We start from the raw sequence: 72,089 nt of genomic DNA, 5'->3' as shown, positions 1-72,089 counted from the left end.
CGAAAGCTTGGGATCGCCACATTTTGTTTGTGTTAGAATTAAACAGTAACTACCAAAAGCAGAAATATCACATGAGTAACATATCATATATCTTATACCTTTTTCATAAATGATTCCTATCTTGTAGTTAGTGCAATCCTTTCATTCATTTATGAATGTGATTTCTTTGGTTCGAGAGGTCGATGATTGCAATCTATGGCCGATTTCGATTACTGGAAGTATATTAGAAACAATATTTAACAAGTTTAATTCGAAAGATGTTGAATGAGAAAACTAGGAAGGACTACACACAAATCCTTATCGAATCCAATCAATCTTGACAACAATAGATAGACGAAAGACACAAGGTCAAGTCCAATCCTTCGGATTTCACAGGGCAAATATCAGGGTAGAGTAGGGCTGAGAATTTACCTGGCTTGGAATCGAAACCAGAATTTCGGATCCTATCTGGATTCAGGTATGAATTCAATATTTGGATCTAATGGGTCAAATTCAGATTGTATCCGACCTGATCTAGATTCGGATCCCATATAAACTTTTTATATCCAGATTTGAATCCGAATATTTTGGATCCGTTCGGATCTAGATCCGGATTCTTTCAGGATCTGAGTTCGAATCCAGGTAGATCCGATCGAATCTAGATCCAAATTCTTTTTGGATCCGAGTCCGGATCCAGGTATATCTAAATCTGATCCGACCTATTCTCAGCCTTAGGGTAGAGGAAGATCAACGTCGCAGGGAAAGAATGCTACTTATTGGTATTGTAAGAAAATAGTCATATGAGCAATGATTGTTTTGTTTTGAAGAATAAGCAAAAGTTTAAGAGCAAGGTTAATCAAGCCAAATCAAATGTTGTCTCTGATTGTGAAAAAAGGATCACTTTGAATTGAATGTACAATATTATCTATTGGAGACCTTTGCATTTTGGATTTATGTTTGCCCCAAAAGAATGTAATTTTCATCATACACAAGTGTGAATAGTGGATATTCTATCTTATATATTATAGTACTCACAAAGTTTTGGGCAAATTTAACAATTACATGGAAATAAGCACACATAGAGAAATGAGACATTTTAATTAACAAATAATCTCATTTCAGTAGGGCAATTCGAAGACTCTAGTTTTATACTGATCTTTGGAAGGGGATCATTAAAGTTTTCAAGAGGCTGTGTGGTAATATTAAGAGGGAAAAAGAATGGAAGTCTCTACATTCTTAATGACACTACTCAAAAGAATAATATTGCAAAGAGGATTGTTGCCATGGCTAATAGGCATCACGATATGCATGTTTGGCATCGTTGCTTGGGGTCATCTTAGTGAATGTGATATGAAAAAAATATCAAAATCAAAACCTTATTCATATTCTTAAACGTAACTTTTTTATTTTATCCACCTAAGAGGTTGACTTTTAACATCTCACCCATGTTTAAATTTGAATTGAAAATTTCTATCAAAAGACATTGATCATTAATTAAAATTTGTCCGAGGGATATTTATTAGAAACTCAAAATACTGTAGAGAACTATCTCTTTACCAATTGATTAATCAAGAACATACAATACCCGTATAAATATACAGCCAGTAACAATTAAAGATTAATACCGACGGTTATGGATAATTACTAACTAATCTTATCATAATCAAGAAACATCTAATTAAGAGGTATATACCTATACAGACACATATCTGTATTGCTATGTATTCACAATGATGTATATCAATACTAACAAGATAACCATACGTTAACACTTCCCCTCAAACTCAAGATGCATTTACATAAAGCAGCAAAGTTTGCACAATAAGTTGCATAAACGTACTAGTTGGATATTTAAGTCTTCACATGCATAGATTGCTTGAACAACAAGCACAGAATGGCACTTGGAAGACCCAACTGAACTCAATGTGGATCCGAGATAGATTCAGCGACTCGCAGTCCGAGATAGATTCAGCAACTCGAAATCCGAGACAGATTCAGTAACTCACAGTCCAAAACACATGTCAAAAAAGAGACAAAGGCCGTTTTGCAAAGAGTCGAAACAGACTTGGTAGAGAGTCTAAACAGACTCGGCAGAGAGTCGAAACACGACTCGAAGGCCTTTGGAAGTGCTTCCTTGGTCTATGGGTTGCTCACTAAACTGAGAGTCTTGATTGATTCAACCATGGGCGAAGATAAGAGCAGAGTTTTTTGATGAAGAGGAGAGCTGAAGTTGTATGCTTTAGAATCGAAGGGATCGATAGAAGAAGCTTGGTTGTCTCGCAAGTTTTAAGTATGTTGTTGAGGTAAATAAAGAGGCTTGACTGTGAAAGGATATATGAGTCGAGGAATTCATTAGAGAGAGAGTCGACAATTGTACACCGTGCAGAGTCACAGATCTCTTCGATTTGTGTGCGAGATAGGGCCCGAAAGCCAAGACCTTTGGGGTCAGCAAAGACCTAGGGCTCCAAGAATATGATCTTAAGCAGCTTTTCAAACCCCTCAAAGCCAATGCGGGAGTCAAAAGCCTTTCTTATGCAAAGCGCACTCAAAGTGCACGGGAATAGATTGCATATTGAATGGAAGCAAAGGTTTTGTATATAGATGATGTAAGCTCTCTTGTGTTGCTTTGGGAAGGAGGGGATTAGATTGCTAGTGTAGCGTTGGGCACAAGGGCGAGAGCAGGCTATATAATTCGATGCAAAACGGTAACAAGAGTAGGTGGCCTTTTGGAAACATAGTCTCATAAAATTTCCCAACCTCAAATCTGAGGTCGGCAACCTTAGATCTGAGGTCGGCGAGCCCAGATCTGAGGTTGAAGAGTCTAGAGCTCTGATACCATATTAGAAACTCAAAATACTGTAGAGAACTATCTCTTTATTAATTGATTAATCAAGAATATACAAGACCCGTATAAATATAAGGCCAGTAACAATTAAAGATAAATACCAACGGTTATGGATAATTACTAACTAATCTTATCATAATCAAGAGGCACCTAATTAATAGATATTTACCCATACAGATACATATTTGTATTGATATGTATTCATAATGATGTATATCAATACTAACAAGATATCCATACACTAACAATATTTTCTAAATTTTCCCCTCTAACCAAATTTAAGTGGTTATCAATTAAAAAGGATAGCTTTGATGTTTTATGTTTGGAAAATATCAATTAAAAGGTCCAATTGCCTTTTGTCATTGTAAGGCAAACTAAAGGGCAAGTGTTCATGCCTACTTCAAGCTGAGCTCGATAAAGCTAAATACATAAACAATTCAAATGAAAAAGAAATTATTCAATGTGTCGAAGACAACTAAAGCTTTGGACGAACTTCGTAGTGCCCTTGAGGAAATGGATTTTTTATTGAAAATTTGCCTTTTGTATGAATATGAATATGGAATTTATGAATCATGAATTCACTTTTAGGACTCCTCTGATGACGTTGATAATAAATATGATTACACCTATTATTATGATTCGGACTGCAGTGAAGTGAAGTAGACATGAGATTGCAGTAGAGTGAACAATATTTTGTATTTATCATCGATAAAAGAATCATAGCCGCCATCTAGGTGGTTTGTTTTTTTTCTTCTAGCTTGTGTCTTACTGTTGCCTCCTTTATAATGGTGATATTCTATCTGCTCATTGATTCGTCTTGTTAGACTTCCTTGATGCATATTGCCATAAAATAATTCATAATATTGTAAAAAATGATACAAGAATTCATTTATTGAAAATTTTGTGCATCGAGTCTAGGCTTACTATTGTAAGATAAGATGTCAAACAATCTCTTTCACACTCTATACATATTTGTATCGAAGATAAGATGTCAAATATGTTTATCTGTACATCCCTCCCTCTAAAAAAATAAATGATACATAGTTATTCCAGTTTAGTTTGAGAAAATCAACCATGATTTGAAATTCATACCCTAATGTGCATCAATTACCTATACATCATGGGTCACCTTGACAAATCAAATGGTATTTAAGTGACCCCTAATTTGCTAAAGGGATCTAGAATGGTGTTTTTAGATGAGTCCCTAAAATTTTTGAACACGGGATGGGTTTATATGGGGGTAAAGTATATATAATGAGACCATCTACATTTCGTACAAGGTTGTCACAACTAATCTTGAATATTGGATGTGGAATTGGGTGGTTATATTTATTTTAGTGACCAAGCATAAATTTCAAAAGAATTTTTTTGAGACTTTGTGATACACCCAAGATATCTGATTTCTCATCGAATGATTATAAATAATTGTAACCTCCTTGTACCAAAGATAAATGGTCTTATTGTATACGATCCCTTATATGGGTTGCATTGAGTCACTTTAAGCCATGTGAGCTATCTACAAGCTTTCGTGGTGCACCTACATTTCATGACTAATCATGATCCAAATAGTGTATAAATTGCCGAACTATTGGATTGAGTAAATTACAATGTTACAATGGTATTGGACGGTGTAAATTACATTGTTACTATGGTACTGGATGGTGTAAATTACATTGTTACTATGGTGGAAAAGTTTTCTATACTTCCCCTATTATATGAAAATTCTATACTTCCCCCATCCAGCCGTCCAATTTAGATCAAATAAGTCACTGACCATTTTATTTAGGTCTGATACCTCGAAGTATTTTATTTCAGTTTTTATTCTACCAATTATATGAATATGAAATTTGCTATGTGTCATCGTCTCAATGGGGAGTAGCTAAAAAATATATGAAAGTAATATTTCCAATTCAAGGGTATTTTGGTTAATTTTATTTTGTCAAAAATATTTATTTTATATATTTTGTAAGTGTGAGCTTCACATAGGAGTAGGTACCCAAAATTTCGGGTCAAATTGTTTTGAAGAATAAATAAATAAATAAATCAGTGTAAAGGTGTGGCATTGTAAGTGGATCCATCTTTGTCGTTCATTCATTTATGAATGGGAAGTATATAACTATTATACATTGGGGGAAGTATAGAAAGGTTGTCCTAATATAGTACTCAAGTGTTGAAGTTCTTGAGGGATTTTCAGAATGACTTTCGACTAATTTTATCCCAAAGTTATTTGACAGGGAGAAGTTCGGTATTCTTTTCTACTCATTGAATGCCGAGGTCTCATAGCAGGGATTAGTTTAATATGTACTATAAAAAAAAGTATTATTATAATTATTACTATTTTTACAATTTTTACAATTTTTACAATTCAAAAATTATAAAAAATAATTGAATTACAAAATTGTATAGTTTCAGATCTTGAAAATTTGAACTATGGACAATATGATCTTTTTAAAATTCTATGTAAAAAAAAACAAAATTATTAACTACACTTTAGGAAAATTTATAACCCCTTTACTCAACTCTCTAGCTATTGCCCCTTATTTTTAAACTGCATTGTAAATCCTGTTTTCCTTTTTCTTCCCCCCAATTCAAAAAGTTATTCTTTTTTTGATGAAAAACACCCCTTTCAAAACACACATTTCTCTTTATTCTTTTCTTTTTTTTTGAAGTCAGTCCGACACACTATTGCCGGACTGGCATTCGTAGGGACTGGTAGCAGCTGTATGCCGGACCGGCATCTTTGTTATAATAACCACGCTGGATTGGCTTCAATAAGGAAAAATAAATTAAAAAGAGAGAAACATGAATTTGAAAAGGTGTATTTTCATCCAAATAATTTACTTTTTTTACTTGATGCAACTCAAACTAGTGTTAGGATTAGTGATGTGGTTAAGAAGTCTTTGGGGTGGCATGCCTAGAAACATACACCACCACCCCCGAGGGGCACCTGGACATACACATAGACAAATATATGAGAGAGAGATGGAAATTTATCAAAATTGTCACAAAGAGATGAACAATTTTATAGTTTACCTATATTTTTAATTGAATTTTAAAATACCCAAAAAACAAACATGCTCTTGAGTTGAAATATTGTACTATATTACTCGCAACTTAACCCCAATATACACTATCTATGCAACTTAACTCTATCCAACCGTTTTGTCTCACTTTTTTTTTCCCCATAACAACCTTTCTTCTGAAAAAACCCCCCCAACCCCAAAAGAATAAAAAAAAAGGCTAAACTACCTTTCTTCACGTGCCCTTCTCTCTCCTATTTCACATTTTTTTATTTGCCCAAAGCACTCTGGCGGTACAATTTTTGGAGACGACGCGCTTCGACAATCCCAAAGAATGCTTCGGCAAGAATGCTCCAGCAATACATGTTCTAGAGCCACAGCACTCCGACAAGAATGCTCTAGCAATACACGTTCTAGAGCCACATCGCTCCGGCAATTTAATAAGGCGCTCCGACAATGTGTTAAGCACTTCGACAGTATATGAACGCGCGGCAATACGCCTTCTGGAGACATTTCGCTCTGGCAATCTATAAAGGCACTCCGACAATAGAGGCCCTAGAGCCACAGTGCTCCGGCAATGTAATAGCGCGCTCCGGCAATATATTCAACGCACCGACAGTGCGTACTCGATACATATGTGCTCCGGCAGTATATTCTAGAAAATTCGCTCCGGCAGTTGCATACTGTGCTCCAACAATACGTTACTTGGGACCGATAGTCAGCCCCATTTCATTTTTTTTGGTATGGGAAGGGCATTTCCATCCAAATAATAACAATTTTTTACCTTGAGGGGTTTTTGTAAAGAAAGATTGTTATGGGGAAAAAAGGAAGAGAAAAAGTTTGGATGGGGTTAAGTTGCATAGATAGAGTATATTGGGGGGTTTTTTATAATCTTCCCTATATTATATTATGTCATATTATATATTATATATTATATATTATATATTATATATTATATATTATATATTATATATTATATATTATATATTTTATATTTTATATTTATATCTATTTTGTAATGTAATTTATATATATTGATTACATATTGTATTTAATATGTATTCAAGTGCCTAATCATTTTCTCCGAAACTCAATTATACTTATAATATTTATTTTTTTGATTTTACTATGTGACAATATAAAAAAAATAATGCATCTAAAATTTAAACATTTTTTTACAAGTTTTGGGCATTTTTTGGGAATTTTTGAGGTTTTTAGGATTTTTTACCAAAATTATATTTTTCAAAAAACATTAGGGCACTAATCGGCCGTTCTAATCGAAATCAGTGGGACCAATCAGCTCTGTCCAAGACCGACTAGTAGGCCCGTTCCGTTAGTTTTGAACACTGCCTTGGGCAAAGTTTAAAGCACATGTTCTTTCTCTATATGTATATGCGACTTGACCTTCCCATTCTTAAACATCGCTAACTTTTTCTCTCTAAACAAACGTAAGTCTGGTGGCTGACTTTTTGTTATTCTCCTGCAGTTTAGAAGGCTGGAAAACTGTTGGATCTTCTATTTTCGGTAGTTTGAGGACAACTGTGGCTAGATAACCTTCATTCACCCTGAACATTTAAAAAGAAGAAGAGAACAGTAAAACCTTTAATCACCGTGACTTTTATCACTAGGGGCAAAAGGTGTCTTACATAGAGCGATTACTCGTGCTCGGAAGTGACAAGATTCTATGTCCTCTAATAGTTTGATGAACTGCTTCATCAATCTGCTTGGGCCAAAAAAAATCCTACCCAATGGACAGATGGTCGGAAAAAGATGGATTGTTTTGTGAAAGAATCTTTGAGCCTATAAAATATAGAATTTGTGCTTGTGGAAATTATCGAGTCATCGGGGTTGAAAAAGAAGACCCGAAACTCTTTTTTCTTTTTTTTTGGGTAAGTATTTAAGCCCCGTTTCACCCACCTCATTCCAACAATGTTAACACCCGAGCTCCATGCTTGAGAACTTGGGGGCTGGAAAGGGGTCAGGGGCAGCGGCGGGGGTGGGGGTGGGAGTGGGGGTGGAGAGAGAGAGAGAGAGAGATTTTCATGTGTATGCATATTAAGTAACATTTGTAAAAAATAAGAAAGAATATTTTCATGTGTATGTGTGAGTTGAAGTCAATGTTCAACCTAACCGGTAAACCGGTAAACCGGCTAGTTCAACTATTTTAACTGCCCAAGTTTTGGATGGCAAAAAAAGTGATAGAATTTTTTTAAAAAAAAATACAAAAAATCTACTAAAATATGAAAAATAAATTTAAAGAATGATTCAACAAAACACATCCAAATGAAGTTGAAAATTTTTAAAAAATGAAATTTACATAATTGATTTGTGCTCAGGGGTATTTTAAAAATTTTCTAAAAAAAAGTATTAAAAAATATAAAAATAAATATTACTTGCCAAAAACGATTTCCAATATTTCCTATAATGGTGAAAAACATTAAAAATGCATTATAAATAAAATCTTTTATTTTTTGAATTTTTATATAAATTTTTTATTTTATTTTTAAAAAATACTAGGTCGGTCACCAAAACCTACTGAAATCGAAACTAGTCTAGTGGCCGGTTCCAATCTAAGCAGGCATTTTCCAACAATGGTTGAAGTCACAATTAGTTGGATAATTCAATGTCACCAATCACATGTTACGCAAAGGACATATATTATAGACCTTTCGTGGCATAAAAAAATGGTAATAAAAAATAGTAGGGCTATTTGCGGCATCACCGTCGCAACATTAGATTGAACACTAAATATCAAAGAATGGATCCCCCTAAACAGATCACTGTCTAAGAACCTACGGTTCATCACACACCAGCACCCTCTAACCAATCCATGAAGTGCCAATAATCCTATGTAAGTACGAACAACAGAGTTTCCATTGTCTGTGAGTTATACAGCACGAGGTCCCATTGCAAATTCTAGACCAAGAAAACCCACATGGAAAGGATTCCGAAGATGGCCCATTTGAATGAGCCGTGGCGACTCGGGCCGGCTCTGTTGTGCTGCGAATCGGGGGCAGCCGCACCATTTGAAAGCCGCGATCTGCGTCTTATAACTCGTTTTAGAATGCGGCGATCGCCTCCAAATTTGCTGTCAAATTCGGTTGTCACTTCGAGTGCCAAAACTTTGCCTCCGAAATGAGCTCCAAGTTCTAACCCTTCTTCCACCTTCATTGTGGTTCCTGAAAACAAAAATGTGCAAATTTTCAAATTTCGCATGTTCAGGACAGAGGGAAGGGCTGTCAAAATTGAGGTTCAAATCTTCAACGAAAACAAAAAGAAGGGTTTGCTCAAAATTGAGGCAGCTAAGAGCTTTACTTACCATGTTGGGTCTGCATAGGAATGTTGGGGATAGCTTTCGTCAGATCAAAACAGAAAGAGAAGACAAGAAAAAGAACTATCACTGCTTTAATCCCCATCTTTTCTCTCCTCTTTTTTGTTCTCTCTCTTCCTCTATCGGTTTCTTTCTCGCTCTTTTTCTCTTTCTTTTTTTTTTCTGGGAAATTTTGTTTCTTTCTCTTTCTTTCCTAATCTAAAGAGAGTGGGTGCTTCTGGTTGTAAGGTGGAGAGAGCGGGTTGAGAAATGAGAGCATTTGTTGATGTATACAAGTTGGTGGAACTTCTACAAGAAGTGCCGTCTGATTTGACGATGTCGCAACTGCAAAGCGTTGGATCGCTTCAAAAGAGAATTGAGGCCATAGTCAAACACCGGTCCATTCAGCAACTTCCGGGTTGGACAGATAATATTAAATCCTAACTTTTTTTGTATTGTTTTTGTGAGAAGATAGAGCTTCTGGAAAAAAATCAAATTTATGAAGTCAAAGGCACCTGAGGCGTGCGTGGTTGATTTTTTTATGCTCCAGCGGAAATCATCTTAGTCGGATTGGGATAACGATGCCGGATTCCAAGAACCCAATAATTTTCTTAAAAAATTAAATATAACAAAGTTCACTCTATATCAAAAGTAAATGGTCTCATTGTATATATTTGTATATATTTTCTTATTACTCCTAGTTGATGTAGAAACATGTCCAAAGTAAATTAAACAAACTAAAATGTACATAAAAACAGACAAATTGTAAATTGAAAGCAGTTTTTATACGGTGTTAGGATTTAACAACCCTCTTCGATAGGGAAAAAGGAATTCCGAAATTGGATTCCACCAAGATTGTGTACTTATCTAGCAAGAAACAAAATATGCGAGATAATACAAAAAATAAAGCATGAAACACATACACCACAAGGGCATAAAGATTTATGTGGTTCACCCCAAGAGAACTACATCAACGGGCACGGGCATGGTAAACTGAAATCCATTATACCAATGAAAGTTACATTACAGATTTTGAGACAAAGAATTACCTCTCTAACACTTGACAAAACCCAATCGCGTGTTAGAGAGGTAACTCTCTGTCTCAAAATATGTAATGTAACTTTCATGGGCATAGTGGATTTCAGTTCGCTGTGCCCGTAGATGTAGCCATCTTGGGGTAAACTTCGTAAATCTTTGTACTCCTGTGGTGTGTGTTTCATGTTTTATTTCTCGTATTATCGCTCGTTCTTTTGCATAATTTGTTTCTAGCTAGATAAGTATACGATCTTGGTGGAATTAAACTTTGGGATTCTTGTTTCTGCATTTAAGATGGTTCTTAAATCTTAACAAGCGGTATCAGAGTCTTACTACTCTCTAGAGGAAACTACCTTTCATATATGGAGACCCAAATATAACACACAAATTCTCTACACTTTCATATCATATATATAAGGAAAGTTTTCTATTTGATGTGAACTCCTAACCTTATATATATATGATATGAAAGTGCAAAAAATTTGTGTGCCTTATTTGGATCACCATAAGGGAAAAGTGGTTTCCTCTAGAGAGAGAGGCAGACGCCTCCTATGCAAGAGAGGAAAAGCATCCCTTTCAAAGAGAAAAGAGCTTCCTATAGAGAAAAACTCCGCGTTGTGCCTAATGTAAATGGAGAGGCTGGATTCTTGTATAGAAGAGGTATCCATGAAGATTTTGTGTGGTTTCCCCTTTTAGAGAGGGAAAGTCTTAGTTGCTCTCAAGGTTTTCCTCCTGGACAGTGGTTTATATGGGGAATGGAGATGGTCTTTTCCTGGATAGTGATTTAGCTGTAGAATAGAGATGAGAGATTGTCGATGGAGAGACTGAGTCTATAAGGGTTTACTTGACTGAGATTTGTTGAGGGTTATCGAGGTAACTCTATGTCCCAAAATCTGCAATGTAACTTTCATTAGTATAATGTATTTCAGTTTGTCATGCCCATGGATGTAGCCCTTTTGAGGTGAACCACGTAAATTTGTATATTCTTATAGTGTGTGTGTGTATGTGTTTTTTTATACTTTGTTTCTCGTATTATGGCTCGTACTCTCATCTATTTTGTTTCTAGCTAGATAAGTACACAATCTTGGTGGGTTCCAATATTTGGGATTCAAGTTTCCGCACTTGAGGGTTCTTAAATCCTAACATAAGGCCTAGGTTTATGAAAACAAAGTAAAGCCTCGCCTCAAATGCTTGTCTGGAAACAACTTTGGGCATTGAAAATCTGCATGATGGCTCTAAAATCAATTTCCAACACCGACTATGAAATCTAAAACTCAAAAAACGGTATAGATCTTGCGAATCCAAAAACCCTTATTTTTAGGACGCAATGGACAATTTAGATAAAATGTTACAGTACACAATATTTTTAGTAATTGATTTTTTTTTTCTTAATAACTATAATGGTCGAAGCCTGAGCTGATTGATTGGACGGTTTTTCAATTCCCTAACATCAAATTTTGGTGAGTTTTGAGATGAGGCATTACTGAATTTGATAGGACTACAAGCCTATCAAAATATTTTCTTTATAAATTGCCATGCTAAACTACATGGTAGAAAAAGGGTTTTTGTACATAGCAAAACCCATCCATCAACTGGTGAATCTTACCCATGATTTTGCAATGCTTTAGTGTCAATATTAGTGCATGCTGGGTTAGCCTAGTCTATAAATTATTTCAACATTTGCATGGGGTAGAAATTAAAAGTTACAATTTGCCTGAAAAATTACACTAACAACTATTTGTCAGATGAAAGAATAATCATACAATAGGAATTTGCGAAAGCTTGGGATCGCCACATTTTGTTTGTGTTAGAATTAAACAGTGACTATCAAAAGCAGAAAAAATCACATGAGTAACATATCAGATATCTTATATCTTTTTCATAAATGATTCCTATCTTGTAGTTAGTGCAATCTTTTCATTCATTTCTGAATGTGATTTCTTTGGTTCGAGAGGTCGATGATTGCAATCTATGGCCGATTTCGATTACTGGAAGTATATTAGAAACAATATTTAACAAGTTTAATTCGAAAGATGTTGAATGAGAAAACTAGGAAGGACTACACACAAATCCTTATCGAATCCAATCGATCTTGACAACAAGAGATAGAGGAAAGACCCAACGTAAATTCCAATCCTTCAGATTTCACAGGGGCAAATATCAGGGTAGAGTAGGGCTGAGAATTTACCTGGCTTGGATTCGAAACCAGAATTTCAGATCCTATCTGGATTCTGGTAAGAATTCAATATTTGGATCTAATGGGTCAAATTCAGATTGTATCCGACCGGATCTAGATTCGGATCCCATATAAACTTTTTATATCCAGATTTGAATCCGAATATTTTGGATCCGTTCGGATCTAGATCCGGATTCTTTCAGGATCTGAGTCCGAATCCAAGTAGATCCGATCGAATCTAGATCCAAATTTTTTCTGGATCCGAGTCCGGATCCAGGTATATCTAAATCTGATCCGACCTATTATCAGCCCTAGGGTAGAGGAAGATCAACGTCGCAGGGAAAGAATGCTACTTATTGGTATTGTAAGAAAATAGTCATATGAGTAATGATTGTCTTGTTTTGAAGAATAAGCAAAAGTTTAAGAGCAAGGTTAATCAAGCCGAATCAAATGTTGTCTCTGATTGTGACAAAAGGATCACTTTGAATTGAATGTACAATATTATCTATTGGAGACCTTTGCATTTTGGATTTATGTTTGCCCCAAAAGAATGTAATTTTTATCATACACAAGTGTGCATAGTGGATATTCTATCTTATATATTATAGTACGCACAAAGTTTTGGGCAAATTTAACAATTACATGGAAATAAGCACACATAGAGAAATGAGACATTTTAATTAACAAATAATCTCATTTCAGTAGGGCAATTCGAAAACTCTAGTTTTATACTGATCTTTGGAAGGGGATCATAAAAGTTTTCAAGAGGCTGTGTGGTAATATTAAGAGGGAAAAAGAATGGAAGTCTCTACATTCTTAATGACACTACTCAAAAGAATAATATTGTAAAGAGGATTGTTGCCATGGCTAATAGGCATCACGATATGCATGTTTGGCATCGTTGCTTGGGGTCATCTTAGTGAATGTGATATAAAAATATTTCGAAATCAAAACCTTATTCATATTCTTAAACATGACTTTTCTATTTTATCCACCTAAGAGGTTGACTTTTAACATCTCACCCATGTTTAAATTTGAATTGAAAATTTCTATCAAAAGACATTGATCATTAATTAAAATTTGTCCGAGGGATATTTATTAGAAACTCAAAATACTGTAGAGAACTATCTCTTTACCAATTGATTAATCAAGAACATACAATACCCGTATAAATATACAGCCAGTAACAATTAAAGATTAATACCGACGGTTATGGATAATTACTAACTAATCTTATCATAATCAAGAAACATCTAATTAAGAGGTATATACCTATACAGACACATATCTGTATTGCTATGTATTCACAATGATGTATATCAATACTAACAAGATAACCATACGTTAACACTTCCCCTCAAACTCAAGATGCATTTACATAAAGCAGCAAAGTTTGCACAATAAGTTGCATAAACGTACTAGTTGGATATTTAAGTCTTCACATGCATAGATTGCTTGAACTACAAGCACAGAATGGCACTTGGAAGATCCAACTGAACTCAATGTGGATCCGAGATAGATTCAGCGACTCGCAGTCCGAGATAGATTCAGCAACTCGCAATCCGAGACAGATTCAGTAACTCACAGTCCAAAACACATGTCAGGAAAGAGACAAAGGCCTTTTTGCAAAGAGTCGAAACAGACTTGGCTGAGAGTCGAAACAGACTCGGCAGAGAGTCGAAACACGACTCGAAGGCCTTTGGAAGTGCTTCCTTGGTCTATGGGTTGCTCACTAAACTGAGAGTCTTGATTGATTCAACCATGGGCAAAGATAAGAGCAGAGTTTTTTGATGAAGAGGAGAGCTGAAGTTGTATGCTTTAGAATCGAAGGGATCGATAGAAGAAGCTTGGTTGTCCCGCATATTTTAAGTATCTTGTTGAGGTAAATAAAGAGGCTTGACTCTGAAAGGACATATGAGTCGAGGAATTCATTAGAGAGAGAGTGGACAACTATGCACCGTGCAGAGTCACAGATCTTTTCGATTTGTGTGCGAGATAGGGCCCGAAAGCCAAGACCTTTGGGGTCAGCAAAGACCGAGGGCTCCAAGAATATGATCTTAAGCAGCTTTTCAAACCCCTCAAAGCCAATGCGGGAGTCAAAGGCCTTTCTTATGCAAAGCGCACTCAAAGTGCACGGGAATAGATTGCATATTGAATGGAAGCAAAGGTTTTGTATATAGATGATGTAAGCTCTCTTGTGCTGCTTTGGGAAGGAGGGGATTAGATTGCTAGTGTAGCGTTGGGCCAAACAAGGGCGAGAGCAGGCTATACAATTCGATGCAAAACGGTAACAAGAGTAGGTGGCCTTTTGGAAACATAGTCTCATAAAATTTTCCAACCTCAAATCTGAGGTTGGCAACCTTTGATCTGAGGTCGGCGAGCCCAGATCTTAGGTTGAAGAGTAAGAATTCAATATTTGGATCTAATGGGTCAAATTCAGATTGTATCCCACCGGATCTAGATTCGGATCCCATATAAACTTTTTATATCCAGATTTTAATCCGAATATTCTGGATCCGTTCGGATCTAGATCCGGATTCTTTCAGGATCTGAGTCCGAATCCAAGTAGATGTGATCGAATCTAGATCCAAATTTTTTCTGGATCCAAGTCCGGATCCAGGTATATCTAAATCTGATCCGACCTATTATCAGCCCTAGGGTAGAGGAAGATCAACGTCGCAGGGAAAGAATGCTACTTATTGGTATTGTAAGAAAATAGTCATATGAGTAATGATTGTTTTGTTTTGAAGAATAAGCAAAAGTTTAAGAGCAAGGTTAATCAAGCCGAATCAAATGTTGTCTCTGATTGTGAAAAAAGGATTACTTTGAATTGAATGTACAATATTATCTATTGGAGACCTTTGCATTTTGGATTTATGTTTGCCCCAAAAGAATGTAATTTTCATCATACACAAGTGTGAATAGTGGATATTCTATCTTATATATTATAGTACTCACAAAGTTTTGGACAAATTTAACAATTACATGGAAAGAAGCACACATAGAGAAATGAGACACTTTAATTAAAATATAATCTCATTTCAGCAGGGCAATTCGAAGTCTCTAGTTTTATACTGATCTTTGGAAGGGGATCATTAATGTTTTCAAGAGGCTGTGTAGTAATATTAAGAGGGAAAAAGAATGGAAGTCTCTACATTCTTAATGACACTACTCAAAAGAATAATATTGCAAAGAGGATTGTTGCCATGGCTAATAGGCATCACAATATGCATGTTTGGCATCGTTGCTTGGGGTCATCTTAGTGAATGTGATATGAAAATATTTCAAAATCAAAACCTTATTCATATTCTTAAACATTACTTTTCTATTTTATCCACCTAAGAGGTTGACTTTTAACTTCTCACCCATGTTTAAATTTGAATTGAAAATTTTTATCAAAAGACATTGATCATTAATTAAAATTTCTCCGAGGGATATTTATTAGAAACTCAAAATACCTTAGAGAACTATCTCTTTACCAATTGATTAATCAAGAACATACAATACCCGTATAAATATACGGCCAGTAACAATTAAAGATAAATACCGACGGTTATGGATAATTACTAACTAATCTTATCATAATCAAGAAACATCTAATTAAGAGGTATATATCTATACAGACACATATCTGTATTGCTATGTATTCACAATGATGTATATCAATACTAACAAGATAACCATACGCTAACACTTCCCCTCAAACTCAAGATGCTTTTACATAAAGCAGCAAAGTTTGCATAATAAGTTGTATAAACGTACTAGTTGGATATTTAAGTCTTCACATGCATAGATTGCTTGAACAACAAGCACATAATGGCACTTGGAAGACCCAACTGAACTCAGTGTGGATCCGAGATAGATTCAACGACTCGCAGTCCGAGATAGATTCAGCAAGTCGCAGTCCGAGACAGATTCAATAACTCAAAGTCTAAAACACATGTCAGAAAAGAGACAAAAGCCGTTTTGCAGAGAGTCGAAACAAACTTGGCAAAGAGTCGAAACAGACTTGGCAAAGAGTCGAAACAGACTCGGCAGAGAGTCGAAACACGACTCGAACGCCTGTGGCAGTGCTTCCTTGGTCTATGGGTTGCTCACTAAACTGAGAGTCTCTATTGATTCAACCATGGGCGAAGATAAGAGCAGAGTTTTTTGATGAAGAGGAGTGCTGAAGTTGTATGCTTTAGAATCGAAGGGATCGATAGAAGAAGCTTGGTTGTCCAGCAAGTTTTAAGTATGTTGTTGAGGTAAATAAAGAGGCTTGACTCTGAAAGGACATATGAGTCGAGGAATTCATTAGAGAGATAGTCGACAATTGTGCACCGTGCAGAGTCACAGATCTCTTCGATTTGTGTGCGAGATAGGGCTCGAAAGCCAAGACCTTTGGGGTCAGCAAAGACCGAGGGCTCCAAGAATATGATCTTAAGCAGCTTTTCAAACCCCTCAAAGCCAATGCGGGAGTCAAAGGCCTTTCTTATGCAAAGCGCACTCAAAGTGCACGGGAATAGATTGCATATTGAATGGATGCAAAGGTTTTGTATATAAATGGTGTAAGCTCTCTTGTGCTACTTTAGGAAGGAGGGGATTAGATTGCTAGTGTAGCGTTGCGCCAAACAAGGGCGAGAGCAGGCAATACAATTCGAGCAAAAACGGTAACAAGAGTAGGTGGCCTTTTGGAAACATAGTCTCGTAAAATTTTCCAACCTCAAATATAAGGTTGGCAACCTTAGATCTGAGGTCAGCGAGCCCAGATCTTAGGTTGAAGAGTCTAGAGCTCTGATACCATATTAGAAACTCAAAATACTGTAGAGAACTATCTCTTTATTAATTGATTAATCAAGAATATACAAGACCCGTATAAATATAAGGCCAGTAACAATTAAAGATAAATACCAACGGTTATGGATAATTACTAACTAATCTTATCATAATCAAGAGGCACCTAATTAATAGATATATACCCATACAGATACATATTTGTATTGATATGTATTCATAATGATATATATCAATACTAACAAGATATCCATACACTAACAATATTTTCTAAATTTTTCCCTCTAGCCAAATTTAAGTGGTTATCAATTAGAAAGGATAGCTTTGATGTTTTATGTTTAGAAAATATCAATTAAAAGGTCCAATTGCCTTTTATCATTGTAAGGCAAACTAAAGGGCAAGTGTTCATGCCAACTTCAGGCAGAGCTCGATAAAGCTAAAGACATAAACAATTCAAATGAAAAAGAAATTATTCAATGTGTTGAAGACAACCAAAGCTTTGGACGAACTTCGTAGCACCCTTGAGGAAATGGATTTTTTATTGAAAATTTGCCTTTTGTATGAATATGAATATGGAATTTATGAATCATGAATTCACTTTTAGGACTCCTCTGATGACGTTGATAATAAATATGATTACACCTATTATTATGATTCGGACTGCAGTGAAGTGAAGTAGACATGATATTGCAGTAGAGTGAACAATATTTTGTATTTATCATCGATAAAAGAATCATAGCCGCCATCTAGGTGGTTTGTTTTTTTTCTTCTAGCTTGTGTCTTACTGTTGCCTCCTTTATAATGGTGATATTTAATCTGCTCATTGATTCGTCTTGTTAGACTTCCTTGATGCATATTGCCATAAAATAATTCATAATATTGTAAAAAATGATACAATAATTCATTTATTGAAAATTTTGTGCATCGAGTCTAGGCTTACTAATGTAAGATAAGATGTCAAACAATCTCTTTCACACTCTATACATATTTGTATCGAAGATGAGATGTCAAATATGTTTATCTCTACATCCTTCCCTCTCAAAAAATAAATGATACATAGTTATTCCAGTTTAGTTTGAGAAAATCAACCATGATTTGAAATTCATACCATAATGTGCATTCATTAGCTATACATCATGGGTCACCTTGACAAATCAAATGGTATTTAAGTGACCCCTAATTTGCTGGAGGGATCTAGAATGGTGTTTTTAGATGAGTCCCTAAAATTCTTGAACACGGGATGGGTTTATATGGAGGTAAAGTATATATAATGAGACCATCTACATTTCGTATAAGGTTGTTACAATTAATCTTGAATATTGGATGTGGAATTGGGTGGTTATATTTATTTTATTGACCAAGCATAAATTTCAAAAGAATTTTTTTGAGACTTTGTGATACACCCAAGATATCTGATTTCACATCGAATGATTATAAATAATTGTAACCTCCTTGTACCAAAGATAAATGGTCTTATTGTATACGATCCCTTATGTGGGTTGCATTGAGTCACTTTAAGCCATGTGAGCTATCTACTAGCTTTCGTGGTGCACCTACGTTTCATGACTAATCATGATCCAAATAGTGTATAAATTGCCGAACTATTGGATTGAGTAAATTACAATGTTACAATGGTATTGGACGGTGTAAATTACATTGTTACTATGGTACTGGATGGTGTAAATTACATTGTTACTATGGTGGGAAAATTTTCTATACTTCCCCTATTATATGAAAATTCTATACTTCCCCCACCCAGCCGTCCAATTTAGATCAAATAAGTCACTGACCATTTTATTTAGGTTTGATACCTCGGAGTATTTTATTTTCAGTTTTTATTCTACCAATTATATGAATATGAAATTTGCTATGTGTCATCGTCTCAATGGGGAGTAGCTGAAAAATATATGAAAATAATATTTCCAATTCAAGGGTATTTTGGTTAATTTTATTTTGTCAAAAATATTGATTTTATATATTTTGTAAGTGTGAGCTTCACAGAGGAGTAGGCACCCAAAATTTCGTGTCAATTGTTTTGAAGAACAAAATTTCGTGTCAAATGTTTTGAAGAAAAAATAAATAAATAAATCAGTGTAGAGGTATGGCATTATAAGTGGATCGATCTTTGTCGTTCATTCATATATGAATGGGAAGTATATAACTATTATACATTGGGGGAAGTATAGAAAGGTTGTCCTAATATAGTACTCAAGTGTTGAAGTTCTTGAGGGATTTTCAGGATGACTTTCGACTGATTTTATCCCAAAGTTATTTGACAGTGAGAAGTTCGGTATTCTTTTCTACTCATTGAATGCCGAGGTCTCATAGCAGGGATTAATTTAATATGTACTATAAAAAAAATAGTATTATTATTATTATTATTATTATTATTATTTTTACAATTCAAAAGTTATAAAAAATAATTGAATTACAAAATTGTATAGTTTCAGATCTTGAAAATTTGAACTATGGACAATATGATCTTTTTAAAATTCTATGTAAAAAAAAACAAAATTATTAACTACACTTTAGGAAAATTTATAACCCCTTTACTCAACTCTCTAGCTATTGCCCCTTATTTTTAAACTGCATTGTAAATTCTGTTTTCCTTTTTCTTCCCCCCAATTCAAAAAGTTATTCTTTTTTTGATGAAAAACACCCCTTTCAAAACACTCATTTCTCTTTATTCTTTTCTTTTTTTTTGAAGTCAGTCCGACACACTATTGCCGGACTGGCATTCATAGGGACTGGTAGCAGCTGTATGCCGAACCGGCATCTTTGTTATAATAACCACGCTGGATTGGCTTCAATAACGAAAAATAAATTAAAAAGAGAGAAACATGAATTTGAAAAAGTGTCTTTTCATCCAAATAATTTACTTTTTTTACTTGATGCAACTCAAACTAGTGTTAGGATTAGTGATGTGGTTAAGAAGTCTTTGGGGTGGCATGCCTAAAAACATACACCACCACCCTCGAGGGGCACCTAGACATACACATAGACAAATATATGAGAGAGAGATGGAAATTTATCAAAATTGTCACAAAGAGATGAACAATTTTATAGTTTCATATTTTTTAGATCATGAAAGTTTGAAATATGGACAATATGATCTTTTTAAAAATTTACTAAAAATGGGTATGAACGTAAAAATAAAAAATTAGGTAAATTTTAGGGAAAATTTTAGCCCTTTTATTTAACTTTCTAGCCATTGGTTACTCTCTTTCTTTTTCACCCCCTCTAAATAAATAAATAAATAAATAATTTAAAGACAAACATCCCTTTCAAAACACACATTTCTCTACTTTTTTTCATTTGAAATTTTGTTTGTTTGAAATCGGTATGAAACATTGGTATCAGACCGGCTTTCAAAGGGACTGTAAGCTTTATGCCGAACCAGCATCTTTGTTATAATGATTGTGCCTGATTGGCTTAAATAAGACAAATAACTAAAAAGGAAAGAAACGTGAATTTGAAAAGTTGCATTTTTATCTAAAAAAAAATGTTTCCAAAATAGTGTTGGAATTAGTGATGTGGTTTAAGAAGTTTTAGAGGTGATATGCTTAGAAAGTTTTAAGTGTTTTATCGAAAGTGTAATAAACAAGGCAAAGTTGACAGGACATGTTCTTTCTCTATATGTAGATGGTACATGACCTTCCCATTCTTAAACATCGCTGACTTTATCTCTTTAAACAAAGGCAAGTCTGGCGCTTGAGTTTTTATTATTCTCCTGCATTTGAGAAGGCTGGAAAATTGTTGGATCTTCTAGTTTCGGTACTCTGTGGCTAGATAACCTTCACTCACCCTGAACATTTAAAAAGAAGAATAAAGAGAGAACAATAAAACATTAATCACCGTGACTTTTATCACTAGGGGCAAAAGGTATCTTATATAGAGCGATTACTCGTGATTGGAAGTGACAAGATTTAATGTCCTCTAATAGTTTGATGATTTGCTTCATTAAACTGCTTGGGCGAAACAAATCTTGCCCAATGGAGAATTGGTCGGAGAAGTGACAACTTATACTTTTAAACAGGAAAAAGATGGATTGTTTTGTGAAATAATCTTTTAGCCTATAAGAAGTGGAATTTGTGCTTGTGGAAATTACCGAGTCGTCGGCAGAGTGTGCAGAAAAACACTTATGGACGGTGATATTTTATCTCTAGGGGCAAAAGATATTTTAGAGATAGAGGGAGAGAGAGCAGAAAAACGTTTATGCACTGTGACATTTTATCTCTAAAGGCAAAAGGTATCTTGCACATAAGAAAATCGGGTGTCTTCTAATAGTTTGATGAATTGCGTCAGGCATTTAAGCCCCATTTCACTCACCTCATTCCAACAATCTTAACACCCAAGCTCCATGTTCAAAAACTTGGGGGCGGCACCAGGGTCAGGGTGAGGGTGGGGGGGGGGCGGGTTGGGAAGAGAGAGAGAGATTTTGTTTATGTATATTAAGTAACGTTTGTCCCAAAAAAGGATTTTGATGTGTATGTGTAAGTTGAAGTCTCTCATTGTTGGATAATCCAATCTCACCAATCACATTTTACACAAAGGACATGATTATCGACATTTCGTGGCATAAAAACTATTACAAGGGATGCCATACTATGATCCATACGCCTTAGGAAATAGTAGGGCTATATGCAGCATCACCGTCCCATTGCCTAATTCTAGACCAAGAAAACCCACATGGAAAGAACTCCGAAAATGGCCCATTTGAATGAGCCGTGGTGACTCGGCCCGGCATTGTGGTGGTGCGCACCATTTGAAGGCCGCCATCGGCTTCTGCTGCCTCCTCCAAATCGGCGGAGAATTCGGTGATCGCCTCCAAATTTGCGGCCAAATTCAGTAGCCACTTTGAGCGCCAAAACTTTGCGGCCGAATTGAGCTCCAAGTATTGACCCTTCTTCCACCTTCATCGTGGTTCCTGAAAACAAAAATGTGCAGATCTTCAAAATTTTGCATGCTCATAAAAGAGGGAAGGGTTGTCAAAATTGAGGTTAAAATTTTCATTTCGTCCCGCCGGAACAGAAACAAAAAGAAGGGTTTATTCAAAAGTGAGGCAGCTAAGAGAGCTTTACTTACCATGTTGGGTCTGCAGAGGAGTGTTGGGGATAGCTTTCGTCAGATAAAAAAAGAGAGAGAAGACGAGAAAAACAACTGTAACTGCTTTAATCCCCATCTTTTCTCTCGTTCTCTTTTTTGTTGTTCTCTCCCTTCCTATCTATAGGTTTTTTTTTTTCTTTTTTTTTTTCTTTTTTTTTGGGATATTTTGTTTCTTTCCCCCTTTTCACTCTTCTAAAGAGAGTGGGTGCTTCTGACTGTTAGGTGGAGAGAGTGGGTTGAGAAATGAGAGCATTTTGTGATGTAAGGCGGAGAGAGTGCGTTGAGAAATGAGAGCATTTTGTGATATATATATATATATATAAAAAAGTGGCAATCATTGATGGCTTTTACGACGAGGAGCTGTCCGATTTGACGTTGTCGCCACTGTAAAGCGTTGGACGCGCTTGAAATTGATTGGATTAATTGAGGCCGTAGTCAAAATTGTTTCCATTCAGCAGCTTCTTTGTTGGACAGATAATATTAAATACTAACTTTTTATGTATTATTTTTGTGAGAATATAGAGTTTATGGAAAATTTAAATTTATGAAATCAAAGGCACCGGATTATCATGCTCTAACCGATATCCCCCGAGTCAGATCGGAATAAGATGCATATTTCTAGGAATCCAATAATTTTGTAAATCGTTTTTCTTTTTTTTCTTTTTTTTAAAATATAACAAATTTGGCTCAAAACTCGTCCAAGACAGACTGTGCGAATCGGAGTTGGCCCCTCATGAGCTGGACCTGATTCCCATTCTGAAATATTTCTCTTTGAATTAAGATGACCCCTAGTGTCTTGCATACTAGTTGCGAGGATTTTTAATCCGGATTGTATATTAGGAGACAATTCATTTTTCGTATAAGAAGGTTACATTCACTTTTAATTGTGTAACCCAATAGATGAAAATACGTCGTAACATTTGAAAATTTTTATTTTGGACTTTTGTTCCCAAACAATGGTATATCTTCAATCACCAGATTTTCAATCTTACGGTTATTGATGTGGAAATGATGTGGTATATCCTTATATCAAAAGTAATTTCTCTCATTGTATAAATTTTATTCTTACTCGAAATTGATGTGGAAATGAGTCCAAATTAAACTGAACATACTAAGATGTACAGAAAGAGGATGTGGGAGTAGTTTGTATAGAGCCGAGGCTCAAAACAATCAAAGTAAAGCGCACCTTCACTGAGTGTTGAGAAATGTAGTTTTCATATTGGAAATCTTTATGATAGTCTTAAAATATATTTTTTTATATTTAATTATACAATTTAAAGCTTCAAAAATCTTGCGGATCAAGCAGATCAATGAAAACTTGAAAATCTTTAAAATTGATGGTCCAAAAAATGCATTACAAGATGAACTATTTTTAAAACTTGAAATCTATTTCTTTCGCATGTCCATGCATCTTGATGTCAAGATGATTAATTTGAATAATATTTGGGCACCATAACAACCTCTTCTAATGAAATTTTTGAGGTGGCCTCTAATTTGATTGTTTAGAGCTAGGCTCTATATAAACTTTTTCCATAGAAAAAAGACAAAATTTGGATGAAGTTTCTATAAAGCCTAGGCTTTATGAAAAAAAAAATAAAACCTTGCCTCGAATGCTTGTCCAGAAAGCACTTTGGGCATTGAAAATATGCATGACGACTCTAAAGTCAATTTCCAATACTGACTATATAATCTGAAGCTCAGAAAATGGTACAGATCTTGCAGATCCAAGTACACTTATTTTAAAGATGCAATTGATGATCTAGATAGTGTGTTACAATACGATATTTTTAGAACTTATAAATTTTAGTTTGATAGGACTATCGCCCTATCAAAACAGTTTCCTTGTAAATTTGCATGCTAAACTACATGTAGTAAAAAGGTCTTTCTGCATAGCAAAAACCCTAGTGAATTTTACCCATGATTTTGCAATGCTTTAGTGTCAATATTATTGCAAATTAGGTTAGCCTAGTCGATAAGTGATTGGGTGCAGGTCGATAAATGATTGGGTGTGGTTTATGTAGAGCGGACGCTTAAAACAATCAAAGTTGAATGAACCTTCAAATAATACTGAGAAATATGGTTTCAAGACTATAAATCTTTATGATAGTTTTAAAATATATTTTATCTTTAATTATAAAATTTAAAGCTTCAAAATTTGAGCATTGTTATGGAAAACTTGAAATCTTGAAAATTGACAATTCAAAAACGTGTTACAAGATTTACCATTTCCATAACTTGAAATCCATTTTTTTCTCATGTCCATGCATCATGATGTAGAGTTGATCAATTTAAAGATATTTGGGCATCAAAACTATCTTGTGAAAATTTTGATGTGGGCTCTAATAATTTAATGTTTTAGAGCCAAACTCTATATAAACTTTTTTTCTAAATAAACTTTTTTTCTAAATAATTTCAATATTTATATAGGGAAGATATAAAAAGTTACAATAATCATACAATAGCAATTTGTGACAGCTTACAGCAAAAACAAAACGGAAAGGTTTCTATAATCCCCCTATAGCATAGAAGATCTATGCTTCCTCTACCATCCAGCCATCTAATTTTGATCAAGAGAGCCAATCACTGTTTGATCTTAGATCCGGCGTCTCAAAGTATTTTATTTTTAGTTTCCTTTTATGAGAATTGTATGTTATGAAATTATTTTTAGTTTTTTTATAAAATTTGTATATATATAAAATTTGGTACGTGCCATCTTCTTATTAGAGAGCACCTATAAAAAATATTAAAACTAATTTTTCGATAAAATATAATAACCAAAATACCCCTTGAATCTTTCAAGGGTATTTTGGTTATTTTATTTATTGGAAATATTTTTTTATATTTTATAAAAAAAATTAAAAATAAAATAGTGTAGAGACAAAACAATTTATAAAAAAAATTAAAAATAAAATAGTGTAGAGACATGATTGGGACAATCTTAGCCCTCCATTCATAATGGAGGTTTGGATAAGAGGAAAGGATATAAATGTAATGAGGTAGGGAAAGCGTAACAGATCGGATAGATATCACCTACCTTTCTAATTTTATACGTTTCATCGAGATGTGTACGTACCAAAAAAAAAGCTTAGTGATAATCACCCCAATAGGAGGTGCTTTTTTTTCTAATTTTATACTTTTCCTTATCTAAATGTAGATGTGCGCGTACCGAAAACAGCTTGCTCATAATCACTCCAATAGGTGGTGCTTTTTTTTTTTTTTTTCATAAAATTCCAAAATACGTGATAGAATGTTTTCTTTGCAAGGTTTTGCTTAGGGGTGGCAACAGGACGGCTCCGGTCAGACCGGTATAATGTGGGACCCCCAAACAAGACCAAAAAATTTAAATATCTAGATATATAACTATATTTAAATATATTTTATGTAATGAGATCCAAAAAATATTTCGAAACCCATATCCAATTTGGATCCAAAATTTGGGCTTAGACCAAAATAGTTTAGTTTTGTTTTGCTCCGGTGAAAGAAAATATTCCTAACCTTTTCAAATCAATTCATAAAAAGATAAAGAGATGAAGTCACATAGCCATCCATTAGTCCGTGCTAAAAGTGGTTGTCTTAATAAAGATACAGGAGGATTTAAGATACGGATTCTCAAAATCAAACCCTCAAAAAGCAAATCCTCACCTCAATAAGAGAGAGAAGGACCATTTATGATCAAACTTCCCAAACAGGATTTATCACCTAAATCCAACAAATCACCCCAAAAAAAACCATATCCAAGTAAAACACCCCAATCTTTATTCGAAAGAAGATTATGGCCCCGTCTCTCTTTCCTGGGCCACCACCATGACCACCACCAAATCCTCCATGGCCGCCTCCTCTCAGAAAAGGCCTTAGAATAGTCTGGCCACCTTCTTCTTCGACTAATTCTTCCCCAACTTCGCCGCCAACTTTGGTGGTGCTCTCAACCACTGGAAATCCCTCGCCAATTATGGAGGCAGTTTCAGAATCTGGAGATTTCGAGTCGATGAAGTCTCGAACACTAGATATTTCATATCAAAGTTGGGTTTGGTTTTGAATCCTTGGTCCTCCTCTGTTGCCGCTTCTGCAATACAGTAAATGGAGGAGTCAGTTAATGTTTTCTTTAGAGAGAAAAAGGTGAAAGAAATTGGTACTGGGAACTGTTACCTTCGAAGAGATGGGCGATGGAAAATCTTATATTTTAATTTTGGAAAAAATAAGAGAGAAATAAAAGTTGGGAGAATCAAAAAGGGATCTGAGAGCATTACTTACCATTCTTTGACAGAGTGAAAAAAGAAGGATAGCACTTGCAAGTGCAACTCCATTGCTCCCCATCCTCTTTCTCTCTCTCTCTCCTATCCCTCACACACCCTCTTCTATTTACTCTCTGGCTTTGAGTTTCTCTCTCTGGCTCTGAGTTTCTCTCTTCCTATATATATATAATTGCAGTAAAATCTTGATTTCATGAAGACGGGATAACTGATAAACCATTGAATGGTCTCCAAGCGAATCAACCTTCGATTCCGCGGTTGATATATATTCGATTACGCGGGATGATTTTGGTTTCAAGGCTCCAAATATTGATTGAGAACTTTCTGTGTAGTTTCCTAAAACTTGGGGCTGCAACATAGCTAATCACAAGGCAAATGCTTTTGTGCCTCATTGTTGGGCAGTACGAAAAATAGGGACTAACTGCCCGGTTAGATCGGACTTGGTCAGTTCTGCTTTCGGCAGATTTGGGTGAAGTGGTTGGGTATTTTAAAGAAAATTCAAACAAAATATATAAAATCTCAAAAAGAAAAAAATTATAATCTTTTTTAAAAAAAATTAGAAATTGGTTTGGTACCTATTTTTATATTTTCCCATTTTTTTTTTAAATTTTCAAAAATACTATTGAGCACAAATTGTTCGTTTTTTTCATTTCTTTTCAACTTGATTTGGATGTTTTGTTTATTCATGCTATAAATAATTTTTCATATTTTATTATATCTTTTTAACTATTTTTATTTCTTAACACTTTTTTACTACGGGGCGGGTTGAACCAACGATTTATCGGTTAGGCTAAGTTAAACAGATTTGTTTAACCGTTCTGATTCGATTTTTTCTATACGATTAAGTATTTTATTTTAAAAATTTTGAGTTTCATAGAAATAATATGCTTTTGGCCGTTATTTGTGCTTGTGTGCGCTTCTCCGAATTTAGTTTATTTTTATCTCGAATAATTTCACTTTTGGATGAACTTGTTTTTGGAAATCTGTGTGGTAAGTGATGAGAAAGTTGTGAACGAATACGTGTAACACGGACTAGCAAACACATGGATTGAGAGAGATAGCCCGCATTAGGTTTTGGTGTTGCAGCCTAACAGGTGGTGTGGAGCATAGCCATACACAGGGCTTGTATTATTGTTGTGGAATGGGGACTAGTTTTAGCCCACGGGTGGTAATCGGGTTGGTTCAACCCAGACCAAACTGGGTCTAAATAACTTGGACCTAGACCCGGGGGAAATGTGCGCAAATAACTTGGGTGGGGTCTAGGTCTAGCATGGATTTTGTCAAGATGACCCATCTCTACCTAGCATAAATATTTAAAAATATGATATGGTAAAAATATATAAAATATTTTTGATTTTTAAATTTCTAGAATTGGATCTCGATTGGGTAAATCGAAATAACTTGGACCCAACCTGGTCCTTAAGTTTGGGTCCAAGTTTCTTGCACTCGAACTAGGTCCAGTGGGTCCAAGTGAAACCTAGTCGGGTCAAGGTCAACTCGTGGCTCAGCCGACCCGTTGGGATGCGTAACCGGTTTTACTTTTACATATATGGTTTGCAAATAGTGTAATGGCACCAAAAATAGGGGGAAATAATTCTATTTTGGTTTAAGTAGCATAAAAATTAAGAAAATTGTTTCATGCGGGTTGGACCGTATTTCTACATATGGTCCAAAGGTATAAAGCATCTATCTTAAAAATAGATGCAAATCGGTTGTCCATCTAAAAACGATGGTCCAATTATTTTCTTAAAATTTTTCATATTCATGATCTCCATATTAGAGATTACATGTCCTTAAAAACTAAGTCAAAAAATCCATCCCAAACCAGATTTTTAAGAGGCGTCTCATTTCTATATGGACTTGTAGAAACCGGGTCCTAAAAAGTATTGAGGGTCAAGAGAAAGAAAGAGATATAACTTGGTATTTACTTCAAAAACTTTGGACTTAAAAGGAGAGTGCAGTTTATATTGGACACGTTTGGGCACATAGATTTTGGGGCGTAAAATCTACTGTTCGGTTTGGTCAATTGCAAGGATATTAAAATTAGAATTCAAATATTGAAATATCATCTAACTTTTCCACGATTTTATTTTCACACCAAAACTTTTTTATTTTTTATTTTTTATTTTTTTGTTAAATTTCCAGGTTTTGTGGATTCTATTACTGGCCTCTTGACCCCAAACATAGGGCACATTTGGTAGGTATGAACCATTTAAAGAGAGAAATACCTAAAATATTTTAAAGAGAGATTATCTCAAAATTTGTAGAGAGAAACTATCTCAAATTGTAAGTTTTAGAGAGAAAAAATATATTAAAATTTTAGAGAGAAAAATTATATCAAATTTTAGAGAGAGAAAGTACCTGAGAATTTTAGGGAGATAAACTATATAAATTTATTGAAAAAATACCTGAAAATTTGTAAAAATGGAAACTATCTAAACATTTTTAGAGAGATAAATGATATCCAATATTTAGTTTTTAGATGGAGAAAGTATTCTTAGAATTTTAGAGAGAGAAACTACATTAAATTTTAGAAATAAAAAATCTTTACGGAGAGAAACTATCTCAAAGTTTAAGTTTTAAAGAGAGAAAGTGTATTAAAATTTAGAGACAGAAATTCTATCAAATCTTAGAGAGAGAAACTACCTAAAATAATTAGAGGGTGAAACTACCTCTAAATTTTTAGAGAGAAAGCATCTTAAAATTTTAGAGAGATAAATAATATCAAATTTTAGATAGAGAAAGTACATGAAATTTTTAGAGAGAAAAAGTATCTCAAAATTTTTAGAGAGAGAAACTATATCAAATTTTTAGTTTTAGAGAGAGAAAGTATAATAAAAGTTTAGTGGTTGAAATTATATCTAATTTTAGAGAGAGAAACTACCTAAAATATTTTAGAGAGAGAAACTTCCTCAAACAATTTAGAGAAATATCTCAAATTTTATGTTTTAGAGAGAAAATATCTCAAAATTTTAGATAGATAAACTATATCAAATTTTAGATAAAGAAAGTATCTAAAATTTTTAGAGAGAGAAACTGTCTCAAATATTTTTGGAAGAAATTATCTCAAATTTTAAGTTTTAATGAGAGAAAGTATACTAAAATTCTATAGAGAGAAACTATTTTAAATTTTAAAGAGAAACTATAAAAATTTAAGTTTTAGAGAGAGCGGAAAGCATCTTAAAATATTAGAGAGAGTAACTATATCAAATTTTAGAGAGAAAGTGCCTAAAATGTTTTCGAAAGAGAAACTATTTCAAAAACTTTAGAGAAAATTCTCTCAAATTTTAAGTTTTAGAGAGAGAAAATATTTAAAAAAATTAGAGAAAGAAACTTCCTAAAAGAAATTTAGCTAGAGAAAATATCTCAAAAATTTTAGAGAGAGAAACTATCGTAAATTTTAAGCTTGAGAAAGAGGGTATATTAAAATTTTAAAGAGAAAAACTATATTAAATTTTAGAGAGAAAAACTATATTAAATTTTAGAGAGAGAAAGCACTTGAAATTTTTAGAAAGGAAAACTATCTCAAAATTTTTTGAGAGAGAAACTATTTCAAATTTTAAGTTTTAGAGAGAAAGTATATTAAAATTTTACAGAGGGAAACCATATCGAATTTAGAGAGAGAAACAATCTCAAAATTTTTTGAGAGAGAACATCCCAAATTTTAGGTTTTAGAGCGAGAAAGTATATTAAAATTTTCTGCATCAAATTTTGTTACCAAACAATGGACATGAAAATGATTATAAGGAATCAATAAATTTTATATTATATACCAAACAATGGACATGAAAATGATTATAAAGAATCAATAAATTTTATATTGTATATCCAAACAAGGGATTTGAAGAATCCATAACAAGAATATTCGATATTGCAAATCCATAGATTTTTTTTGGTTTCAAATATCCAAAATTTCTAATTTTTTCGTATTCAAACGGGCCAATGGTAAGATATTAAATATGAATACTAACAGCATGGCTTTGGAAAAATAAAAAGTGTGTGTGTGTGGAGATGATGCGTTGTGAGTAGTCCCATGAACTAATATATATATATATATATATATATATGAGGTTGTATACTACGAGACCATCTATCTTTAGTACAAAGATATCACAATTAAACCTAACCATCATATGTTAAATTGGATGGCATGGGGTGCATGAAGTTCAAGAAACTTTTTATTGGGCTTTAAGGGCAGTCATAAACACAATTACAACCATCTAATTTGAAATCTGATGAACAAAAATGGTTGTGACCTCTTTGTACTAAAAGTACATAGTCTTTTTATATATGGAGCATTGTTTTAATAATAATATTTTTTGTCATAGGAGAGATATGATTTCATCCACATAGAGCATTACATCACCTCTATGAAACACACTAGTGTTATCTAATGTTGTTGGCGATGTCACACTCTTCCTGATGACCAAAAATATTCTTACTAGGAAACTCCATGCACAAAACATAGGTATATAATGTCTAAATTTTGTTGACTACAAATAGTAAATTACTCTATACCTCTTTCTACATTACATCACATGAAACACACTAGTGTTATCTAACGTTGTTGGTAATGTTACACCCTTCCTGATGACCAAAAATATTTTTACTAAGAAACTCCATGCACAAAACAAATGTATATAATGTTCAAATTTTGTTGATTACAATAGTAAATTATTCTATAGTGTGCGCACCTTAACATAACCATATATATACTACAATATTAAGTTACACATGTCACAAGAATAAAAAAAAAGAGCCCTATAGTGAGAGAGATGATAAAGTAAACAGTAATAAATTAAGATATAGTACCAAGAATAACAGAATAAATAGAAAGAATAACATAACCCAGAACATAGAATTTGGAAAGTATGTGGAGATATATCCATTACTTTAAATAATTTCCTAATATGTATCTACTTAAATAAGGGATAGGTACATGCAAGTCCCACCCATTCCTAAATTTATACTTGCAATTCACACTTATTCCTAAAATTTGCTGTGCGAGTTCTCCCGAAAATATTTTTCTAAATTTTAAACCTCCAAAAATATGTCCGTCCTTTCTTAAACTTTGGGCATGCAAATATTCCCCAAATTATTTTATTATTATTATTTTTTTTTTTTTGCTAAACCTTCTAAAATTTGAAACTCACCCTTTCCGAAAGTTTGGAAGTGCAGGTCCTCCGAAAATTATTTCCTATTTTCCAATTCAAACCTCCAACTAAAATTTGGAAGTGCATGGCCTCCCAAAATTATTTTCTATTTTTTAGTCCAAACCTCCTAAAATTGATACCTACTGAGACTTTGCCAATTCTTTTTATTCTAAAAATCAGTCTATCATCTAGGTGAGGGTAGTCTCTCTCACACACAATCCCTACCTAAGAACTCTCTCTCTCTCTCTCTCTCTAAGTTTGTGGTTGGGAAATATCGCCCCTATTTACTGTCACTATATAAAATCTGTAGATAAATAATACCAATATTACAATTATATAGTAATATGGTTCGTTAATAATAACTAATATGATTAAATTTAATTATTACATTATGTTAGTTTTTTATATTTCTTAAATAATATAGTTTATTAATTATTACAATAGAAATAAAAAGTATTAGATATGTTAACTATTATTTCTACAGAGCTATGAGTATTATATTAATTATATAAATAATCAAATCGTAATTGATATTATAACTGTGTCCTAATCACTTATGTATACTTATATGACTATATTTTAATAAGTATAACAATATAATTATCGGTGTCATGCATATTTCTTTATTTTCTAAGGAATTGTTTAGTATTACATGGGGTTTTTTTTATTTTAGTTATGATAGGATTTTAAGATTATAAAAAATTAAGTGAAATATCGATATTCTACATTACAATATTATGTTACCAATTATATAAATTTGTCTATAATTATCTATTTTTATACTATAACTCGTCAATAATAATTAACTTATACAAAGTATTCATTTTTATGAGTTATACTAATAACTAATTTAAGAACTAAATATACTTATAATTGAATCAATTATAATCACAAAAATATCCTCCATATATGTCCTCATTTAGTGCAACATTCATCCTACTCAAATGTAGCATTCATCATTAAAGGTCTATTGCCTATTTTTTATGTACTATCAAAAGTCTAAGTTAGTTCATGAAATTTATAAATCTCATCTCTATCTCTCGTGTGAGAAATCGTTATTTTTTATTTTATGTAAAATTTAGTTTAATCTTTCTATTACATTCTATATTTTCGTGACTTAGATTTTGTTAATTTATCTTGCTACCAAAATATCATTAACATAAATATTATGTTATGCATGATATTTAATAATACCTGCAATGCAAGTGCATGTTACTATTGTGTGCATGTGAAAGAGACAACACAATGCTTATGGGTGAATATGAACCGTAGTTTCAACCATAAGCCTGACACCGTCTGATTTTTCAGACAGTGTAGATTAAAAGACCGCCACATACCATACACATAACATGTTCGTTGCGCGTTTTTTCATGTAAAAAAAAATGCGATTCTACAATGGCAATCGTAGAGACATTGCGGTTTTTCAATAAAAAACACAACGAGAAAACCGCGAAGGGCAAAATACTATTTAAATTCGCCCATAAGTGTTTTTAAGACTTTATATATATATATATATATATATATATATATATATATATATATATATATATATATATATATATGGGTTATGTTAAGGGTGCTCACACTATGGAGTAATTTATCATTGTACTCAACAAAATTTGGACACTTATATACCCTTATTTTGTACATAGAGTTTTTTTTAGTAAGAGTATCTTTTGTTATTAAGAGGGGTGTGACATCACTTACATGAGGTGTAACACCACCAACATAGAACATTAAATGCCACTAGTGTGTTTTATGTGGGTGATGTCACACCCCATGTAGATGATGTCACAGCCCTCATAAAGACCAAAAATACTTTTATTTAAAAATGCTTCATGTATAAAATAAATGTATAGATGTATCCAAAATTTGTTGAGTACAATGATAAATTACTCTATAGTGTGAGCCAACATAACGCTATATGTATATGAACAAGTGAAAATCGCATCACGAAAGTTTGAAAAATCAAACATGATACGCAGCTTTTAAGCTACCAATTTTAATTTTTTTCCTAGATTTCAAGAACGAATCGCAAGGAAACTGTAAAGAAAGTTATGTATTTTTATTAAATTTGGTATCTTTATGTGGAATAGAAGAGAAGTTTGAGCCTCGTATTTCACCAAAATTACATATTTAAGGAAAGAGTTTGCATAGTACCTTTGGATGCTCAAGAGTGTTACTTGTTTAATTAAGTCAATGGACCGTATCACTTGATATACGCCTGAGGCTGCTGCAACTTTTGTTGAGGCTCTCCTTGGGCTTTCATTGTGGTATTCCACGAGAGGTGTCTTGGGTTTTCAGAGGTGCCAGACTAGTGAGAGCCTTGGGGTGGGTAACTGTGGTTGTGATTGCCTACTAACCGCATCTTTTTACTGGTTACCGCGTGTATGGGGTTATTGCTAAAATTTCAACTTGTTCCCCCGTTGGAGGCCTGTCGCTGAGTGCCACTCAGCTCTCGATTCGCACCACCTTAGAGATCATGTCTGATAAGGTGATAGGATTGGATGCCTTGACATGAAGCGAGATCTCTTTCCTCATGTTTCCGACTGTTGATGTTTGTTATGGCTTAAGTCGAAACCGACGGATGATGCCTTCATGGCTTAAGTTAAAAGTTCGACTTTAGATTCATATTTCCCATATATAGCCTAAGGCTCAAACTGATGGCTGATGTCTTCATGGTTTAAGTCGACAATTTGACCTTAGACTCATATTTCTTAAGGCTCTGACTGACAGCCTTTGTGGCTTAAATCGAAGGTCTGACCCTAGACCCATATCTCTCATATGTAGCCTAAGGCTCCAACCGACGGTTGATACCTTTGTGGTTTAAGTCAAAGATTCGATCGACTCATATTTCTTAAGGCTCCCACAGACGGCCGATGCCTGTGGCTTAAGTCGAAGGTTCGACCTTAGACCCATATCTCTCATTTATAGCCTAAGACTCCAACCGACGGCCGATGCTTTTATGGTTTAAGTCGAAGATTCAACCTTAGACTCATATTTCTCATATATATATATATATATATATATATATATATATATATATATATATATATATATATATATATATATATATATATATATATATATATATATGGCTTAAGTCGAAGGTTCGACCTTAGACCCATATCTGTCATTTATAACCGACGGCTGATGCCTTCATGGTTTAAATCGAAGATTCGACCTTAGACTCATATTTCTCATATATATATATATATATATATATATATATATATATATATATATATATATATATATATATATATATATATACAATTCAAACACTATCGAGCATCCGTGATCATTAGATCGGTCCAGATTGAATCTGGGCCATTAAGCTCATTTTTTCTTGTGAGCCCATTGGCTAACAGAAGCCTTTTCCATATATATATATATATATATATATATATATATATATATATATATATATATATATATATATATATATATATATATATATATAACCTTAGACTCATATCTCTCATATATTGGTCCAAGGCTCCGACCGATGGCTGATACCTGTTATGGCTTAAACTGAGGGACCTTAGACTTATTTCCCATATATTAGTCAATCTCTGACTGATGGCTGATGCTTATTATAGCTTAAGTTGAGGGTCCAACCTTAGAATTATTTCTTATACATTGGTCTAAGACTAAAACAGACGGTTGATTCATGTTATGGCTTAAGCTGAGGGTCTGACCTTAGACTTTCTTCCCATATATTAGTCTAAGACTTCAATTAACGGCTGATGCCTGTTATGGCTAAAGCTAAGGATCCGACCTTAGACTCATCTCCTATATATTAGTCTTAAGGTTCTAACTGGCAACTAATATCCCAATATAACTCAAGTCATAGGTTTGACCTTTAGACTCATTCCATATATATATATATATATATATATATATATATATATATATTAGTCTTAAGGTTCTAACCCACAGCTGATAACTTTTATGGCTCAAGTCGTAGATTGGTTCTAACCAATGGTTTAAAAAACGGATCGGTGACCCGGATCGGGCCCCCAAGAAACTGATCCGGATCGGCGAATCGACGATCCGGATCGGGAATCGGGTGAATCGGTCAGAATAAAGTTTCAAAAAAATCCGAAAAAATTATTAAAATTCATTATAAATATTGTTTTTTAGGAATTCAATAAGAAATGAGGCTACTCCATTAAGAATTTTCATGTTTTTGAATGAATATGCGAATATTGATATGTTCTTTCCCTGCATGAACCGCCATTCAGCATTTAATTTACATCACACAAAAGAAATTAAAAAAAAAAGTACAGCAAATTTTCAAAAAATTCGATCATGGATTAAAAAAAATTAAAAAAATCACAAATTTTCAAAAAATTCAATCATGGATTACAAAAAATTCGATCATGGATTACAAAAAATTCGATCATGGATTACAAAAAATTCGATCGTGGATTACAAAAAATTCGATCATGGATTACAAAAAATTCGCTCATGGATTACATAAAATTCGATCATGGATTACATAAAATTCGATCATGGATTACAAAAAAAAAAAAAAACATAAAAAAACAAAAAATTCGATCGTGGATTACAAAAACAGAAAAAAACAATTCGATCATGGATTACAAAAAATTCAATCATGGGCTACAGAAAACACAAAAAAACAAAAAAACAAAAAATTTGATCATGGATTACAAGAAAAAAAAACAAACATTTCGATCATGGATTACAAAAAAGTCGATCATGGATTACAGAAAATTCTATCATGGATTACAAAAAATTCGATCATGGATTACATAAAACTCGATCATGGATTACAAAAACAAAAAAACAAAAAAAAACCAAAAATTCGATCGTCGATTACAAAAAAAGAAAAAAACAATTAGATCATGGATTACAAAAAATTCAATCATGGATTACAAAAAACTCTATCATGGGTTACATAAAAAACAAAAAAACAAAAAATTCGATCATGGATTACAAAAAAAAAAACAAACATTTCGATCATGGATTACAAAAACAAAAAACAAACATTTCGATCATGGATTACAAAACATTCGATCATGGATTACAAAAAATTCTATCATGGGTTACAAAAATAAAAATTAAAAATTAAAATTCGATCACGGATTACAAGAAAAAAAAACAAACATTTCGATCATGGATTACAAAAAATTCGATCATGGATTACAAAAAATTCTATCATGGGTTACAAAAAAAAAAAAAGAACAAAAAATTCGATCATGGATTACAAATAATAAAAAAAAACAATTCGATCATGGATTACAAAAAAATCGATCAAGTATTACAAAACATTCGATCATGGATTACAAAACATTCGATCATGGATTACAAAAAATTCTATCATGGGTTACAAAAATAAAAAATAAAAAATAAAATTCGATCATGGATTACAAGAAAAAAAAACAAACATTTCGATCATGGATTACAAAAAATTCGATCATCGATTATAAATAAATAAAAAAACAATTTGATCATGGATTACAAAAAAATCGATCAAGTATTACAAAACAGTTGATCATGGATTACAAAAAAAAAAAAAAAAAAATTCTATTCTTCACAGAGCCATTTTATATAAGCCATTTTAACTCAAAAATTCACCTCTAAGTGAATAAATTACATCCAATTGAGTATATTTTCTGATAAACAACAATATAAGGAATCAAAACCCTAAATTTTTAACACATTATTTCTAATATATCATGAAAACAAAATCAAAAGGCGGAAAAAAAAAAAAAAACAGCGGAATTTTGGTTCCGCAGACATCTCAGTGTTCATCTCAAATTTCATGCTATAATTGACCAAATTACGTAAAATTGAAAATTTTAAATCATGCTAAACACAATAAAGATTAAAAACCCCAATTATTGAACTCATTATGTTCAAAATATGCCGTGAAATAAATCAAATGGAGGAAAAAAAAAAAAACCCAAACTTCTTACCTGATTTTGTGAACCGAAGCCTTCAATCTCCAAAAAACTCTGTTTTTCTCAAGGATTATCACAAATTTGTAACAAAAGGTTTTGATTCACAGCTTTACGATCAAAATGCCTACAAATTTTGAAAGATTCATGCCCTATTTGGCATGAAACTTTCAGAAAAGGCGGAAACCCTAAAAAGGCAAGTTTCGTGATCCAAAAACACCAAATTTTTCAACCATTTAATCCTTGTAAAAGCTGAATAAAGCTGTTTACAGCCTGCAAATTAGATCACATGCCAAAAAAAACAAGAAAAATGATCAAAAAATGGCAAATTTCAAAGAATCCCGTGAAGAACACTGTGCAACCCGTGTTCTTCACGGACTCGCCGATTCCGCACAGTGACTCGGCGAGTCACTGTGCAGAATCGTCCGGTTCTCTCTAGAAGCGGACGATTCCTGATTTTTTAGCCGATACGATCCCCCCATTGCGATTTTCGAGTCGAACCGGGCGAGTCCAGTTCGACTCGGCGTTTTTTAAAACACTGGTTCTAACCCACATGGCTCAAGTCGTAGATTCGACCGTAGATCCATTGCTCATATGTAGACTCGAGATTTAGCCTCAGGAACATCTCAATAAAAAGCATAGGATTTATCTCTCGTACACCCAAGCTTTACCGACAGCTGATAAAACTTAAAATGGGGATTTAAGCTTTGACTGACAATGAATAAGCCTTTGTAACCAACGACAGTTAAATTATCAGAGCAAATCTTGTTTTGGATCCCCTGATACTGAATAGACGCTTCATGGGGAAGACTCGACCCAAATTTTAGTGAAAATCATAAGGGATTTTACAAAATGTTGGCAGAGCTTTTGCACGAGAGATGACTCCCACATGCTCAATTAATCAAAAGCCAAAGTCGGGGCTAAGCCCATGAGCGGTTACTGTGATCAAAGAGCGGAACTAACAAAGAGCCACTGAACCTTGTCCTCGTTATGAGCATACACCCAGGAATCAAGTTACGGCCAGGGAATACATGAGATAGCGATGAGCAAAAATAGTGATAATAAAAAAAGAAAAACAAAAATGGCATAAATGAAAACAAGTGAGAACACTCACCGTTCTTTGACGAATTTCTGCCGGTAAAATTGGTGTTTGATGTAGAAGTCGAAAAGACAGAGTTCAGAATCTGAAGGCTTCGCTTGCAGAATTAAGTGTTGCACAGGGAAACTGGGAAAGACTATACACAAATACTTGTCGAATCCAATTTAGCTTAACAACAGAAATAGAGGAAGGACACAAGATAGAGTCCAATCCTTTGGATTTATTAGGGCCAAATTTCAGGGTAGAGGAAGGGCCAAATTTCAGGGTAGAGGAAGATCAATGTCGCAAGGAAAGAAGGTTACTTGCTAATATTGTATGAAACATGATCATATGAGAAATGATTGTTTTGTTTTGAAAAATAAGCAAAAGTTCAAGAACAAAGATAATCATGCCGAAGCAAATATATGTCTGATAGTGAAGAAAGGATCGCTTTGAATTGAATGTACATTGTCTAATGGCCACAAGTTTTGGATTATGGTGCATTATTTCATGTTTGCCTCTGAAAGAATGCAATTTTCATCATACAAAAATGTGGATAGTGGTTTTTTCTATCTTGGAGATGATAGTGCTTGCAAATTTTTGGGCAGATGCTATTCAGCAATTAGAAGGAAAGAAGCACACATAGAGAAATGAAACATATTTCTAAATTAACAAATAATATCATTTTAGCAGGTAAATTGGATGACTCTAGTTTTAGAGTGACCTTTAGAAATGGAACATGAAAGATTTCAAGAGGTTGCATGGAAATTTTAAGAGGGAAAAAGGATGAAAGTCTCCACATTCCTTTTGGCACTACTCAAAAGAATGATACAGTAGAAAGGATTGTTGCCATGGCTAGTAGGCATCATGATATGCAGGTTTGGCATAGTTTTAGTGAATGTATTATGAAAATATTACAAAATCAAAACCTTATTCTATTTTGAAGCATTACTTTTTTATTTTTTCCACCTAAGAGATTGGCTTGTAACATCTCACCCATTGTTAAAATTGAGTTAAAATTTACCATCAAAAGACATTAATCATTACTTGAATTTCTCTAAGGAATCCTTTCCAAATTTTCCCTCTTACCAAAATTTAAGTGGTTATAAATTAGAAAGGGTGACTTTGATGTTTTATGTTTGGAAAATATCAATTAAAAGGTCCAATTGCCTTATGAAATTATTAGAAGTGTTAAATTAAAAGCGTTGAATAATCTATTTAACATTGGGAGTGTACCGTTTTTTTAAAAAATCGAAAAACAAAAAAAAGGGAAAAAAATACCAAATGGCCCTTAATTATGATTAGAACCCCAGATAAACAAAGATATTTTAATCATTTAACCCCACTTGAGTAACCCCAAACAAACAATGAAAATACTTTACTTTTTTAAGGCAAGGAACAGAGGTTTCTAATGAACGTAAGGTCAATGACCTTGAACGTATTTTTGTCATTTGAATGTTCCATTTTGCTAACCTTGAACAATCATGGGTGCTTCCATCATTTGACTAACGTCATTCGATAGTGATGAATTGTTAAAATACCCCTACTTGTTCAAGGTTCTCAATCCGTAGACATAGTAAATAGGTCATTTTTACCTATATTTTTAGAGTAATTGAAACAAAAATTTAAAAATAGGGAAAATATCTTTGTACACCCTCTTTTAAAATTTTATTTCTCAAGAGACCGAGTGTTTTAAAACATATCCCATGGAATTAAGATCCTACATTTTGTATCTTCAACATATCCCATGGAATTAAGATCCTACATTTTGTATCTTCTAACCCTCGTAGACCAACTTTAACATCTTTGACTCTATCTTTTTAGCCCAAACAAAAAACAAAAAGACTTATTTTTTTTCCTTTCTAAACCCCACTTTTTCTCTCTTCCCCCCAACTCCCCCATCCTCTCTCTCTCTCGTGTGTATACCCCAAACCTTTCTCTCTCCCTTGTTTCCCCAAACCTACCACCATTTAGAGATTTTACCGCTCCATAGGAGATTAGCTTGGCCATGGCAACAACCATTAAAGAGTAGAGCACTGTAACGAGAACAACCTAACCAAAGACCCCAATTGGTATGTCTTTAGCAGGGTCCTTCACATCCTTTGCCATTATAGAAATTGCATCATAACTGATGTTGTTGAAGTAAATAATGGCTGCTCCATTTTAGACGCATGTTGCACCATAAGGGAAGAAACCCCCTACTTTTGATGGATTTTGGGGGTGCGTAAAATTCTTGGAGTTGCCTTTACAAGACCCTATAATTATGATAAACACTACAAACAATATGGGCAAGCCAGTTCTCGCCAGGTTGAGAATCGAGCTCTCTTTAGTACTCTAGAATCACCATTTATGAAAAATTTCACTGGTTTTAACTCCAATTCGAGAGTTAGAAATGCATTAAGATAAACTAGAGAGATGCTATCATCAGAGATAGCCAAATTTATGAAAAGTTTCATGGGGTAGAGGGATGCTAATGGGTTAGAGGGAAAGGAATTAGAGACAATTATTGAGGGCATACGCTTAAAAAGAGATATTGGTTGGAGATAAGTGAAAGAGATATTAAGAGAGGTTGGAGTGAGAAAGAGAAAGCCCAAGATTCTAAAGAAGTACCACTGGTTTAGATTGAGAGAGAGAAATCATAATCAATTTCATGTTAGTTTCAAATATAATTAGAAAGAAGGTAAGCTTGTAACAAATACAAAAGATGATGGCTAAGATAATGACGATTACATTTTTATTCTCCATTTGTCAGTAGCCACAATGCCAACCGCTAAACCCAAATAAGAGGTTAAACATGGGGAGGTTTGAGAGAGAGGTTTGGGGGAAACATAGGGAGAGACAGAGAGGGTTGGGGGAAGCACAAGAGAGAGATGCAAAGCTCTAATACCACTTGTTGTGAAGCACAACAACAGAGATGCAAAACTCTAATACCACTTGTTGTGCTCTGATACCACTTGTTGTGTGTGGAAGCTCTAAACTTGATAGGTTAATATTTAGCAAATAAAGTATGAGAAATGAATCATGAAATACATACAACAAGAACACAAATATTTACGTAATTCACCCAAGAGGGTGACATCAGGGGTTACGTAATTCACCCAAGAGGGTGACATGATTTTGGAACAAACCTCAACAAAAATCCCAAGTCAAGAAAACCCTTATAAACAACTCTTCATTCTTTCTCTTTAACGACTCTTTATTCTTTCTCTTTACTTCTGACAATATAGACAACACAAGATAGAGACGCGATAACAACATAATATAATACTGACTTTCTCTCTGACTAAAAGGGGAACAACCCAAAATCTCTATGGGAACCGCTTATCTACAAAAAACAAATAAGACTCTCAATATTCGGGGCCCAAAGAGGCATCATCACAATATTTTTGTCTAAATAAAGCTTTTTTCTCTCTAAAAAGAAATCATCACAATATTTTTGTCTAAATAAAGCTTTCTTCTCTCTAAAAAGAAATTGCAATCTTATGTACAGGATACTCTAGCTCCATATCTTTTTAGAGGAATCACCATTCTCATATGGTGACCCAAATATGGCTGACAAAAATTCTCTGCATTTTCATCCCATATATATAAGATTATGAATCCATAGGAAACTTCTCATTAATGTTATATATATCTCAAAAGATCAAGACATATATCCATCAAATAGTCCTAATCGTTTTGGATTTCTATTTCTTTTAGAAACTTATCAAATATCAATCTCAATCCTTATTAAAATATCTCAATCCCCATATAACGAATATTTCAATCTCATAAAATATGGGATTTCTTTATGTGGGTGATTAACATATATCTCAATCCCTCAAATATCTCAATCCCACAAAATATGGAATTTCTTTGTGGGTGATTTTATCTCAATCCCTGATTTAATCTCAATCCTACAAAATATAGAATTTCTTTATGTGAGTGATTTTGGATAGCACCAAATCCAATAAGAGACAGGTATTTGACACCGAATCATAAAGGAGAGAGAGGCTTGGGAGAGAGAGAGGAATGAGTTTAGAAATGAATAAAAAATGAGGTCTTTTTTCATTTTGTTTGGGCTAAAAAAAGAGCTCTAAAGAGTAAAGTTGGCCTAAGATATTAGAAAATATAATAAATAAAATCTCTATGCAACAAATATATTTTTTAAACTATAGGTCTATTGAGAAGGGAAACTTAAAAGGAGAGTGTATGAAGATATTTTTCCTAAAAAATAACACTTAATGATTTTGTATGTAAGTTGAGAAATGAAACATAAAAGGAAGATGTAGGAGATATTTTTCCTACACAGCAACACTTAATGATTTGTAAATTTGACTCTTGGATTGATATTTTGCCTTTATGTTTTTGTAAACAAAAAAACTTAGTATACCCGTTAATGATTTTACAAAGTAATTTGAACCTTGAATCGAGTTTTTCCCTTTATGCATTTGTAAACCAAAAAATTAGTATGTCCGTACAGGAACAAAAAAGGCATCCCCTATATGCTTTTGTAAACCAAAAAATTAGTACGTCTCTGCAGGAGCAAAAGGGACAGTTGCTCTCTTGAACAAAATTCTAACTTGGAGTACTTTTAGTATGCCGATCAACCAATAAAATAAAAACAATTGCAAACACACAACTTAGAACTTTATGAAAAAACAACACACTATAAATAAGGTCACAATTACCTTTAACTATTTGATGTAAAATCGGATAGCTTAAATGTGTCCCAAAAGTCAAGAAAACTTTCTTTTGTACTTTGAGCTTGGCTAATGACGTAAATGTAGCCACTCAATTTGATAGAAAATTCCAAAATACATGATAGAATCTTTTCTTCGTAAGGTTTTGCTTGGGGGTGGCAATTGGTCGGGTCAAATCCGGCTAAACCTCGACCCAAAAAATATATGATATATTTACCCATACTTAAATATATTTCATAAATTGGGACCTGAAAAATATTACTGAACACAGACTTGAATAGAATTCGGATCCAAAATTTGAACCCAGACCCGACTTATTGGGTCCAAAAATTGGACCCATATCCAGATCCAGATTGAGCCCACCCCTCTGATCGGCACCGGGTGGTCCAAAATTTGAACCCAGTCCTGACCCGTTGGGCCCAATTTTTTGACCCATATCCAGATCTAGATTGGGTCTACCCCTCTGATCATAACCGGGTCCATTGCCACCCCTAGTTTTGGGGAGAGAATATGCATTTTCATGGTACCATACTAATCTTTTCCATTCAATTCAAAAAAAAGATAAAAAGATGAAGCCACAAAGCCATTGTTTAATCTTTTCCATTCAATTTAAGAAAAAGATAAAAAGAAGAAGTCACAAAGTCATTGTCCTAAACAAGTGGTTTTCTTAAAAATGATAAAAGGAGGATTTACAATAGGACCCAATTTCTTGACGACCAAACCCGTATAGGTAGAAAAATGAAGGCTTATTAATAAATCTATTTTTGAGATGGATTTTTGTACTTAATTTTTGAAGATCATGAATATTTTTAACTTTTTAAAAGTAGAAATAATAGTTCTAGTAAGAAAACATTCCCACCGTGAGTTTCCATTGTTTTTAGATTGAACACCTACTTACATCCATCTTTTATGGGTTATTTGGGTACTTGAATCTATTACGTGACAATAGATTACAAGGAAATATCGCGTTGTTTGGGTACTTGAAAATCTATTACATGATAATAGATTATAAAGAAATATGTCATTTCCACTACACTTAATAGTTAAATGAGATTTCTCCAAAATCTATAAAGAAATATGGCATTTCTTTGGATATATACGTAATAGTTAAATGAGATTTCTCCAAAAATTAGAAAATTTATTAGGCGTGAGATTTCCCAAAAACAATAAATTTATTAGGCGCGTTGAGATTCCCCAAAAATCATAATCATGAAATCCATTACGCACGCGGTGATAAGTGAAAAATATATTACGAGTGAAAAATATATTACAAGAGTGACATGTAATTTTAAAAAATTACGCACGTGGTGATAAGTGAAAAATATATTACGAGAGTGACATGTAATTTTAAAAAATCTTTTATGTGTATTTTTTACTACCAAAAAAATCTTCTAAATCTTCTCTCTTCATAATAACTAGATGATCCCTCTCTATTTAAATTCGTCCCTGTCATATAAAAACAAAAACAAAAAAAATATAAGTAATCAATGATAAATTACAAAACACAATCATAATAAAAAATTTCACACAACATAATCCCTCCTCGTCCCCTCATCTAATATAAAAACAAAAATAATAAAAATAAAAATCAATAATCAATAATAAATTACACAACACAATAATAATAAAAAATTTCACACACCATAATCCTCGTAAGAAATTACTAAAATCTCAATTGAAATAATATACATCTTTAGTCTCCCCTAATACTTCAAAATTTTATACTACAATTACCAAACCTTCTAGTTTACTAATCAAACTTCCTTCTCGTTTAGAAATCAAACTTTTTCCCATTTTTTAACTCGTACCCTACACATTTTGAATTTAGTATCATAAATCTATTGTTTATATAATGAAATCAAACTTTTTCCCATTTTTTAACTCATACCCTACACATTTTGAATTTAGTATAATAAATTTATTGTTTATTTGAAATTATATGGAGAAACATTTGAAAGACTTTTATATAAAATAAATAAAAATAAAGTTTATCATAACAAAATCATGTTATTCCAATCATATCGACTTATCATGTTGAAACCAATGTCAGGTTAGAAAACATGTGCGTCAAGATGGTAAAATAGTACAAGTTGTTTTTAGAAAAATTTTTTGGAATGCTGATAATGTTATTATTAGAAATATTTTTGAAATGGTGTGATGATGATTTTAATTCAGTATGTTAATAGAATTTTGTGACAAAAAAAGAAAGAAATGATAATTCTGCATTTTAGTGAAATTTTGTGACAAAAAAGAAAAAAATGATAGTTTATAAGCAAGTGCTAATAAAATATTGATAATACATTTCTTATATTTCTTCCAGACATAGCCAAACAATAACAATGTATTTCTTAAGTTTCATCTAAATACTGCACAAATAGTAACAATCCATTTACAGGTAATATATTATATCAATAATATATTTTACAAACAATATACCAAGTATCCAAATAATGGATGCTTTATATGTTTTTAGACCGCATATATGGGGATGGAGCCCAGCCTGCATAAAACAATTTTCCTATACAATATTGATCGACAATCCGTGCTAAACAAGCGGTTTTTTTAAACAGATAAAAAAGATAAAGGAGGATTTACCATATTGATTCACAAAATCAAAGCCGCAAAAAGCATATCCCCACTTTATAAGAGGGAAGGGGACGGACCATTTATGATCAAACTTCCCAAACTGTATAGCACAATTTATATTCAACATTCACAAGAAAAAAAAAATCACATTAATCGTGTCTATCTGCTAGCCTGCAACAAAACCAAACTGTACAGCAGAATTTACATTCAACATTCACAATAAAAAAAAAAAAATCACATTAATGGTGTCCATTCAACATTCACAAGGACAAAAAAAAAAAATCACATTAATGGTGTCCTTTCAACATTCACAAGAAAAAAAAAGATTCATATTAATGGTGTCTTTCTGCTAGCGTCCAACAAAACCAGTGTTCTGCTCTAGAACCCTACCCATCCAACCGGTCATCAAGAAAACCGATTTAGAAAACCGATTTGTGCTTTCAAACTCAGATCCGTCACCTTATGCCGGTTTTAAAACACTTACAAAAATTTATGATCCACAAAGCTAAATTCTATGCCTTCTCTTTTTTCAGTCTGACAAAGAAAATGCTATGCCTTCTCTGCAACAAAAAAAAGCATCCGCCCCCAATCCTACTTTTCAACTGAAAAGCTAATATGTCATACTGTTAAAAATCCAGGCCAAAAGGAATCCACAAACCGCCAGGGCCGAATACGGGTTAGAAAGACCTTTGCATGCAGCATTGCTGTGGCCGTGAGACCCGGCCGCTCCGCCGACTATAATTGGAAAAACTCGGCCACCTCCGCCCCCCTCTCCCGTCCCTCGACCACCACCACGACCACCGCCAGATCCTCCACGGCCGCCACCATGGCCGCCTCCTTTCAGAAAACGCCTTGGAATAGTTTGGCCACCCTCTCCTTCGACAAATTCCTCCCCAAATACGCCGCCAACTTTGGTGGTGCTCTCAACCACTGGAAATCCCTCTCCGATTCCGAAGCCAGTTTCAGAATCGGGAGATTTTGAGTCAGGTTGAGATGAAGTCTCGAGCACTAGAAATTTCATATCAAAGTCGGGCTCAGTTTCGAATCCTTGGTCCTCCTCCTCTGTTGTGGTTTCTGCAATACAGTAAATCGAGGAGTCAGTTAATGTTTTCTTTTGAGAGAAAATCGTGAAAGAAATTGGTAATGGGAACTGTTACATTCGAAAAGAAAAGCTATGAAAACTCTTATGTTTTAATTTTGGAAAAAATGGGAAAAAAAAAGTTGGGGGAATCTAAAAAGCATCTTAGATCTTTACTTACCATTCTTTTGCAGAAGGTTGTTAGGGTCTGCTTTCTTCACTTGAAAACAGAGTGAAAAAAGAAGGATAGCACTTGCAATTGCAATTCCATTACTCCCCATCTGCTTTCTCTCTCTATCCTATCTCTCACACACCCTCTTCCATTTACTCTTCTCTCTCTCCCTTGCCTCTGAGTTTCTCTCTTCTTTTTCTCCCTTGCCTCTGAGTTTCTCTCTTCTTTTTCAGATTCTTTCTTTATTCAGTCGCTGTAGCTTTCCTCTTTACTTCTTTAGTTTATGGTTTCTCACTCTCAAAAAATGAGTCTGTTATTCTCTCTCTTACAGAGTAGCAGGAAAATCTTGATTTTAAGGCAGTTACTGATAAACGAATGAACGGCTCCAGATATTGATTGAGAAATTTCTGTGTGGTTTCCAGAAACCTTTCGGCCGAAACATAGATAATCATCAAAAGGCCAATTCCTGAGTAAACATGCTTTTGTGCCTATTATTGGGAAAGTATTCCATTTCTAGAAAAAAAAAATGTATTGGGTAAGAGTGCACTTCTCCTAATTTTGTTGATTAAGTAATGATCCAATGCAAAGGTTGTATTATAATATAATACATCGATATTTTTAAAAAATTATGTTTGTGGTATTTGTATGGTTTTAAATTTTGCATACACGCTCTCTTCATCTCAATAATCAATCTTTCAAAAAAAAATTCAATTTGAACTCTCGGTCAAAATGAGTCACCTCTAAAAATAAATCTAGACCATTCATTTTGTAAATTTTAAGATCTTAGTCTTTATAAACTCAAAATAATTTTTTTTTCTTTTAACATTGTTCATCTAATGATAATAAAATCATCCAAAAAAATAAAATTGAAAAAAGTCTTCTAAAGCCTAAATCTAAGCATCTTTCTAAAATAAACAGTCTATATTAATTGGGTTAAAAAAATACTTTTTAGGTTGTATTTTTAAATTTTTTTTTATAATTATTCATTAAAATGAAAAAAATGTATATTTTAAATTTTAAATCAAACAAATAATTATAAATTAATTTTTTTAAATTATTGTATCATAATACTATATAACAGTCGCACGAAATCATTGCCCTTGCTTATTTTCTCAAGTGTTTCAATTTTGGATTTGTTTATTTTTTCAAGAGTTTCAATTTTGGATGAACTATTTTGAAAATCCATGCCGTAAGCAATAAGAAAGTCGCGAAAGAATACGTGTAACAGGGACGACCAAACACATGGATCGCATACGGTAGTCCCTCATTAGCTTTTGTATGTTGGAACTTTACAGGTGGTGTGGAGCATAGTCATACACATTGCATGTACTCTTCTTGCAGAAAAAGTGACATGTGCCTAATCACGCCGTTATTGGAGAAAAGGTCCAATCCAAACCAGACCCAAGCCTGATTCACTGGTAAGTGGCAATTATTTAGTATGATCTATAAAAGACCACCTTTTTACTGTATTTATGTTCTATCATATCATATATTTATTACATGCTCTCGTAACGTTTAATAACCATAAAAATCCAACAAGCACCCCATCACTTAAAAGATAAGGGTGATCATGATATCCTTAAGAAGGACAACCATGAAAGCAAGAACTAGGGATGTCGCCTTGACACTAACCTAATGCCACATAGCAAGAAAACTATTGGGGGGATGGAAGGTGGTCAAAGGCCGCCAAACAGAGAAAATATAGGTCCATGCTTAGTGGCTCTTCATTTTGTATGCTTGTGAACCTCCCGAATAAGAGCCATGGGCCTTGGGATTGTAACCAATTCTGATATGTTATGGAGCATATTATAAAAGGCAATGATTGAAAGTAGCACAAGTGAGTGTCGAAAGAAAGATCTATGTGATCTTTTATCTGATAATATATATATATATTTTTTGTTTTTGGTAAAAGATCACTTATAAGTGTTTTTTATTATAATAAAATAAACTTCAAAATAAAATTAACATAACAATAAAACCAAGATCTTAATAACTTAATGTTATTGAAATAACTATGCATTATGTCTGAGAATAAAATATAAGATTGTAACAAAAAAAAAAAAAAAGTGTGTCACAGATTTCTTCAACTGGACTTATTACACCCCACACCGAGTCACCACAATCCGATTACGTGGGATTAACGATCTAGCTTCAATCTCGTACCGAAAAAGAAAATTTCAGCAAAGCCACACTAATGAAACATGAACCCCTTTTATCACAAACTCAAAACCCTAGGTGAATTCTCTTAGCAAAGTAGTTTGAGAGAGATGGATTATCTTTTTGTTAAACCCTAAAACCCTTACTCATAAATCTATATTTGAGAGATAAGAGAGAAGAACTCGATAACCTAAAACCTTACGTTCTTTCACAATATGAGAGAGAGATCAAACATGATAGAATGGTGTTGTAACAATCCTAAAATTTCAAAAAAAAAAAAAAGGGAGAAAAGATGCTTTTAAATAGGTGATTGTCTGTTTGAGTATGATGGTCCTTGGAGACCATCACTATTTTCAAAAGTTTTTACTTTGGTTTAAACTTTTGCTTTTGCCTGTTGCTATTGCCTGCTGCTGCTTGCTGCTTGCCACGTCCTTTAGTGGACGTGGTTTTCGTATGTTAAAAGCAGACTCTTAACGCGACACCTCAGGTATGAGGTAGAGCGTAATAAAATAATATAATAATACGTTATAAGAATTTAAATAGAGGAGGTGAGCACTCCCACCCTAAAAAATTTTGAGATCTCTCTCTCTCTGATCGAAACACAGTGAACTCCTCTCTCGAACCGAATTTTTATCGGCAGCTCCCTCTCAAATATTTGTGAGTAAGTGACATCGTCTTCCTGAAAAATAGTCTGTTTTTAATAAATAGTGATATTTCCTTCCAGGATCTTTATTTTATCAGCTTTATGTGTAAGTGACCTCATTGTCTCGAAAAATAATCCATTCTTTTTAAAAATAAAATGAAATAATTATTTCTGCTTATTATCATGAATTTTAGGTGCGATAAATTTTATGCGCACACGCCCTCATTATCTTGAAAAATAATCTTTTTAATAAAAATTATGATATTTTATCTATGTTAGAAATTTTAAATGCTGTAAATTATTAGAAAAATAAATTTATTTATTTTTCTTGGCTATTGTTAGAAAATTTTAGATACTATCAAATTATTAGAAATAAATGTGATATTTCTGCTTTTAGTAAAATTGTGATATTTCTTTCTACTGTTATGAATATTTAGACATTGTAAAATTCATGTGCAAATGACTGTCTTATTATTGACATTTTTGCAATTGATTATAGTATTGTTGTGAACTGTTTATTTGTGGATTGATATCCCATAAATTGTGATAATTCCGTATTCTTGAATTTCTATAAGAGTTTTTCTATACATATTAAATTGGCAGTTATGCTAGAATGCCTTTACAAACTGCTACCTTTCTAAATTTGAGCCCAAAATATTTGATTGGTTATTTTTGAAATGTTATAGAGAGTGACTGTTATTAATGGTTTAAGTGAAATTCATATTAATGATTTTAGTGATATGCTGAGTACATGATATTGCTGCTTTCGAATGTTTAAAGAGATTTAGAAATAATTTAAGTATGCAAGTGGACTCATCCGGTTCGTCGGTGACATATAAGTGGACCTATCTGGGACGCCGGTAGGGATTAAGTGGACTCATCCGGTACGCCGGTGAGGTATAAGTGGACCTGCAAGGATTAAGTGGACCTATCTGGGATGCCGATAGGGATTAAGTGGACCCATCAGGATGCTGATGGGGTATATAGGTGACCTACTTGGGACGTCAGTAGGGTATTTTGTGAAATCCTTTGAATTATGCACTGCCATTAAAAGTGTTACAAGCATTTCAATTACTCGGATTATACTTAAATTATGCATTTATTGAAAGTGAAACTGTTGATGCATTTCTGTTAATAGATCTCATTTTGAAAAATATTGATATCTTTCAATCATGATTATTTTTAGGATTATGATGATCACTTACTGAGTAGCCAAACTCATCAAACTATGGTAAACATTTTTTTCAGGATAACTACGGATTCATTTTGAGTGCTAGTCAAGATCAACCTTGGAAGATACTGTTGTTGTGCTAGCTTTCTTTCTTTACTTTGTAAGACCTCGCCACTGTAAATTTGTACTATCAATAGATGTATATATGTTTTGTCTGTCACATCTCAGGAATAACAGTACTGTAAATTCTTGGGGTGTGACAATTATGGTATCAAAGCAATAGGTTTAAGATCCTTAAGAAATTTAAAAAGAATGTACTTAAAATCACATTTATTGTGTGTACAGACCAGGATAAAGTTAAGATCCAGAATAACTGAAGCCAATATGGAAGGAATTCACAAAGCCTTGGAAAATATGGTCGCTTTAATGCAACATCAGATGGAAAACAACAATCCACCCAGGCAGTCAGTTACAGGAAATGGGGGGAGCAATATCGAATAATTTAAGAAATTAAACCCACCTTCTTTTAAGGGTGCTGTAAACCCACTGGAAGCCGAAGGATGGATTATACAATTGGAAAAAATATTCGAGGTTATGGAATGTCCTGATGATAGGAAGGTGGCCTTGGCAGTTTTTATGTTAAAAGGTGAGGCACAACACTGGTGGCGAATGGCAAAAGGAGTATTGGTCAAAGAAAATAAAACCTTGACTTGGGAAGTATTTCTAGAGGCATTTAATGAAAAATATTTCCCAGATTTTATTCGAGACCAAAAAGAAATGGAATTTCTAGAATTAATCCAGAGAAATAGGACAATAGCATAGTACGAGGCCAAGTTTACTGAATTGGCCAGGTTTGCACCACATATGATTAACAATGAGGCAAGAAAGGTGAAGAAATTTGAAAGGGGTCTCAGGCCAGCTATTAGAAGCAGAATATCAGTCTTGAAATTAAGAACTTATGCTGAAATAGTGGATCGTGCCCAAATTGTCGAAAAAGATTTTGAAGATTACCAAAAGACGAAAAATCAGAACAGTCATGTTAGACCTACATCATCTAATCGACAACAGTTTGAAAGGCCAAACAAGAAGCCAAGGCCCTCGCCATTTCAAAACCCAATAGAACCATGTAGAAAATGTGGGAAAAATCATGGATCAAGCCCTTGTTATTGGAATACTGCAGCCCGTTTTAAATGTGGAAAATTGGGACACCAGATTAAACAATGTCCTAGCTTACATACACAACAGCTTCCAAAGCAGGGAGAGATAGCTCCAAAGCCTCAGATGAAGGGAAGAGTATTTGCGATTACCGAGCTAGACGCTCAGGCCTCAAAATTAGTGATCCAAGGTACTCTTACTATCTTCCAAAAAGTAGCTCATTTTTTGATTGATCCTGGATCTACTCATTCATTTGTGTCACAACACTTTGCATGCCACTTAAAGGTAGAACCAGAACAATTAGAATACATTCTAGAGGTAGCCACACCGATGGGAGATTCAATTAACACCAATATAATGTACAAATCATGTGTAATAAAGATAGAAAAAAAGGAACTGTTAGTTGATTTAATACTCCTGGAAATTCAAGATTTTGATGTAATCTTAAGCATGGATTGGCTTTCTGCATACCATGCAAGTATTGATTGTTATAAGAAAATTGTTACCTTTAGTATTCCGAATCAACAAGTACTTTACTTCAATGGTGTCAAAGAAGACTCCCCATCATATTTAATCTCTTGTATTCGAGCTAATCGCCTCCTTCGAAAAGGGTGTCAAGGCTTTCTTGCCCATATCAAAGAAGATAGGAAGAAAGAAATAAATTTGGATACCACTCCGGTTATCCAAGAATTTCCCGACGTTTTTCCTGAAGAATTGCCAGGATTACCGCCTGACAGGGAAATTTAATTCTCCATTGAATTATTGCTAGGGGTAGCACCAATTTCTAAGGCACCTTACAGAATGGCTCCTGCAGAACTTAAAGAATTGAAACAACAATTGGAAGAATTATTAGATAAAGATTTTATTAGGCCCAGTGTGTCACCTTGGGGTGCTCCAGTACTGTTTGTCAAAAAGAGAGATGGGACTATGAGATTGTGTATTGATTATAGACAGTTGAACCTAGTGATAGTGAAAAATAAGTATCTATTACCTAGAATTGATGATTTATTTGATCAATTACAAGGATCACAAGTGTTTTCAAAAATTGATCTTAAATCTGGATACCATCAGCTTAAGATTAAAAGTGAAGATGTACTCAAGACAGCTTTCAGAACAAGGTATGGTCATTATGAATTTTTAGTCATGCCTTTTGGATTAACCAATGCACCAGCTGTATTTATGGATTTGATGAATCGGATCTTTAAGCCCTTTTTGGATAAATTTATTGTGGTATTCATCGATGATATTTTAATTTATTCCAAGAATCAGAAGGAACATGAGCAGCATGTAAGAATGGTATTGCAAATATTAAGAGAAAGGAAATTGTATGCCAAACTTAGTAAATGTGAATTTTGGCTTGAACAAGTGACATTTTTAGGACATGTCATATCAAAGGAAGGTCTATCAGTTGATCTTTCAAACGTTGAAGCCGTTGTTAATTGGAAACAACCAAGTAATTTAATTGAAGTTCGAAGCTTTTTGGGATTGGCAGTATATTACAGAAAATTTGTAGAAGGATTTTCTCGAATCGCAATGCAAACAATCCTAAAATTTTTAAAAAAAAAAAAAAAAAAAGGGAGAAATGATGCTTTTAATAGGTGATGGTCTGATTGAGTATGATGGTCCTTGGGGACCATCACTATTTTCAAAACTTTTACTTGGGTTTAACTTTTTCTTTGCCTGCTTCTGCCTCCTGCTGCTTGCAGCTGGCAACGTCCTTTAGCGGACGTGGTTTTCGTAGATAAACGCAGACTTTTAACGCTACACCTCAGGTATGAGGTAGAGCGTAATAAAATAATATAATAATACGTTATAAGAATTTAAATAGGGGATGTGAGCACTCCCACCCTAAAACAAAATTTTGAGATCTCTCTCTCTGGTCGAAACACAGTGAACTTCTCTCACGAACCGAATTTTTTTATCGGAAGCTCCCTATCAAATAATTGTGGGTAAGTGACATCGTCTTCCTGAAAAATAGTTTGTTTTTAATAAATAGTGATATTTCCGTCCAAGATCTTTATTTTATAAGTTTTACGTGTAAGTGACCCCATTGTCTCGAAAAATAATCCATTCTTTTTAAAAATGAAATGAAATAATTATTTCTGCTTATTATCATGAATTTTAGGCGCGATAAATTTTATACGCACGTGACCCCATTATCTTGAAAAATAATCTTTTTAATAAAAATTGTGAGATTTTATCTATGTTAGAAATTTTGAATGCTGTAAATTAGAAAAATAAATTTATTTATTTTTCTTGTCTATTGGTAGAAATAAATGTGATATTTCTGCTTTTAGTAAAATTGTGATATTTCTTTCTATTGTTTTGAATATTTAGACATTGTAAAATTCATGTGCAAATGACTGCCTTATTATTTAAAAATTGACATTTTTGCAATTGATTATAGTATTGTTGTGAAATGTTTATTTGTGAATTGATATTCCATAAATTGTGATAATTCCGTATTCTTGAATTTTTATAAGAGTTTTTCTATACATATTAAATTAACAATTATGCTAGAATGCCTTTACAAACTACTACCTTTCTAAATTGAGCCCAAAATATTTGATTGGTTATTTTTGAAATATTATAGAGAGTGACTGTTATTAATGGTTTAAGTGAAATTCATATTAATGGTTTCAGTGATATGTTGAGTACATGATATTACGCCTTTCAAATGTTTAAAGAGATTTAGAAATAATTTAAGTACGCAAGTGGACTCATCCGGTTCGCCGGTGAGGTATAAGTGGACCTATTTGGGACGCCGGAAGGGATTAAGTGAACTCATCCGGTACGCCGGTGAGGTATAAGTGGACCTGCAAGGATTAAGTGGACCTATCTGGGACGCCGATAGGGATTAAGTGGACCCATCAGGACGCTGATGGAGCATATAGGTGACCTACTTGGGACGACAGTAGGGTATTTTGTGAAATCCTTTGAATTATGTACTGCAGTTAAAAGTGTTATAAGCATTTCAATTACTCGGATTATACTTAAATTATGCATTTATTGAAAGTGAAACTGTTGATGCATTTCTGTTAATAGATCTCATTTTGGAAAATATTGATATCTTTCAATCATGATTATTTTTAGGATTATGATGATCACTTACTGAGTAGCCAAACTCATCAAACTATGGTAAACATTTTTTTCAGGTTAACTACGGATTCATTTTGAGTGCTAGTCAAGATCAACCTTGGAAGATACTGTTGTTGTGCTAGCTTTCTTTATTTACTATGTAAGACCTCGCCACTGTAAATTTGTCCTATCAATAGATGTATATATGTTTTGTACGTCACATCTCAGGAATAATAGTATTGTAAATTTTTGGGGTGTGACAATTATGGTATCAGAGCAATAGGTTTAAGATCCTTAAGAAATTTAAAAAGAATGTACTTAAAATCACATTTATTGTGTGTACAGACCGGGATAAAGTCAGGATCCAGAATAGCTGAAGCCAATATGGAAGGAATTCACAAAGCCTCAGATGAAGGGAAGAGTATTTGCGATTACCGAGCAAAACGCTCAGGCCTCAAAATCAGTGATCCAAGGTACTCTTACTATCTTTCAAAAAGTAGCTCTTGTTTTGATTGATCCTGGATCTACTCATTCATTTGTGTCACAACACTTTGTATGCCACTTAAAGGTAGAACTAGAACAATTAGAATACATTCTAGATGTAGCCACACCGATGGGAGATTCAATTAACACTAATATAATGTACAAATCATGTGTAATAAAGATAGAAGAAACGGAACTGTTGGTTGATTTAATACTCTTGGAAATTCAAGATTTTGATGTAATCTTAGGCATGGATTGGCTTTCTGCATACCATGCAAGTATTGATTGTTATAAGAAAATTGTTACCTTTAGTATTCCGAATCAACCAGTATTTTACTTCAATGGTGTCAAAGAAGACTCCCCATCATATTTAATCTCTTGTATTCGAGCTAATCGCCTCCTTCGAAAAGGGTGTCAAGGCTTTCTTGCCTATATCATAGAAGATAGGAACGAAGAAATAAATTTGGATACCACTCCGGTTATCCGAGAATTTCCAGACGTTTTTCCTGAAGAATTGCCAGGATTACCGCCTGACAGGGAAATTGAATTCTCCATTGAATTATTGTCAGGAGTAGCACCAATTTCTAAGGCACCTTACAGAATAGCTCCTGCAGAACTTAAAGAACTGAAACAACAATTGGAAGAATTATTAAATAAAGGTTTTATCAAGCCCAGTGTGTCACCTTGGGGTGCTTGAGTACTGTTTGTCAAAAAGAGAGATGGGACTATGAGATTGTGTATTGATTATAAACAGTTGAACCTAGTGATAATGAAAAATAAGTATCCATTACCTAGAATTGATGATTTATTTGATCAATTACAAGGATCGTAAGTGTTTTCAAAAATTGATCTAAGATCTGGATACCATCAGCTTAAGATTAAAAGTGAAGATGTACTCAAGACAACTTTCAGAACAAGGTATGGCTATTATGAATTTTTAGTCATGCCTTTTGGATTAACCAATGCACCAGCTGCATTTATGGATTTGATGAATCAGATCTTTAAGCCCTTTTTGGATAAATTTATTGTGGTAATCATCGATGATATTTTAATTTATTCCAAGAATCAGAAGGAACATGAGCAGTATGTAAGAATGGTATTGCAAATATTAAGAGAGAAGAAATTGTATGCCAAACTTAGTAAATGTGAATTTTGGCTTGAACAAGTGACATTTTTAGAACATGTCATATCAAAGGAAGGTCTATCAGTTGATCCTTCAAAGGTTGAAGCCGTTGGTAATTGGAAACAACCAAGTAATGTGACTGAAGTTCGAAGCTTTTTGAGATTGGCAGGATATTACAGAAAATTTGTAGAAGGATTTTCTCAAATCGCAATCCCATTGACTCGATTGACACAGAAAAATGTCAAATTTGAGTGGACAAGTGAATGTGAGGAGAGTTTTCAAGAACTAAAAGTTCGATTAACTTCAGCACCTATTTTAACTATTCCTGAGGGGAGTGGGGGATTTGTGATTTATAGTGATGCTTCACATAAAGGTTTGGGCTGTGTATTAATGCAATATGGGAAAGTAGTGGCATATGCATCCAAACAGTTGAAAGAATATGAGAAAAAATATCCAACTCATGATTTGGAGCTAGCTGCAATAGTATTCGCTTTGAAAATATTGAGGCATTATCTATATGGTGAGCAATTCGTAATATACACGGATCATAAGAGTTTGAAATACCTTTTCTCTCAGAAGGATTTAAATATGCGGCAGATAAGATGGATGGATTTCTTAAAAGGTTATGATTGTACAATCCATTATCATTCAGGAAAAGCTAACGTTGTGGCCGACGCTCTAAGTAGAAAATCTACGGGAGTCTTAGCTCATCTAATGATCCAAGAAATGTGATTGTTAGAAGAAATAGTGGATTGACATCCAACTCTGTCCATTAATGGTGTGGTAAGTATGATTGCCAATATTAAGGCGGAACCCCAACTAATCCAACAGATTCGATTGGCACAAAAGAAAGACCCTCAGCTTATAACAATTATAGAAGAGGTGAAGCAAGGAAAGAGAGATGAATTCTCTATATATAGTGAGGATTTGCTAAGATTCAAAAGTCGGTTTGTGTCCCGAATGATGAGAGTGTAAAGAAAGCTATTTTAGAAGAAGCACATCATTCTCGTTATACGATACATCCAGGAAGTATTAAAATGTACCAGGACCTGAAGAAAACCTTTTGGTGGAATAATATGAAAAAAGAGGTAGCACTATTTGTATCTAAATGCCTAACATGCCAGCAAGTAAAAGCTGAACATCAAAGGCCCGCTGGGTTGTTGCAGCCTTTACCGGTGCCAGAATGGAAATGGGAGCACATCTCTATGGATTTTGTCTCGGCTTGCCTAGAACAAATTCAGGACATGATAGCATTTGGGTCATTGTGGACCAGTTAACCAAAGCTGCCCACTTTCTACCGATTCGCACGACGTACACTTTGGATCAACTGGCTCAGCTGTACATTAAGGAAATAGTGCGGTTGCATGGAGTTCCTGTCAGTATTGTATCGGACAGGGATACTCGGTTTACTTCTAAATTTTGGGCTAGACTACAGTCAGCCATGTGGACGAGACTCGCCTTTAGTACTGCCTTTCACCCCCAAACTGATGGACAATCGGAGAGGACCATCCAAACCTTGGAAGATATGCTGAGGGCCTGTGTTATTGACCTTACAGGAAGCTGGGATGACCATTTACCTCTGATTGAGTTTGCTTATAATAATAGCTTCCAAGCAAGTATTCAGATGGCACCATATGAAGCCCTGTATGGAAGGAAATGCACGTCACCCATATGTTGGGAAGAGGTTGGTGAAAGAAAGGTTTTGGGGCCCGAAATTGTCCAGATAACCACAGATAAGATAGCATTAATTCGTGAAAGACTCAGGACAGCTCAGTGTCTGTAAAAGAGTTATGCCGATAACCGAAGGAGAGATCTTGAATTTGAGGAAAGTGATCGAGTTTTCCTAAAAATCTCACCAATAAAGGGCATTATGAGATTCGACAAGAAAGGAAAGTTGAGCCCACGTTACATCGGACCATCTGAAATCCTGGAAAGAATCAGAGGTGTCGCTTATAGACTTGCCTTACCACCCGAATTGGCAAATGTCCATAATGTCTTTCATGTATCTTCACTACGAAAATATCAGCCCGACCCGTCCCATATCTTAAAATATGAACCTTTACCAATCAGGAAGGACCTATCCTTCATTGAGCAGCCAATTTTGATACTGGATTGAAGGGTGCAAGTGTTGCGTAACAAGGAGATTCCTTTAGTCCGTGTATTATGGCAGTATCATTCAAGAGAAGAGTCGACGTGAGAACGAGAAGACGAAATCAGAGAAAAATACCCCTATCTTTTTCAGTAATCAGGTACACAAATTTAGAGGACTAAATTTCTTTAAGGAGGGAAGAATGTAACAATCCTAAAATTTCAAAAAAAAAAAAAAAAAAAAAACAAAAAGGGGGGGGGAAATGATGCTTTTAATAGGTGATGGTCTGATTGAGTATGATGGTCCTTGGGGACCATCACTATTTTCAAAACTTTTACTTTGGTTTAACTTTTGCTTTGCCTACTTTTGCCTCCTGCTGCTTGCAGCTGGGAACGTCCTTTAGCGAACGTGGTTTTCGTACGATAAAAGCAGACTTTTAACGCGACATTTCAGGTATGAGGTAGAGGGTAATAAAATAATATAATAATACGTTATAAGAATTTAAATAGGGGATGTGAGCACTCTTACCCTAAAACAAAATTTTGAGATCCCTCTCTGTGGTAGAAACACAGTGAACTTCTCTCTCGAACCGAATTTTTTTATCGGAAGCTCCCACTCAAATAATTGTGGGTAAGTGACATTGTCTTCCTGAAAATTAGTCTGTTTTTAATAAATAGTGATATTTCCGTCCAGGATCTTTATTTTATAAGTTTTATGTGTAAGTGACCCCATTGTCTCGAAAAATAATCCATTCTTTTTAAAAGTGAAATGAAATAATTATTTTTGCTTATTATCATGAATTTTAAGCGCGATAAATTTTATACGCACGTGACCCCATTATCTTGAAAAATAATCTTTTTAATAAAAATTGTGAGATTTTATCTATGTTAGAAATTTTGAATGCTGTAAATTAGAAAAATAAATTTATTTATTTTTCTTGTCTATTGGTAGAAATAAATGTGATATCTCTGCTTTTAGTAAAATTGTGATATTTCTTTATACTGTTTTGAATATTTAGACATTGTAAAATTCATGTGCAAATGTTTGCCTTATTATTTAAAAATTGACATTTTTGCAATTGATTATCGTATTGTTGTGAAATGTTCATTTGTGAATTGATATTCCATAAATTGTGATAATTCCGTATTCTTGAATTTTTATAAGAGTTTTTCTATACATATTAAATTGGCAATTATGTTAGAATTCCTTTACAAACTGCTACCTTTCTAAATTGAGCCCAAAATATTTGATTGGTTATTTTTGAAATATTATAGAGAGTGACTGTTATTAATGGTTTAAGTGAAATTTATATTAATGGTTTCAGTGATATGTTGAGTACATGATATTGCTGCTTTCGAATGTTTAAAGAGATTTAGAAATAATTTAAGTATGCAAGTGGACTCATCCGGTTCGCCGGTGAGGTATAAGTGGACCTATCTGGGACGCCGGAAGGGATTAAGTGGACTCATCCGGTACGCCGGTGAGGTATAAGTGGACCTACAGGGATTAAGTGGACCTATCTGGGACGCCGATAGGGATTAAGTGGACCCATCAGGACGCTGATGGGGTATATTGATGACCTACTTGGGACGCCAGTAGGGTATTTTGTGAAATGTTTTGAATTATGTACTACCGTTAAAAGTGTTATAAGCATTTCAATTACTCGGATTATACTTAAATTATGCATTTATTGAAAGTGAAACTGTTGATGCATTTCTGTTAATAGATCTCATTTTGGAAAATATTGATATCTTTCAATCATGATTATTTTTAGGATTATGATGATCACTTACTGAGTAGCCAAACTCATCAAACTATGGTAAACATTTTTTTCAGGTTAACTACGGATTCATTTTGAGTGCTACTCAAGATCAACCTTGGAAGATACTATTGTTGTGCTAGCTTTCTTTATTTACTATGGAAGACCTCGCCACTGTAAATTTGTCCTATCAATAGATGTATATATGTTTTGTCCGTCACATCTCAGGAATAATAGTATTGCAAATTCTTGGGGTGTGACAATTATGGTATCAGAGCAATAGGTTTAAGATCCTTAGGAAATTTAAAAAGAATGTACTTAAAATCACATTTATTGTGTGTACAGACCGGGATAAAGTTAGGATCCAGAATAGCTGAAGCCAATATGGAAGGAATTCACAAAGCCTCAGATGAAGGGAAGAGTATTTGCGATTACCGAGCAAGACGCTCAGGCCTCAAAATCAGTGATCCAAGGTACTCTTACTATCTTCCAAAAAGTAGCTCATGTTTTGACTGATCCTGGATCTGCTCATTCATTTGTGTCACAACACTTTGTATGCCACTTAAAGGTAGAACCAGAACAATTAGAATACATTCTAGAGGTAGCCACACCGATGGAAGATTCAATTAACACTAATATAATGTACAAATCATGTGTAATAAAGATAGAAGAAAAGGAACTGTTGGTTGATTTAATACTCCTGGAAATTCAAGATTTTGATATAATCTTAGGCATGGATTGGCTTTCTGCATACCATGCAAGTATTGATTGTTACAAGAAAATTGTTATCTTTAGTATTCCGAATCAATCAGTATTTTACTTCAATGGTGTCAAAGAAGACTCCCCATCATATTTAATCTCTTGTATTCGAGTTAATCGCCTCCTGCGAAAAGGGTGTCAAGGCTTTCTTGCCTATATCAAAGAAGATAGGAAGGAAGAAATAAATTTGGATACCACTCCGGTTATCCGAGAATTTCCCGACGTTTTTCCTGAAGAATTGCCAGGATTACCGCCTGACGGTGAAATTGAATTCTCCATTGAATTATTGCCAGGAGTAGCACCAATTTCTAAGGCACCTTACAGAATGGCTCTTGCAGAACTTAAAGATCTGAAACAACAATTGGAAGAATTATTAAATAAAGGTTTTATCAGGCCCAGTGTGTCACCTTGGGGTGCTCCAGTACTGTTTGTCAAAAAGAGAGATGGGACTATGAGATTGTGTATTGATTATAGACAGTTGAACCAAGTGACAGTGAAAAATAAGTATCCATTACCTAGAATTGATGATTTATTTGATCAATTACAAGGATCACAAGTGTTTTAAAAAATTGATCTTAGATCTGGATATCATCAGCTTAAGATTAAACGTGAAGTTGTACTCAAGAAAGCTTTCAGAACAAGGTATGGCCATTATGAATTTTTAGTCATGCCTTTTGGATTAACCAATGCACCAGCTGCATTTATGGATTTGATGAATCGGATATTTAAGCCCTTTTTGGATAAATTTATTGTGGTATTCATCGATGATATTTTAATTTATTCCAAGAATGAGAAGGAACATGAGCAGCATGTAAGAATGGTATTTCAAATATTAAGAGAGAAGAAATTATATGCCAAACTTAGTAAATGTGAATTTTGGCTTGAACAAGTGACATTTTTAGGACATGTCATATCAATGGAAGGTCTATCAGTTGATCCTTCAAAGGTTGAAGCCGTTGTTAATTGGAAACAACCAAGTAATGTGACTGAAGTTCGAAGCTTTTTGGGATTGGCAGGTAATTACAGAAAATTTGTAGAAGGATTTTCTCGAATCGCAATCCCATTGACTCGATTGACACAGAAAAATGTCAAATTTGAGTGGACAAGTGAATGTGAGGAGAGTTTTCAAGAACTAAAAGTTCGATTAACTTCAGCACCTATTTTAACTATTCCTGAGGGGAGTGGGGGATTTGTGATTTATAGTGATGCTTCACATAAAGGTTTGGGCTGTGTATTAATGTAATATGGGAAAGTAGTGGCATATGCATCCAGACAGTTGAAAGAATATGAGAAAAAATATCCAACTCATGATTTGGAGCTAGCTGCAATAGTATTCGCTTTGAAAATATGGAGGCATTATCTATATGGTGAGCAATTCGTAATATACACGGATCATAAGAGTTTGAAATACCTTTTCTCTCAGAAGGATTTAAATATGCGGCAGATAAGATGGATGGATTTCTTAAAAGATTATGATTGTACATTCCATTATCATTCAGGAAAAGCTAACGTTGTGGTCGACGCTCTAAGTAGAAAATCTACGGGAGTCTTAGCTCATCTAATGATCCAAGAAATGCGATTGTTAGAAGAAATAGTGGATTGGCATCCAACTCCGTCCATTAATGGTGTGGTAAGTATGATTGCCAATATTAAGGCGGAACCCCAACTAATTCAACAGATTCGATTGGCACAAAAGAAAGACCCTAAGCTTATAACAATTATAGAAGAGGTGAAGCAAGGAAAGAGAGACGAATTCTCTATATGTAGTGAGGATTTGCTAAGATTCAAAAGTCGGGTTTGTGTTCCGAATGATGAGAGTGTAAAGAAAGCTATCTTAGAAGAAACACATCATTCTCGTTATATGATACATCCCGGAAGTATTAAAATGTACCAGGACCTGAAGAAAACCTTTTGGTGGAATAATATGAAAAAAGAGGTAGCACTATTTGTGTCTAAATGCCTAACATGCCAGCAAGTAAAAGCTGAACATCAAAGGCCCGCTGGGTTGTTGCAACCTTTACCGGTGCCAGAATGGAAATGGGAGCACATCTCTATGGATTTTTTCTCTGGCTTGCCTAGAACAAATTCAGGACATGATAGCATTTGGGTCATTGTGGACCGGTTAACCAAAGCTGCCCACTTTCTACCGATTCGCACGACGTACACTTTGGATCGACTGGCTCAGCTGTACATTAAGGAAATAGTGCGGTTGCATGGAGTTCCTGTCAGTATTGTATCGGACAGGGATACTCGGTTTACTTCTAAATTTTGGGCTAGACTACAGTCAGCCATGGGGACGAGACTCGCCTTTAGTACTGCCGTTCACCCCTAAATTGATGGACAATCGGAGAGGACCATCCAAACCTTGGAAGATATGCTGAGGGCTTGTGTTATTGACCTTACAGGACGCTGGGATGACCATTTACCTCAGATTGAGTTTGCTTATAATAATAGCTTCCAAGCCAGTATTCAGATGGCACCATATGAAGCCTTGTATGGAAGGAAATGTACGTCACCCATATGTTGGGACAAGGTTGGTGAAAGAAAGCTTTTGGGGCCCGAAATTGTCCAGATAACCACAGATAAGATAACATTAATTCGTGAAAGGCTCAGGACAGCTCAGTGTCGGCAAAAGAGTTATGCCGATAACCGAAGGAGAGATCTTGAATTTGAGGAAAGTGATCGAGTTTTCCTAAAAATCTGACCAATAAAGGGCATTATGAGATTCGGCAAGAAAGGAAAGTTGAGCCCACGTTACATCGGACCATCTGAAATCCTGGAAAGAATCGAAGGTGTCGCTTATTGACTTGCCTTACCACCCGAATTGGCAAATGTCCATAATGTCTTTCATGTATCTTCACTACGAAAATATCAGCCCGACCCGTCCCATATCTTAAAATATGAACCTTTACCGATCAGGAAGGACCTATCCTTCATTGAGCAGCCAATTTTGATACCGGATAGAAGGGTGCAAGTGTTGTGTAACAAGGAGATTCCTTTAGTCCGTGTATTATGGCAGTACCATTCAAGAGAAGAGTCGACTTGGGAACGAGAAGACGAAATCAGAGAAAAATACCCCTATCTTTTTCAGTAATCAGGTACACAAATTTAGAGGACTAAATTTCTTTAAGGAGGGAAGAATGTAACAATCCTAAAATTTCAAAAAAAAAAAAAAAAAAAAAAAAGAAAAAAAGGGGGAAATGATGCTTTTAATAGGTGATGGTCTGATTAAGTATGATGGTCCTTGGGGACCATCACTATTTTCAAAACTTTTACTTTGGTTTAACTTTTTATTTGCCTGCTTTTGCCTCCTGCTGCTTGCAGCTGGCAACGTCCTTTAGCGGACGTGGTTTTCGTACGATAAAAGCAGACTTCTAACGCAACACCTCAGGTATGAGGTAGAGCGTAATAAAATAATATAATAATACGTTATAAGAATTTAAATAGGGGATGTGAGCAGTCCCACCCTAAAACCAAATTTTGAGATCTCTCTCTCTGGTCGAAACACAGTGAACTTCTCTCTCGAACCGAATTTTTTTATCTGAAGCTCCCTCTCAAATAATTGTAGGTAATTGACATCGTCTTCCTGAAAAATAGTTTGTTTTTAATAAATAGTGATATTTTCGTCCAAGATCTTTATTTTATAAGTTTTATGTGTAAGTGACCCCATTGTCTCGAAAAATAATCAATTCTTTTTAAAAATGAAATGAAATAATTATTTCTGCTTATTATCATGAATTTTAGGCGCGATAAATTTTATGCGCACGTGATCCCATTATCTTGAAAAATAATCTTTTTAATAAAAATTGTGATATTTTATCTATGTTAGAAATTTTGAATGCTGTAAATTAGAAAAATAAATTTATTTATTTTTCTTGTCTATTGGTAGAAATAAATGTGATATTTTTTCTTTTAGTAAATATGTGATATTTCTTTCTAAATTGACATTTTTGCAATTGATTATAGTATTGTTGTGAAATGTTTATTTGTGAATTGATATTTCATAAATTGTGATAATTCCGTATTCTTGAATTTTTATAAGAGTTTTTCTATACATATTAAATTGGCAATTATGCTAGAATGCCTTTACAAACTGCTACCTTTCTAAATTGAGCCCAAAATATTTGATTGGTTATTTTTGAAATATTATAGAGAGTGACTGTTATTAATGGTTTAAGTGAAATTCATATTAATGGTTTCAGTGATATGTTGAGTACATGATATTGCTGCTTTCGAATGTTTAAAGAGATTTAGAAATAATTTAAGTATGCAAGTGGACTCATCCGGTTCGCCGGTGAGGTATAAGTGGACCTATCTGGGACGCCGGAAGTGATTAGGTGGACTCATCCGGTACGCCGGTGAGGTATAAGTGGACCTGCAGGGATTAAGTGGACCTATCTGGGACGCCGATAGGGATTAAGTGGACCCATCAGGACGCTGATGGGGTACATAGGTGACCTACTTGGGACGCCAGTCGGGTATTTTGTGAAATCCTTTGAATTATGTACTGCCGTTAAAAGTGTTATAAGCATTTCAATTACTCGAATTATACTTAAATTATGCATTTATTGAAAGTGAAACTGTTGATGCATTTCTGTTAATAGATCTCATTTTGGAAAATATTGATATCTTTCAATCATGATTATTTTTAGGATTATGATGATCACTTACTGAGTAGCCAAACTCATCAAACTATGGTAAACATTTTTTTCAGGATAACTACGGATTCATTTTGAGTGCTAATCAAGATCAACCTTGGAAGATACTGTTGTTGTGCTAGCTTTCTTTATTTACTATGTAAGACCTCGCCACTGTAAATTTGTCCTATCAATAGATGTATATATGTTTTGTCCGTCACATCTCAGGAATAATAGTATTGTAAATTCTTGGGGTGTGAAACGCAAACCCATTGACTCGATTGACACAGAAAAATGTCAAATTTGAGTGGACAACGTGAATGTGAGGAGCGTTTTCAAGAACTAAAAGTTCGATTAACTTCAGCACCTATTTTAACTATTCCTGATGGGAGTGGGGGATTTGTGATTTATAGTGATGCTTCACATAAAGGTTTGGGCTGTGTATTAATGCAATATGGGAAAGTAGTGGCATATGCATCCAGACAGTTGAAAGAATATGAGAAAAAATATCCAATTCATGATTTGGAGCTAGCTGTAATCGTATTCGCTTTGAAAATATGTATATGGTGAGCACTTCTAAATATACACGGATCATAAGAGTTTGAAATACCTTTTCTCTCAGAAGGATTTAAATATGCGGCAGATAAGATGGATGGATTTCTTAAAAGATTATGATTGTACAATCCATTATCATTCAGGAAAAGCTAACGTTGTGGCCGACGCTCTAAGTAGAAAATCTACGGGAGTCTTAACTCATCTAATGATCCAAGAAATGCGATTGTTAAAGGAAATAGTGGAATCGCATCCAACTCTGTCTATTAATGGTGTGGTAAGTATGATTGCCAACATTAAAGCGGAACCCCAATTAATCCAACAGATTCGATTGGCACAAAAGAAAGACCCTCAGCTTATAACAATTGTAGAAGAGGTGAAACAAGGAAAGAGAGATGAATTCTCTATATGTAGTGAGGATTTGCTAAGATTCAAAGGTCGGGTTTGTGTCCCGAAAGATAAGAGTGTAAAGAAAGCTATTTTAGAAGAAGCACATCATTCTCGTTATACGATACATCCCGGAAGTATTAAAATGTATCAGGACCTGAAGAAAATCTTTTAGTGGAATAATATGAAAAAAGATGTAGCACTATTTGTGTCTAAATGCCTAACATGCCAGCAAATAAAAGCTGAACATCAAAGGCCCGTTGGGTTGTTGCAGCCTTTACCCGTGCTAGAATGGAAGTGAGAGCACATCTCTATAGATTTTGTCTCTGGCTTGCCTAGAACAAATTCAGGACATGATAGCATTTGGGTCATTGTGGACCGGTTGACCAAAGCTGCCCACTTTCTACTGATTCGCACGACGTACACTTTTGATCGACTGGCTCAGTTGTACATTAAGGAAATAGTGCGATTGCATGGACTTCCTGTCAGTATTGTATCGGACAGGGATACTCGGTTTACTTCTAAATTTTGGGCTAGACTACAGTCAGCCATGGGGACGAGACTCACCTTTAGGACTGCTTTTCACCCCCAAACCGATGGACAATCGGAGAGGACCATCCAAACCTTGGAAGATATGCTGAGGGCCTGTGTTATTGACCTTACAGGAAGCTGGGATGACCATTTACCCCTGATTGAGTTTGCTTATAATAATAGCTTCCAAGCCAGTATTCAGATGGCACCATATGAAGCCCTGTATGGAAGGAAATGCAGGTCACCCATATGTTGGGACGAGGTTGGTGAAAGAAAGCTTTTGGGGCCAGAAATTGTCCAGATAACCACAGATAAAATAGTATTAATTCGTGAAAGGCTCAGGACAGCTCAGTGTCGGCAAAAGAGTTATGCCGATAACCGAAGGAGAGATATTGAATTTGAGGAAAGTGATCGAGTTTTCCTAAAAATCTCACCAATAAAGGGCATTATGAGATTCGGCAAGAAAGGAAAGTTGAGCCCACGTTACATCGGACCATCTGAAATCCTGGAAAGAATCGAAGGTGTCGCTTATTGACTTGCCTTACCACCCGAATTGGCAAATGTCCATAATGTCTTTCATGTATCTTCACTACGAAAATATCAGCCCGACCCGTCCCATATCTTAAAATATGAACCTTTACCGATCAGGAAGGACCTATCCTTCATTGAGCAGCCAATTTTGATACTGGATAGAAGGGTGCAAGTGTTGCGTAACAAGGAGATTCCTTTGGTCCGTGTATTATGGCAGTACCATTCAAGAGAAGAGTCGACTAGGGAACGAGAAGACGAAATCCGAGAAAAATACCCCTATCTTTTTCAGTAATCAGGTACACAAATTTAGAGGACTAAATTTCTTTAACGGGGGAAGAATGTAACAATCCTATAATTTAAAAATAAAAATAAAAAAAAAGGAGAAAAGATACTTTTAAATAGGTGATGGTCTGTTTGAGTATGATGGTCCTTGGGGACCATTACTATTTTCAAAAGTTTTTACTTTGGTTTAAACTTTTGCTTTTGCCTGCTTTTGCCTGTTGCTTTTGCCTGCTGCTGCTTGCTGCTTGCCACGTCCTTTAGTGGACGTGGTTTTCGTATGTTAAAAGCAAACTCTTAATTCTACACCTCAGGTATGAGGTAGAGCGTAATAAAATAATATAATATTACGTTATAAGAATTTAAATAGGGGAGGTGAGCACTCCCACCCTAAAAAATTTTGAGATCTCTCTCTCTCTGGTCGAAACACAGTGAACTCCTCTCTCGAACCAAATTTTTATCGGAAGCTCCCTCTCAAATATTTGTGAGTAAGTGACATCGTCTTCCTGAAAAATAGTCTGTTTTTAATAAATAGTGATATTTCCATCCAGGATCTTTATTTTATCAGTTTTATGTGTAAGTGACCTCACTGTCTCGAAAAATAATCCATTCTTTTTAAAAATAAAATGAAATAATTATTTCTGCTTATTATCATGAATTTTAGGTGCGATAAATTTTATGCGCACACGACCTCATTATCTTGAAAAATAATCTTTTTAATAAAAATTGTGATATTTTATCTATGTTAGAAATTTTAAATGCTGTAAATTATTAGAAAAATAAATTTATTTATTTTTCTTGGCTATTGTTAGAAAATTTTAGATACTATCAAATTATTAGAAATAAATGTGATATTTCTGCTTTTAGTAAAATTGTGATATTTCTTTCTACTGTTTTGAATATTTAGACATTGTAAAATTCATGTGCAAATGACTGCCTTATTATTGACATTTTTGCAATTGATTATAGTATTGTTGTGAACTGTTTATTTGTGGATTGATATCCCATAAATTGTGATAATTCTGTATTCTTGAATTTCTATAAGAGTTTTTCTATACATATTAAATTGGCAGTTATGCTAGAATGCCTTTACAAACTGCTACCTTTTTAAATTTGAGCCCAAAATATTTGATTGGTTATTTTTGAAATGTTATAGAGAGTGACTGTTATTAATGGTTTAAGTGAAATTCATATTAATGATTTCAGTGATATGTTGAGTACATGATATTGTTGCTTTCGAATGTTTAAAGAGATTTAGAAATAATTTAAGTATGCAAGTGGACTCATCCGGTTCGCCGGTGAGGTATAAGTGGACCTATCTGGGACGTCGGTAGGGATTAAGTGGACTCATCCGGTACGCCGGTGAGGTATAAGTGGACCTGCAGGGATTAAGTGGACCTATCTGGGACGCTGATAGGGATTAAGTGGACCCATCACGACGCTGATGGGGTATATAGGTGACCTACTTGGGACGCCAGTAGGGTCTTTTGTGAAATCCTTTGAATTATGCACTGCCGTTAAAAGTGTTAAAAGCATTTCAATTACTCGGATTATACTTAATTATGTATTTATTGAAAGTGAAACTGTTGATGCATTTCTGTTAATAGATCTCATTTTGGAAAATATTGATATCTTTCAATCATGATTATTTTTAGGATTATGATGATCACTTACTGAGTAGCCAAACTCATCAAACTATAGTAAACATTTTTTCAGGATAACTACGGATTCATTTTGAGTGCTAGTCAAGATCAACCTTGGAAGATACTGTTATTGTGCTAGCTTTATTTATTTACTTTGTAAGACCTCGCCACTGTAAATTTGTCTTATCAATAGATGTATATATGTTTTGTCTGTCACATCTCAGGAATAACAGTACTGTAAATTCTTGGGGTGTGACAGGTGCGTGCCCCTTTTTTGGGATATGAGAGACAAATATGAGAATTAGGTACAAGAGATAAGGTCTAGAGATTTTTGGATAGAGATAATCCATTTTTATAGGCTTTGAATAATATTAGGTTTTCTTACGGTTTCCTTTGCTTGTCTCTTCCTGTGAGATTGAATATAGATCGTCGATCAATGGTGACTTGTGGGGTGAGAGATCTGAGCCATCCATTCCATAGATGGGCCATCAACATTATGGTAGGTACATGAACCATTATCCCCCTTTCTTAAATCATTTTCCCATCAATATATTTAAATAAAATAAATATTATGCATTCTATAAAATTGCACGATCCATGTCATATATTTCACAAGGATATGTCAAATAATATCAAGTAGATAAATACTACCAAATATAAATAAGATAAGATCCATATCAATTCAAATTGACCATATCTCTTTAAAACAAACTTACTACAAAATAGATAAAGCCATGGTCAATATATCCCTTCTAAGATTGGACCACATGCCATAAATCAAACTAACATTATCTTAAAAGCAAACAAGATAATCCAAAGAGCACGGGGTGTGCCACCCTTTTGTGGCACATGTGGGCCCCACCCACATGCCACATGGTAGGCCCATATGCACTATGGGACCCCATGGAATATTATAAAAAAATATTATTTTTAAAAATAAATAAAATAATTTAAAATATATATTTGAATTTTTATAACTTTGCAAGAATAATAACTGTATTTTATAATTCCAAAAATCACAAATAAAAGATTTAAAGATTCATAAAAATTTAAATAATAAAACTAAAATCATTTCAATAATAAAATGAACACAATTAAATTAATATGATGGGAAAATGATCCATATGGTTTAGGAATAAACAATCATGGGGCACTCCACCTTCAACTGTAGACTACAGACCATGCTTGCTTTATCAGACCGACCTAGTGTTTTTCATGACCCACAATCCAAGCAGGGCCTCATTACCAAAGTTCGCCCGATGAGCCAAGGGATCACAATCCTAGTTTGTGGATTTTAGGTCCTCCCCTAGAGACGAGTCAAGGTCACCACGACCTGATGTGACCACAGCTCTATGACGCATAGGGATATCTCTCGCACATGCATACGCTTCACCTAAAGGTGGATATCTGGCTTTTCTGAACAATCTATCAATATGCATGTCGTGTGATGAAACATGGATGAGGTTTTGACACCTGTCTCAATAGGCCACCATCACACACAAGGGTCACATAGTCCCTCGGCTTACTCATCCGGGCATATTCTTTGACCTCATCAAGGGCTAACTCATAAACCCTCATCAGTTTGTTCTTCATGCCCAAGTAACATGAGTTTTTTCCAATCGACTGGCCTAGATCGTTAAGCACAGATCGGTATCAGTAAACCATCGTTTGCTTAGCATGGTCCATGAGGGACCACAATCCCACTGAGTTCATGCTCCACTATATCATCTCATTTTACAAGCACTCTTAAAGCCTTTAAAGGCCACATAAATCCAACATCTCCCACTTGGCCTTTGAAGGCTTTACATTCTCTCTTTCTCACTTTCTCTTATTCTTATCTCTCTCTCCCAATTACAATCTATCTCCAGCATTTTCACTTATTCTCTCAATACATTAATCATGGCTTTCGCCATCAATCTTTTTACGAAAGGATTTATAG

The 72,089-nt window shown here is 34.2% G+C and overlaps 1 protein-coding gene and 4 long non-coding RNA genes across 9 annotated transcripts; 1 reads left to right on the top strand and 4 right to left on the bottom strand.

The window, feature by feature from the left end:
* Positions 1-8,484: 8,484 nt before the first annotated feature.
* On the bottom strand, positions 8,485-9,556 carry LOC110007958 (uncharacterized). Its single transcript, XR_016047696.1, has 2 exons — positions 9,164-9,556; positions 8,485-9,023 (listed from the first exon to the last, which is right to left on the bottom strand). It is a non-coding gene; the product is annotated as an uncharacterized LOC110007958 (long non-coding RNA).
* A 12,126-nt stretch (positions 9,557-21,682) lies between these two features.
* LOC18442459 (uncharacterized) lies at positions 21,683-22,536 on the bottom strand. The gene is made up of 2 exons (XR_016047695.1): positions 22,227-22,536; positions 21,683-22,068 (listed from the first exon to the last, which is right to left on the bottom strand). It is a non-coding gene; the product is annotated as an uncharacterized LOC18442459 (long non-coding RNA).
* Positions 22,537-25,798: 3,262 nt separating this feature from the next.
* Positions 25,799-26,924, bottom strand: LOC148779234 (uncharacterized). Its single transcript, XR_016047694.1, has 2 exons — positions 26,499-26,924; positions 25,799-26,310 (listed from the first exon to the last, which is right to left on the bottom strand). It is a non-coding gene; the product is annotated as an uncharacterized LOC148779234 (long non-coding RNA).
* Positions 26,925-46,049: 19,125 nt separating this feature from the next.
* LOC18442457 (uncharacterized) lies at positions 46,050-47,634 on the bottom strand. Its single transcript, XM_006852673.4, has 2 exons — positions 47,183-47,634; positions 46,050-46,997 (listed from the first exon to the last, which is right to left on the bottom strand). The coding sequence occupies exons 1-2, from the start codon at positions 47,280-47,282 to the stop codon at positions 46,534-46,536; spliced, it is 564 nt and encodes a 187-aa protein (XP_006852735.2). The 5' UTR covers positions 47,283-47,634; the 3' UTR covers positions 46,050-46,533.
* Positions 47,635-48,096: 462 nt separating this feature from the next.
* LOC148779233 (uncharacterized) lies at positions 48,097-70,454 on the top strand. 5 transcript variants are annotated; one of them, XR_016047690.1, is made up of 7 exons: positions 48,097-48,591; positions 51,222-51,304; positions 55,455-55,537; positions 55,723-55,850; positions 60,909-61,007; positions 61,177-61,304; positions 70,224-70,454. It is a non-coding gene; the product is annotated as an uncharacterized LOC148779233 (long non-coding RNA). The 5 variants fall into 5 exon arrangements; XR_016047688.1 differs by having other exon boundaries at positions 60,909-61,304; XR_016047689.1 differs by lacking the exon at positions 70,224-70,454 and adding an exon at positions 66,305-66,748 and having other exon boundaries at positions 60,909-61,304.
* The last annotated feature ends 1,635 nt before the right edge of the window (positions 70,455-72,089 follow it).

Source organism: Amborella trichopoda, chromosome 13 (genome assembly GCF_054954075.1).
Source record: "Amborella trichopoda isolate Santa Cruz 75 chromosome 13, AtrichopodaSantaCruz75HAP2 v2.0, whole genome shotgun sequence".
NCBI lineage: Eukaryota > Viridiplantae > Streptophyta > Magnoliopsida > Amborellales > Amborellaceae > Amborella > Amborella trichopoda.
Note: the sequence above shows the minus strand (reverse complement) of the source record. Positions and strands in the feature narration are given on the sequence as shown.

Coding starts and splice junctions, on each gene's coding strand:
- LOC18442457 (XM_006852673.4), bottom strand. CDS start 47,282: ATGGGGAGTAATGGAATTGCAATTGCAAGTGCTATCCTTCTTTTTTCA. Junction 46,998..47,182: donor CAACCTTCTGCAAAAGAATG/GTAAGTAAAGAT, acceptor ACTGTATTGCAG/AAACCACAACAGAGGAGGAG.